The sequence below is a fragment of the Coregonus clupeaformis genome, unplaced genomic scaffold, assembly GCF_020615455.1.
Source record: "Coregonus clupeaformis isolate EN_2021a unplaced genomic scaffold, ASM2061545v1 scaf0266, whole genome shotgun sequence".
In the NCBI taxonomy this organism is placed as follows: Eukaryota; Metazoa; Chordata; class Actinopteri; order Salmoniformes; family Salmonidae; genus Coregonus; species Coregonus clupeaformis.
The window spans coordinates 204,445-265,392 of record NW_025533721.1 but is presented as its reverse complement, the minus strand read 5'-3'; the positions used below and the strand labels follow the sequence as shown (position 1 = coordinate 265,392).

The 60,948-nt window shown below is 40.1% G+C and overlaps 4 protein-coding genes across 7 annotated transcripts in view; 3 read left to right on the top strand and 1 right to left on the bottom strand.

The window, feature by feature from the left end:
• Nucleotides 1-20,000: 20,000 nt before the first annotated feature.
• On the top strand, nucleotides 20,001-24,999 carry LOC121574277 (fibroblast growth factor 3-like). Its single transcript, XM_041886895.1, has 3 exons — nucleotides 20,001-20,526; nucleotides 22,052-22,155; nucleotides 22,859-24,999. Exons 1-3 carry the CDS (start codon nucleotides 20,250-20,252, stop codon nucleotides 23,264-23,266), a joined length of 789 nt encoding a protein of 262 aa, XP_041742829.1. The 5' UTR covers nucleotides 20,001-20,249; the 3' UTR covers nucleotides 23,267-24,999.
• Nucleotides 25,000-34,345: 9,346 nt separating this feature from the next.
• On the top strand, nucleotides 34,346-40,188 carry LOC121574278 (fibroblast growth factor 4B-like). Its single transcript, XM_041886896.2, has 3 exons — nucleotides 34,346-34,919; nucleotides 37,443-37,546; nucleotides 38,236-40,188. Exons 1-3 carry the CDS (start codon nucleotides 34,625-34,627, stop codon nucleotides 38,410-38,412), a joined length of 576 nt encoding a protein of 191 aa, XP_041742830.1. The 5' UTR covers nucleotides 34,346-34,624; the 3' UTR covers nucleotides 38,413-40,188.
• A 6,385-nt stretch (nucleotides 40,189-46,573) lies between these two features.
• On the top strand, nucleotides 46,574-53,823 carry LOC121573327 (protein LTO1 homolog). Of its 4 annotated transcripts, none has more exons than XM_041885211.2 (5): nucleotides 51,055-51,481; nucleotides 51,651-51,756; nucleotides 52,475-52,545; nucleotides 52,636-52,774; nucleotides 53,010-53,823. In XM_041885211.2, the coding sequence occupies exons 1-5, from the start codon at nucleotides 51,429-51,431 to the stop codon at nucleotides 53,085-53,087; spliced, it is 447 nt and encodes a 148-aa protein (XP_041741145.1). In that variant the 5' UTR covers nucleotides 51,055-51,428; the 3' UTR covers nucleotides 53,088-53,823. The 4 variants fall into 4 exon arrangements, with proteins under 4 accessions (XP_045070422.1, XP_041741144.1, XP_041741145.1 ...); XM_041885212.2 differs by having other exon boundaries at nucleotides 51,058-51,481; nucleotides 52,657-52,774; XM_045214487.1 differs by lacking the exons at nucleotides 51,055-51,481; nucleotides 52,475-52,545; nucleotides 52,636-52,774; nucleotides 53,010-53,823 and adding exons at nucleotides 46,574-46,903; nucleotides 47,754-47,857; nucleotides 48,534-48,701 and having other exon boundaries at nucleotides 51,651-51,769.
• A 4,205-nt stretch (nucleotides 53,824-58,028) lies between these two features.
• LOC121573328 (G1/S-specific cyclin-D1) overlaps nucleotides 58,029-60,948 on the bottom strand; it is a 6,977-nt gene continuing 4,057 nt past the window's right edge. The window contains exon 5 of the mRNA XM_041885213.2: nucleotides 58,029-60,948. This exon is cut by the window's right edge and continues 476 nt beyond it. The gene's annotated coding sequence lies outside the window, so the exon portion shown is untranslated.

Sequence of the window (60,948 nt, the reverse complement as noted above, 5' to 3'; positions counted from 1 at the left end):
TATTTTTGCGATATTCCTACCTCAATAAATTTTTTATTTAACAGAGGGTCTAACACATGTACAGTGAGGGAAAAAAGTATTTGATCCCCTGCTGATTTTGTACGTTTGCCCACTGACAAAGACATGATCAGTCTATAATTTTAATGGTAGGTTTATTTGAGCAGTGAGAGACAGAATGACAACAAGAAAATCCAGAAAAACGCATGTCAAAAATGTTATAAATTGATTTGCATTTTAATGAGGGAAATAGGTATTTGACCCCTCTGCAAAACATGACTTAGTACTTGGTGGCAAAACCCTTGTTGGCAATCACAGAGGTCAGACGTTTCTTGTAGTTGGCCACCAGGTTTGCACACATCTCAGGAGGGATTTTGTCCCACTCCTCTTTGCAGATCTTCTCCAAGGTTTCGAGGCTGACGTTTGGCAACTCGAACCTTCAGCTCCCTCCACAGATTTTCTATGGGATTAAGGTCTGGAGACTGGCTAGGCCACTCCAGGACCTTAATGTGCTTCTTCTTGAGCCACTCCTTTGTTGCCTTGGCCGTGTGTTTTGGGTCATTGTCATGCTGGAATACCCATCCACAACCCATTTTCAATGCCCTGGCTGAGGGAAGGAGGTTCTCACCCAAGATTTGACGGTACATGGCCCCGTCCATCGTCCCTTTGATGCGGTGAAGTTGTCCTGTCCCCTTAGCAGAAAAACACCCCCAAAGCATAATGTTTCCACCTCCATGTTTGACGGTGGGGATGGTGTTCTTGGGGTCATACGCAGCATTCCTCCTCCTCCAAACACGGCGAGTTGAGTTGATGCCAAAGAGCTCAATTTTGGTCTCATCTGACCACAACACTTTCACCCAGTTCTCCTGTGAATCATTCAGATGTTCATTGGCAAACTTCAGATAGGCCTGTATATGTGCTTTCTTGAGCAGGGGGACCTTGCGAGCGCTGCAGGATTTCAGTCTGTCACGGCGTAGTGTGTTACCAATTGTTTTCTTGGTGACTATGGTCCCAGCTGCCTTGAGATCATTGACAAGATCCTCCCGTGTAGTTCTGGGCTGATTCCTCACCGTTCTCATGATCATTGCAAGTCCACGAGGTGAGATCTTGCATGGAGCCCCAGGCCGAGGGAGATTGACAGGTCTTTTGTGTTTCCTCCATTTGCGAATAATCGCACCAACTGTTGTCACCTTCTCACCAAGCTGCTTGGCGATGGTCTTGTAGCCCATTCCAGCCTTGTGTAGGTCTACAATCTTGTCCCTGACATTCTTGGAGAGCTCTTTGGTCTTGGCCATGGTGGAGAGTTTGGAATCTGATTGATTGATTGCTTCTGTGGACAGGTGTCTTTTATATAGGTAACAAGCTGAGATTAGGAGCACTCCCTTTAAGAGTGTGCTCCTAATCTCAGCTCGTCCTGTATAAAAGACACCTGGGAGCCAGAAATCTTTCTGATTGAGAGGGGGGTCAAATATTTATTTCCCTCATTAAAATGCAAATCAATTTATAACATTTTTGACATGCGTTTTTCTGGATTTTTTTGTTGTTATTCTGTCTCTCACTGTTCAAATAAACCTACCATTAAAATTATAGACTGATCATTTATTTGTCAGTGGGCAAACGTACAAAATCAGCAGGGGATCAAATACTTGTTTCCCTCACTGTATCCTATTTGTCTGCCTCTTCAGTCCAGGGTGCATTGCATGGTGCCATTGCGAATGTCAGAATCCATTCTGTGAGGCACATCGATCTGCAGATTGAACATGGTGAGATTGTGTACTCCTAAATTGATAGTGCAGTTTGTATAGGCGATTTTACAGCTAACTAGCTACTTCACATGCTGATATTGACTTTGGTATTATTGTGTGTAGCTACATTTGCTAGCTACACACAATACAACACATATAACACTCCTTCAGTAGCCTCCAACTGCTCTTAAACACTAGTAAAACGAAATGCATGCTCTTCAATCGAACGCTGCTGGCACCTGCCCACCCGACTAGAATCACTACTCTCGACGGGTCTGACCTAGAGTATGTGGACAACTACAAATACCTAGGTGTCTGGTTAGACTGTAAACTCTCCTTCCAGACTCACATTAAGAATCTCCAATCCAAAGTTAAATCTAGAATCGGTTTCCTATTTCGCAACAAAGCCTCCTTCACTCATGCTGCCAAACATGCCCTCGTAAAACTGACTATCCTACCGATCCTTGACTTCGGCGATGTCATTTACAAAATAGCCTCCAACACTCTACTCAGCAAATTGGATGTAGTCTATCACAGTGCCATCCGTTTTGTCTCCAAAGCCCCATATACTACCCACCACTGTGACCTGTACGCTCTTGTTGGCTGGTCCTCACTACATATACGTCGCCAAACCCACTGGCTCCAGGCCATCTATAAATCACTGCTAGGCATATCCCCGCCTTATCTTAGCTCATTGGTCACCATAGCAACACCCACCCGTAGTATGTGCTCCAGCAGGTATATCTCACTGGTCATCCCCAAAGCCAACACCTCCTTTGGCCGCAATTCCTTCCAGTTCTCTGCTGCCAATGACTGGAACAAATTGCAAAAATCTCTGAAGCTGGAGACTCTTATCTCCCTCACTAACTTTAAGCATCAGTTGTCAGAGCACCTTACCGATCACTGCACCTGTACACAGCCCATCTGAAATTAGCCCACCCAACTACCTCATCCCTATATTGTTATTTATTTTGCTCATTTGCACCCCAGTATCTCTATTTGCACATCATCTCTTGCACATCTATCATTCCAGTGTTAATACTAATTGTAATTATTTTGCACTATAGCCTATTTATTGCCTTACCTCCATAACTTGCTACATTTGCACACACTGTATATATATTTTCTGTTGTATTTTTGACTTTATGTTTTGTTTTACCCCATATGTAACTCTGTTACTCTGTTGTTGTTTTTATCGCACTGCTTTGCTTTATCTTGGCCAGGTCGCAGTTGTAAATGAGAACTTGTTCTCAACTGGCTTACCTGGTTAAATAAAGGTTAAACAAAATAAAAAATAAAAAAATTGCCAGCCAGCCAATAGAGAGAGCATTGCATTGTGGGCTTTGTAGTCGACTTGAGTTGCAACAGATTTCCACAACGATTTTCACCTTGCTACCAACCTTATTATAATGACAAAATGAAACATTTGTTCACAAAAAATATTGTTCTCACATATTAGTGTTATGTAACACTGTAAATTATAGGAATGAGTGATTTTGGGAGGATTTTTTCCTTTAAGTGTGTAACCACAACAGCCAGAAAGATCAATAATAACAGATGCTGTATAGGAACTGTTATAGCCCATCCATGAACACACAAGAGTCATACCAGAGCAGAAACTTCGGCCCACCTTTTAATGAAACCGTCTCATCCTCTGGTTAAAAAACCCTTGTGTGGTTTAGCAATATGGGACGACTGCTAGTGGCAGACCAAACTTAAAACTAGTAACACCTGCTATAAACCACAAAGCTCAGGCCCAAGGACAACACACAAACAAAAGGTAGAGAGGGAGAGGCCGTCTCCTGGAGATGAAAGACACCACGAGAAGGCTTTTCTTCTTTTGATGGAAACAAGAACCAGACGATTGAGAGCAAAGAGAACCTGCCATATCGTGGCTACGTTCAAAAGCCACACCTGCTGTTTGCAGTGGTTGTCTCGTCACTCCTGGTGCACAGACGAAACAACACATACAAAAAGTTCACTTCAAACAGTCCACTGTGTCCTGCACCCAGTGCCACACCCACAAACAGAGAGACAATATATTTTTTACAAAGCATAGAAATCAATCGTTTTTTATTCCCATGTTACCTATACTGAGGGTTTAAACAAGTATTTAGCAAGTTAGATAATTCATGGCATCTGTAGTTTCATAAACATTTTAACATCAATGACAACAATGGCAACCATAGGAGATCTATGAGTTCGAATAACTTCGAACCAATGGAGCAGCATGAGGGTGATGACAGTCAGTAGACCATAGGTTATCTACAACTGGAGGGGCACTAAAAGTGGGGGTGAGGGGCCAAACACCCTGCTAAGTGAACTTCATATGATTATATTTAGCTGGCCATGTCCTTGTCCCCGTTGAGGTGTCTCAGCACACAATCAGGCCAATTGACATGCACACACCGACTCCACAGTGAGGCCACAAAGCCATGTCTACCTGAAAAACCTACTTGATGCACTTATTATGAGGTTGTCTACAGTCTTGAGTTGACAGCACTCACCTTGTAAGATTCATCCCATCACTTTACATGAGAGAACAAATTAAACAATATTCTTCAACTGGGGGAAAAAACTCAGATGGGGTCTAATTTCAGCAGGAAATCATTGGGGAGGAAAACACAAACAGACACCACACATACACACCCAAACACACATAAAGAGTAAGGTCATGTTGCAGACATCAGAACACACATTCTTACAGCGCTGCGGTGACCACATCAAGAGGCCAACAGACAAGGTGCCCCAGGAAAACAGCAGGTTCACAACAACAGCATCTATATACAGTACAGTACGCCTCTCTCTGCCTCTATCTATCTACAGACTGCTGGAGTCCACACAAATACAGGAGAACGTTTCTAATCATGTTCACCTAGAACACCTTAGAACACTTCAACCCCTGGTCACCTACAGGCAAAGATTCAAATCAGAACAGATTAGTAGGTCATTTATTTTCCCAAAAGTAATATTTACTATAAACGGTATTACATCCAAACAAACACCCATACTATTTTGTTTCTGAATGACTAAGGGTAAGATTCTCTGAAACACTAATTCTCTGTTACTTCTCCAGTGCAAAGGCATGCTGTCTAACACAAGTAACAGATAAGCTTGGGACAGTTTCCTGACATGTTCCTCACCATCCTCTCACTATATATGTGCCCATGTCAAGCCTACAATGGTCACACACAGATCCCTCCCCCTTCAGCCCTGATGTAATTGTTTGTGTGTGTACCCAGCAGGAGAGGGGAACAATTTGGGAGGGAAGCTGGGGGATGTCTTGCTCTTTCTTTTGAGTTGTAGTGTCTGAAGGGGTTCCGCTTGCCTTAGGGGAGGGAAATTAATTTGTAGACTGCACACACTCCTGCACACTTTGAAACTAGAGTGGGCCTGGCACTGTGAATGGCCCGAGGCCTTCACCAGTCTCCCCCAGCCAGAATCAGCTCTGCTCAACCCCAGTCTGGTCAGTCTAAATGGAAATGGCTGGCCAATCTAGGCCACATAGCTGATCTCCCAATGGTTACCCAGAGCAGGGAGTAGAAACTGGTTGTACTCTGGGTATGCCGTGATTCAACAATCTCTCTGGCCTCATTCCCTCTGTTTGGGTGCTTCTGATTTTTTTTCTCCTACAAAGCTTTCCTTTTTGTTCTGCCTCAACCATGTCAGCCATTGATGTCCCACCCAAAGTTTTTTTTTCTTTTGATTCCTTTTTTTATCCAGGGATACCTGCATAGAGCTCTGTAAAGAGTGGGACTCTGCGAGAGAGGGAGGGAGGGGACTCTGCGTTGACACATAAAACCTGAGTTTCTCAGTTTTCAAATGTTTCATTGAGCCTCTCGCTGCTTTGATATTTTAAGTAGGTATCACAACAAAGGAGCAACAAATGGCTGGAAAGGTAATTCAGAATATTAAGGCTGCTAATGGCCCAGGCCCTCTGGAGCAGATCTGCCTCGAAAGGAGAGCCCTGTCCCATGGGTCCTATTTGGTTTCCAAGGGGAGGGCCATCCTTCTTCCTGGTTACACTGGGCTACCCTCTGCATGACAAACATTCAGGCATTTTTCCTGTGTTGTGAAGGGCTGCTGACTGACATAGCAACCAACCAAACCTCACATACTTAGCTCATTTAACAGGTTATGTTATGCAAATGTTATGCAAATGTTATGCCTTTAATAATCCGTTTAAGATTATTCTATGTGTATATTCCCTATCTCCAGAGAAAAACCCTTGCATTTGAAAGTTGCCCTCTAATACAATGTCTTAGCAAAATGTTATTGTACCACTGAGACATTGGTCAGGGAAGGGTGTAATTTCTTCTTTGTTTATCAAATCTATGATAAGATCGATAATCTCTGACTCATGTATATCTATATACCAAGCCTTAGCCATTACTAAAGCCACTTCTGAATATCTAAAATGTATATTTAAAATATATACAATTTAAAGGTGGGGCTGCCTCTCTCAAAAGGCATTTGATCAGAAAATGTACGCACAAACCTCTGAGGTTCAGCTCATCAAACAAACCACCAAACATACTGCACCACCAAACATGTCCCAAACACAGATGAGGAGCAGAGGACTACCGTCATCCTGGGGCTTAGTACCTCTCTTCAACAATCAGTCTTATCTAGACTGACCTGGAAGCCTGCCAATTTGCCACCTCAACTCACACCAGGGATTAGAAGAGGAATCTGTAGAGCAAGTCAAAAGGAGCCTGTGCTTTAGATTCCCCTCCCAGCTCACCAAGGTTGCCAACTGGATCATGTTTAAAAGATTAAACTTCTGGTGTCATTTCCCAATGGAGGATCCCCTCTTTAGTCAAGGTATCAATCTGATTCAATGTTGAGACGGTGTTACATTTTTGTTGTTGTAAAATGTCTGTTTGCGGGTTTTTCACATACCACAAAAGTTGTCCACTTCCAGAAGGTCTGGGTGCCATATTGGCCTTTTGAAGGTTATGTCTGGATATACTCTAGATGTGCTTATAGCACACTCACAATAAAAATGGGTGAATATCCAAATATGGTGAATAACATAGAACATGGTGCATGGATGATTACTTCTGCCTGGGCTGTCTTCATGCAGGTGGAAACACACTATGAAACTCTGAAGAGAGTCTTCAAACAGGATGTCTTGGGCTTTATTGGGGTATGCTATGCATTATAGCATCACACTTCCTAACTGAAGCATATTGAGCAGAGCTCTGCTTTTCATTAGCTGCCCACCACCCTCCTCTGCTGCACATATTCAGTTCTGTCTGAGAATAGCACTCCTGCATGATTAGTGTGTTTGAATGTGTGTTTTGGTGAGACGTGTTCTAAAGCTAGCCTGTGTGCCTGTCTGAGATTTTTAAGCATTGGATGTCAACATCTAAATTCTCAAGGAAACTGTGTTCAAGGAAAGAGAGAAACAACAATACTTAACCCAGAGGTTCCCAAACTAGGGGTCGTGATCCCATGTGGGGTCGCCTGATATGAAAATGGGGTCGCGGGAAAATTTCCAAAATCCCCCCAAAATATATAAATAAATATATTGTCTTTGTATCTCAAAATCATTGTAATGTGGTTAACCTTAAAAATGAAAATAATTGAAATCTAAAAGATAAAATTAAACCAGAGAATGCCTTTAGATCAGGGGTTCCCAAACTTTTTTCATCCACGACCCCATTTTGATATCTGAAATTTCTTGCCACTCCAACCATGTGAAAGAAATTATGTAATTAACAGCCATTGTTAACTTATTTATTTGGGGCTATGGCAGTCAACTGAAAAACATTCCAACAGTATTTCTGATTGTCTTCTTAACTCACAATTATATACTTTTAATGTGGGGCTATGACAGTCAATTGCAAATTAGTCTGACATAATTTCTCTAATGCCGCATTCAAAGCAACTGAGAACTCGGAAATTGCCGACTTCCGACTTCAGTGCATTCAAGATAACTGGGAACTCTGAAAAAAATGAGCTCCGACTGGGAAATATATTTCCTACCTGAAGATCACTGACGTCATGATTTGACCTAGTTTTTTTCCTCGAGTTCCCAGATGTCTTGAAAGCACCATTATCTCACCAACACTAATGAGATGGGTGTGCTTGATGCATGTCGCGTTGGAGCTTCTGTCAACAGTGCGCACCTCATCTCTGCTGTCACATCCAACCTGGATCGAAATTTGGTTTAAATGCAGACGAGAGCACTGCTGAATCCAGCTTCACACAGATATGAGCTGGTGAAGGGTACATTGAGTTTTAATGATCTAAGGGAGACGGCAGGGTATTATTCCCTTTGAGTCAGCAACCAAAACTCCTCCGTAGTGACCTGTGAATGCATTGTTTTCAGCATTCGTTCACATGACAGCTTGAAGGCCCCCACTTGACTGTTGCAGCATTTTCCCACAATCTAAGGGCACTGGTTGAATTTGATCTTTTAGATTTAAATAATTTTCAATTGCGACCCCTAGTTTGGAAACCGCTGCCTTAGATCGTGGGAAAAGACCGCACTTGACCGTTGTGCTTGAATCGGAATGATTTAAGTGCAACAGTCAAGAGGGGCCTTTCGAGCTGTCATGTGACCGAATGCTACAGACAACGCATTCACGGGTCACTACAGAGTTGTCTTGAACGAACTAAAGTCGGAAGTGGGAGATTTATGAGTTCCCAGTTGTTTTGAATGTAGCATTAGAGAAATTATGTCAGACTAATTTGCAATTAACTGTCATAGCCCCACATTAAAAGTATGTGATCGTGAGTTAAGAAGACAATCAGAAATACTGTTAGAATGTTTTGTAATTCACTGCCATAGACCCAAATAAAAAAGTAAACATTGGCTGTTAATTACATAATTCTTTTCATATGGACATTTTTTCCATGTGAATTTTTTTCACAACAATTTTCAGATATCAAAATGGGGTTGGGACGAAAAACCTACTTACTACTTTTTGCTACTTTGCAACTACTTAGCATGTTAGATAACCCTTCCTCTAACCCTAACCCTTTTAGCTAACACTTTGCCTAACCCTAACCTTAAGCCTTTTAGCTAACCCTTCCCCTAACCTTAACCCTTTAACCAAACTCCTAAACTTAACCCTTAACCCTAACTCCAACCCCTAGCATAGCTAACGTTAGCCACCTAGCTAGAATTCGTGACATATCATATGTTTTGCAAATTTGTAACACATTGCACGTTTTGCAAATTCATAATATATTGTACTTTTTGCAAATTCGGAACATATAATATGAATTGTAACTCGTAACATATCATACAAAATGGGTGATGGACATCCACAAATTAATACTTACCATACGAAACATAACATATCATACTAAATGGAGTGTCTCAGATTTACGTCCAAAATAATATGAAATGCTCTGAGACCAGGTTGATGAAAAGGCTGTAAATGGAAAACATTAGCATTGCTGTGGTTTCCAGCTGTACTGTCTAATATCATATGCATGCTTCCTGCAACCAGTTACAGCTTTTTAACTCTTTGGTTGATGTGTGCATCCTCAGTAAATATAAGCACTCTTAACTACCATTATGGCATAACTATACACATCTGTGACATTTCCATGAAACATTGGTAGAATGTTGAAATAGAAACCAAGAACCCTTTTTTGCTCCTAATACAAATTGTTGTTATTCCCTACGGGGGTGGATACAAGCTGGTTAGCGTCTCTAACCACGGAGGAAGAATTCGTGTGCGCACATACGTATTCTAGAGTTACCACCCAGTATGTCAGAAGTAGCGACAGTCTCCGCATTCAGATAGGCAATACTCTCCCAGTGGCCATAGACTGTGCCGGGCCACATAATAGGAACCCCCCTCTTCTGTCCCCTGAAATCAGAGAGCAAGGCCACTGGCCTCTAGCTTTACAGTCTGCAGCTCTGTAACACCTGTTCTCAGTCTAACTGACAAACAATTGTGTCTTTATTCATCACTAAAGAAGCCAGGCCAACCAGCCAACCGGCCAGGCTGACCAGTCGCACCCGCCTCGACCAGTCTAGCCCCTAACCCCAATCTAACATATAATTTACATTATCCTTTCTATAACGATTCCTGCGAAATGGGGTGTCAGGAATGCTTTTCGACAGTGTAAATTAACAAAGCAGGCTCCAGGTTGGAAAATTGGTTTCAACACATTTCCGGCCGGAGGTCTTTACAGGTTCTAAAGTACTACATCACTAAAACCTTGTGTTTGTGTTGTTTGTTTGATGCATATCATTGTATATTTTCTGGATAATCAAAAGTTCCATGGCTAAACCCTGCAATAAGTGTTTCATTTATTTATGACCATCACAATACTGCATAAACTATAATATACTACTACACAAACCAATTTTAAGTTACGTATTCATATATGTTGTCAGTGCATTATTGCAGAAACGCTAATTCCTTTGCTTTTGACAAGAGTTTACGCTCCCTCTAAGAGCTCTAGGTTAAATCTTTGTTGTATAGTGAATTCAATGATAATCCTAATCCCCTCTTCACAAACAAGAGTTAAGAGGGAGAGAGAGAGAGAGAGAGAGAGAGAGAGAGAGAGAGAGAGAGAGAGAGAGAGAGAGAGAGAGAGAGAGAGAGAGAGAGAGAGAGAGAGAGAGAGAGAGAGAGAGAGAGAGAGAGAGAGAGAGAGAGAGAGCGAGAGAGAGAGAGAGAGAGAGAGAGAGAGGAGGGAGGGAGAGAGAGAGAGAGAGAGAGAGAGAGAGAGAGAGAGAGAGAGAGAGAGAGAGAGAGAGAGAGAGAGAGAGAGAGAGAGAGAGAGAGAGAGAGAGAGAGAGAGCAAAAGCCAAGCCTTACCACATGCTTCAGTGTTATCACTAATTGCAATGTTGTATGATGTCCTTTATAATGGCCTCAACATTTACCTAAATTGCAGAGCATACAATTGGAAGTATGAAAGGAATATGTGGCATTTCATCTCGTTTGGCAGTCTTTTCCACAACCACTTTCTAATAGAGGATCAACTTCAGTCCCTGGGTTGGTATGCTTCTACATTTCATTCAGAATCTAAATGAAATTATTGGTTGCATGCACATATTTAGCAGATGTTATTGTGCGTGTAGTGAAATGCTTGTATGTGGCAGTTTTTTTTTCTGATGTATACTATGACCGTGACTACAGAGAAGAGTAATCATCCACTTGTGTCCATGTATGCTGTAGCTATTGTCTGATTCCTAGGAAAAGCACCACATATGCCCTCTCCCCTTCTTAAAGGTACTATATCCAGCAGGGTGATGAATTATGTGGAACCACTTCACACACAAGGTGCCATTTTGGGAGAGTCACTCAGAACCCATCAGAAAGAATGGTATTAACATAGCTCAGTCTTGTCGGCTGAAAGACATCAGCAAACAGTGCTGTGGTGCTAAGTACCTGCAGGACAGAGATCTGTCAGTGGGCCAATTTGCTCAAATCGTGACAGACAGAGCTGTCTGAGGAGAGCGAACGCGGCCAGGGAGAGACACTCTAGGAAGGTGTCCCAGTTCTAGAGCAGAAGCCTACTGTACATATGGGTACACTCATTGAAAAAAGGGTTCCAAAAGGGTTCTTCGGCTGTCCCCCTTTTGGGTTCCATATAGAAACCTCGTTGGAATTGAATTGGTTTGTGTGAAGACAAATCACAACCATCGTCCTTCCTTGAGTCATGTCATAGGTCATCCTGGTCTCTTCCTTGGACCAGCCAGGTGTTGATGGATACTAGCCCACCCAGAAACCCTGCAGCACGTGGCCCTCCACAGGTCAATGCAAACTCCACAGACACACCAGCCAACTGCTCTATGGTGCAATCACCTTCACGCTTGGGTTGATTTCATGCCAAAACTGGTTATCAAAATTCCCATCCATAAAAAAACACTGAAACATGATCAAGCCTCATCAAGCTCCTTCCATCCTCAAATACAAACACAAACCTCATATATCTCAAATGTAATGATGCATACATCAATGTAATGAAGTATAACAGCTTAACCATCTAAGCATGAAGCTAGGGGCATACTCATGTGGCCTCTGTGGTGTTTTCTTGGGTTTCTATCGTGTGTCTCCCTGGAGGGGGGCACAAAAGAAGCCCAGAGTAAAAGTCCACAGAGGGTCCATATAAATGTCACTGAGTAGCTTTGAAAAGGAGACCTGAGAACAATACACCATGCTATAAACACTCCTCTGCCATCCGTCTTTTACACTATAAACATGCAGCTTTCTTATGCAGTGGCCCCTGTGGAGTACCCCACCGCTTGTGTCAATGGCCTTATATTAAAGGGAAATTAGGTGACATTGAGTTTTAAATGAGTTCCCGACATCTGCTCCGTCGCTGTCAATCCACACCATTCGTCTCGCTGCGACAAGGGGACGGCATTGCCCACCTCCCAAGCCCTGATGGTAAGTCCAGCCACTTGAGGGGAGAGCAAAGGGTGGGAATCACAGAGGAACTTCTCTAGAACCGGTGAGAGGAGTGTTTGACAGATAAACTAAAAACGATCATTAGATAGAATGTTTGTAATTAATCTAGTTGTATTGCAAAATGAATGGGTTTAAATGGAGCAATGGTTGTGGGTGTGTTAATATATTACTGTGGTTGTCTTTTTCATCGAACAACTGGATGCCTTTTGAGTGAGTTTAACGATTTGAGGACATCTGTTTTGGAGCACTTGTTATCAACCTGTGACAAGAAATGGGCTACTGTTTTTGTCCCTCCCACAGGCTAACCCTTGCCCCGTGACTGTTTGGTGTGTGACATCCATTGATGGCTTATAGAGTTACAACCCACCACAATCATTTTACTGTTGGAAGGTGCAGTGCACTCCACTGTCCCACCAAAAGGTATTTGAGATCTGCAGGTAGGAATCAAAGGACTAGAAGTATAGGACAGCCCTATCCGGTTTCAAGCGGGACAGAGTGAAAAAGCGAGAGAGAGAGAGAGAGAGAGTGAAAAAGCGAGAGAGAGAGAGAGAGAGAGAGAGAGAGAGAGAGAGAGAGAGAGAGAGAGAGAGAGAGAGAGAGAGAGAGAGAGAGAGAGAGAGAGAGAGCGATTGGCCCTGACAGTAAATCTCAGTAAGACAAAAATAATGGTGTTCCAAAAAAGGTCCAGTTGCCAGGACCTCAAATACAAATTCCATCTAGACACCGTTGCCCTAGAGCACACAAAAAACTATACATACCTCGGCCTAAACATCAGCGCCACAGGTAATTTCCACAAAGCTGTGAACGATCTGAGAGACAAGGCAAGAAGGGCCTTCTATACCATCAAAAGGAACATAAAATTTGACATACCAATTAGGATCTGGCTAAAAATACTTGAATCAGTTATTGAACCCATTGCCCTTTATGGTTCTGAGGTCTGGGGTCCGCTCACCAACCAAGAATTCACAAAATGGGACAAACACCAAATTGAGACTCTGCATGCAGAATTCTGCAAAAACATCCTCTGTGTACAACGTAAAACACCAAATAATGCATGCAGAGCAGAATTAGGCCAATACCCGCTAATTATCAAAATCCAGAAAAGAGCCGTTAAATTCTATAACCACTTAAAAGGAAGTGATTCCCAAACCTTCCATAACAAAGCCATCACCTACAGAGAGATGAACTTGGAGAAGAGTCCCCTAAGTAAGCTTGTCCTGGGGCTCTGTTCACAAACACAAACAGACCCCACACAGCCCCAGGACAACAACAACAACAACAACAACAACACAATTAGACCCAACCAAATCATGAGAAAACAAAAAGAGAATTACTTGACACATTGGAAAGAACAAACAAAAAAACAGAGCAAACTAGAATGCTATTTGGCCCTAAACAGAGAGTACACAGTGGCAGAATACCTGACCACTGTGACTGACCCAAACTTAAGGCTCAGTGAGCATAGCCTTGCTATTGAGAAAGGCCGCCGTAGGCAGACCTGGCTCTCAAGAGAAGACAGGCTATGTGCACACTGCCCACAAAATGAGGTGGAAACTAAGCTGCACTTCCTAACCTCCTGCCAAATGTATGACCATATTAGAGACACATATTTCCCTCAGATTACAGCGATCCACAAAGAATTAGAAAACAAACCCAATTTTGATAAATTCCCTTATCTACTGGGTGAAAAACCACAGTGTGCCATCACAGCTGCAAGATTTGTGACCTGTTGCCACAAGAAAAGGGCAACCAGTGAAGAACAAACACCATTGTAAATACAACCCATATTTATGTTTATTTATTTTCCCATTTGTATTTTAACTATTTGCACATTGTTACAACACTGTATATATACATAATATGACATTTGAAATGTCTTTATTCTTTTGAAACTTCTGAGTGTAATGTTTACTGTTAATATTTATTGTTTATTTCACTTTTGTTTACTATCTACTTCACTTGCTTTGGCAATGTTAACACACGTTTCCCATGCCAATAAAGCCCTTAAATTGAATTGAAATTGAATTGAGAGAGAGAGAGAAAAAATCCTCTTACCAGGACACAACTTGAAGTACTGCTGTTTAATCAGGCACAGCACACAGATCTGTACCTGTCTCTCACAAAAGGTACGTGGATGAAGTATGCTCACCCCTCAAGCCATCCATGCTCACATAGTGCTCATATATCCAGTGCACTATATCAGAGCTATCCTGCACAAGGGGAAATGTGCATGGAGGTGACACGATATTATGTGTTTACATCTCCAAAGTACCTGCTCCTTGCTTGAGTGCTGCAGTGGTTGCACCTTCAGTTTGAAGTGACTTTGTATTAGATCTACTTCTCATAATAAAAAGAACATCCCTTTTGTTGTCCTTCAAATAAACAAACACATGTCAAAGGTTCACCACTGAACCTGAGCACCAATATGACATACAGTACCAGTCAAAAGATTGGACACACCTACTCATTCAAGGGTTTTTAGTGAAGACATCAAAACTATTAAATAACACATATGGAATCATGTAGTAACCAGAAAAGTGTTAAACAAATCAAAATATATTTTATATTTGAGATTCTTCAAATAGCAACCCTTTGCCTTGATGACAACTTTGCACATTCTTGACATTCTCTCAACCAGCTTCATGAGGTAGTCACCTGCAATGCATTTCAATTGACAGGTGTGCCTTCTTAAAAGTTAATTAGTGGAATTTATTTCCTTCTTAATGCGTTTGAGCCAATCAGTTGTGTTGTGACAAGGTGTGGGGGGGTATACAGAAGATAGCCCTATTTGGTAAAATACCAAATCCATATTATGGCAAGAACAGCTCAAATAAGCAAAGAGAAATGACAGTCCATCATTACTTTAAGACATGAAGGTCAGTCAATACGGAACATTTCAAGATCTTTGAACGTTTCTTCAAGTGCAGTCGAAAAACCATCAAGCGCTATGATGAAACTGGCTCTCATGAGCACTGCGACAGGAATGGAAGACCCAGAGTTACCTCTGCTGCAGAAGATAAGTTCATTAGAGTTACCAGCATCAGAAATTGCAGCCCAAATAAATGCTTCACAGAGTTCAAGTAACAGACACATCTCAACATCAAGTGTTCAGAGGGGACTGTGTGAATCAGGCCTTCATGGTCGAATTGCTGCAAATAAACCATTACTAAAGGACACCAATAAGAAGAAGAGACCTGCTTGGGCCAAGAAACATGAGCAATGGACATTAGACCGATGGAAATTTGTCCTTTGGCCTGGAGTCCAAATTTGAGATTTTTGGTTCCAACCGCCATGGCTTTGTGAGACGCGGTGTGGATGAACGGATGATCTCTGCATATGTATTTCCCACCGTAAAGCATGGAGGAGGAGGTGTTATGGTGTGGGGGTGCTTTTGCTGGTGACACTGTCTTTGATTTATTTAGAATTCAAGGCACACTTAACCAGCATGGCTACCACAGCATTCTACAGCGATACGCCATCCCATCTGGTTTGGGCTTAGTGGGACTATCATTTGTTTTTCAACAGGACAGTGACCCAACACACCTCCAGGCTGTGTAAGGGCTATTTTACCAAGAAGGAGAGTGATGGAATGCTGCACCAGATTACCTGTCCTCCACAATCCCCCGACCTCAACCTAAATGAGATGGTTTGGGATGAGTCGGACCCCAGAGTGAAGGAAAAAGCGGCCAACAAGTGCTCAGCATATGTGGGAACTCCTTCAAGACTGTTAGAAAAGCATTCCAGGTGAAGCTGGTTGAGAGAATGCCAAGAGTGTGCAAAGCTGTCATCAAGGCAAAGGGTGGCTATTTGAAGATTCTCAAATATAAAATATACTTTGTTTAACACTTTTTTGTTTACTACATGATTCTATATGTGTTATTTTATAGTTTTGATGTCTTCACTATTATTCTACAATGTAAAATATAGTAAAAATTAAGAAAAACCCTTGAATGAGTAGGTGTGTCCAAACGTTTAACTGGTAGTGTATATACAGAGATCGTCAGAGCTTTACCTGCAGTAAGTCAATAGAAAACACGGCAAAAAAAAAAAAGATATTGAGAGAGAGGTTGATATCCACATCCAAAACTCCAGCACAGATGCTGTGGCAACCATACATCCAATGTGTCTTGCTCCAGTGCTCCAGATACTATTTTAGATCAAATAATTTCGATAATTCTGTGGTTAAAAAATATATTCATACTGCTAAAATATCTGCCCATATACATGGCAACATCCATACTATCTAAATCTATACGAAGATTTGGTGATTAAACTCCATCAGAAGAAATATATAGTAGATGACTATAACTTCCCACAGTCTATTACAAAATAAATCTGAATGGGGAAGCCAAAATCATGTTCCGTTTACAAATCATTGTACAATCACTAAAAGTGTTGCAGAAAATCAATGCGGATGCGAAACTAGGGTTAACATTTTCAAACCAACTTGGGTTAAAGGGGTATGAGAGAAGAAAATTGTTGCCAATTTGTTTGCAATGCGTTCGAACTGTACGGGAGTTCTTTCTTAGTCTCTGACAAGCAGGTGAGATCAAAGTAAAAGTGGACAAAAGAGGCTCAGCAGTGATTTGTCAGGGGGACGAGAAGCATTCCCGTCTGGGAAAGTGGCTTCAGCCTTGGCCGGGCCCTCAGATCACTAGCTCGCTAAAGAAACCATGCCATGAGAAAAAGTACAGCAAAAAAGGTTCAAAGGTCACTTTGATTTGGTCTGGATTATTGGTGCCTCCTTTTTTTCTGCAAAGGGGCCAAGAAAAGGACATGTGGCTAATAACCTTTGTAATGTCAGAAAATACCCTATTGTGCACTTTTTTTAAAATTTGGGGTCAATTAAAAAAGAAGCCCTGAAATTCTTGCTTTCATTCTTCAAGTAAAAAGGTTCAAATGTATGTGTTGGTTGCACTTGATATAGCATAGTTTTTAATCATTTGTCAAATGGATGATAACCACTTGGGTGCAATAGTTGGGTGTACACTCTTAGAAAAAAGGTTCTGGATAGAACCAAAAAGGGTTTGATTGCTTGCTTCATATATGGCACCCCTGAAGGTTCTATATAAAACCTTTTTGTAGGGTTCTTTGATCAGAACCCAAGGGGTTCTTCTTCACTGAACCAAAATTGGTTCCATATAGAACCCTTGGGTTCCATATAGGGTTCTATATGCAACCAATTTCGGTTTGATGTATATAGAACCTTAAGGGATGCTATATATGAAGCAAGCATAGAACAATTTTTGGTTCTATCCAGAACCTTTTTTTCTATGAGTGTGGTATATAATGAAGCAGTCTTGCTAACACATTTAACCAAATGGACCATGGAAATGACACAATGTTTAAAGAAATAATCCACACATAAAAACTATATTTTGGTATTTTTTCATTAGCCCATTGTTGACACACTCCCAACATGTTTTGCATGTCATGTTTTGCATCATATGATGGAAAATGCATCATCATGATGATGCAGCAAGTTACAATTTGCTTTTTGAAAGTCCTATATCTTGAAAGATTGATTGCAGACATGCAAAACACGTTGGGGCTGTATCAACAGTGGACTAATGAAAAACATACCAAAATATAGTTTTGGAGTGGATTATTCATTTAACTTACTTGTGGATAAAACAGGGGAACCATAACCAAAACACAACTCAAAACAACCAAATCCAGCCATATAATCAAGCCGGACATTTACAGTCTGGTTCAATTGTTAAAACTTGATTATGCCCAACTTAAGGGGGTCTTTATTCCAAAAGGTTTGATGAAAGATAGGTCAAACACTGTGAAAGATAGGTCATATTAAATCAATATTGAGTTTGTCACTAAGTTTTATAACAGTTTTATTACATTTTCAAACCATTTAGTCATTTATAATGAAAAAGTATTTTTAAGAATAATTTGAGCGTCAACCATTCAGTCTATTTCTTCCTCCCTCTCCCTCTGTGTGTGTGTCGCACAAATCAGACTGTTCATACTGATTATTACTGAGATACTCTGTGGGCTGCTATAGGCCATAATTAAAATACTTTCTGAAAGAAACAGCAGACCACATCTTAAGTCCCAGTAACCCACCCTCTGTCAGAGTTAAGCCACATCAAGACAGTCTCTCTCAGAAATGTTCACCAGCACAAAGTATGATATACATCGGTTGGCTGATGTTTTGGTATGTTGTCTGACTCGCAGGCGTCTACGATGCGCAATGCTGAGTATGTTATTGCCACCTTTCTATTGATTCAAGTAAACTACTTTATTTGACAGATAGGGCTACCACAATACTGTATGGGAAGGGAAGACAAATGAACAGTTCACTCCTTAGGGAGTTTTGAACCATGGCCTTTATAGTATGCTCTGGAGCAGCGCCAAATGGCAGAGAGATTTGTAGATGGTGCTAATTACGAGAATGGTAACCATAATGCGACCAAGATGGAAGCAATTTAGGCAGTAGTCATTTGCGTGTTACTCTTCCGCCCACCGGCTGCAACATAGACTGAGCCTTAATATTAGGAATAGAATAGCCTAGGACTTCACAATCTCAGACAGAGGAATGAATGCGCATATTGTGCAGGAGGAGACAATACAATTGTGGACTGCACTGGGGACTCAAACATTGGATTAATGCCAATAATGGTGCTTCTCTGCTGAATAAAAATCTGCTGGAAATGTATCATGGAGAATAATAGAAAAACACGTCGATATTTTTAGGTCAATATGGAATTTAACGGTTTGCTCTCCAGGATGGTGATGATATGAAATTCTGAGGATACCGGTCTGTGACAAAAGGTCGATTCCCAAAAGTTATTCTGTAGCTTGCCATGTTCAGTCCCCGTGCGTTTCATGAGTTATTGGAGATAGGCGATGCTCTCCATCAGAGGCACATTGCTTGAAGATTCCGTTGTGAAAGGATCTCACCAAAATAAAGATTCGGGCAAATTATAATACACTAAAGCTTATAATAATACATGTATTGTGTAATCTTTAATGACACCTATTAGCGTAAATAAATTGGTAGGACAGTCACTTGAGATATTTGGAACACACTAAAAATGACTGAATATTTAAACGAATATATTTCGATTATTTGAGAGTATGATAGTGGAAACACCTCATATATGTTAGGCTGGTTAGATATTCTGATCAAAATCCAATAGGAAAAAGACTGAAATGTAACATAATTATGCAAATAATTGACACAAACCGAAGGCATGATCAAACAAATGAAATGCTCTGGAATGCTCAGTTAAATCACTTAGACAAACCGTAGCCTAATTTATAATATTATGTGAGACACTATTTTAATATGGACCTAATAGGCGAAAGAAACTGAACCCTAAAAAGTTGGTTTACTGATCCCTGAGTGCTTGGTTAGGATAATTGAAATTATATAAAAGTTTTCAGATGTTTCAAATAACCCTATTTTTGAGCCACGACCAAAATATTTTGTTTTGTTTAAGACTCCTACCTTCACCTGTTAAACTGAATTGACAGGGTACTTGGATAGGCACACATGTCTTAAACCACGGTGTATAATTTGGGATGTAATTGGTCTTTGGGATACTTCAAAAGAGGAGTTCAGAGGAAAACTCTGCCATCAGATGCCTGGCTCGCTCTTTGTGATGCGGTTTTCCGCAATAAGCCACTGTGTGTAATGCTGTGTAATTTTATCCACGCTGCACTCTCTTGATTCACACAAGGCTGATACCTTGCCTCCCCCTTTCCTTTGTATCAATTGGTCGGAGTTCAGGCGATTGTCACTGGAAGGTTCTTTTATATCTGTGCACGCTGTCGATCAGCGAAATCTCCCGATTGGCTCCTTGTAGGATCCAGAAGTTTTTACAGTCCGCTGTAGGGAGAGCAAAGGAGACGACAACCGCCTGAACGAGACCACACTGTTGTCAACGCGCCGGCCCTAATCGATGACCACGGCTTCACCAGATCACTTCAGATAAAGAGACGGCTGGGGAACACACCTACTTGCCAATGTTTCTTGGGCAGGATCATTGCGTTTTGCCGACACTACAGCAAAGGCAAACGCCAACTCTTTAATGGGACCCCGGATGCCATTTCTATCCATTCTTGCCAGAATCTTACGATATACAGCCATGCCACAATGGTTATAATTCAGCTCCTGTTGTTGCTGAGTTTCTTGGACCAAAGCAAGCAGGATTATCTGTCTCCGAGGCTTGCTAGGACTTCAGGGGCTCCTTGTGCCAGGGGCCAGGCGTGTGACCCAAGGCAGCGGAGAGATGCTGGGGGACGCGGTGGAGTCTACGAGCACCTCGGAGGAGCACCAAGATGCAGAAAACTTTACTGTGCAACTAAATATCATTTGCAAATACATCCAAGCGGGAAAATAGACGGTTCTCTTGAGGAAAACAACCAATTTAGTAAGTATAGGCTATAATTCATGTTGTATTTATTTTCTATGTGTAGCCTACACTTAGAAAAAAAGGTTCTGGGTAGAACCAAACAGGGTTCTATGCTTGCTTCATATATGGCACCCCTTAAGGTTCTATCAATAACCTAAATTGGTTCCATATAGAACCCTATGGAACCCAAGGGTTCTATATCGAACCGATTTTGGTTGAGTGAAGAAGAACCCCCGGGGTTCTGATCAAAGAACCCTACAAAAGGGTTCTATATAGGACCTTTAGGGGTGCCAAAATATATGAAGCAAGCAATAGAACCCTTTTTGGTTCTATCCAGAACCTTTTTTTCTAAGTGTATATATTTTGTTTTATATTGAAGATCTCATGTGGTTAAAGAACACTGTTTGTCTTTATAAGCATTTAAATAACTAAATTATAATGGAAATATCTGTTGAATGTAATAATTTATGTTTTAATTGTGTGGCGCTGGAATTACCATTCCATGCGATTTGGACTATATTTTCATTCATAGCTGTATTAAGGTGCTAGCCTATAGCCTACATTTGGCTCCCACTTTTTTCATGAAAGATGTAGAAATGTGTGTGTATCTTAAAGTGTATATTTGCCTCTGTGGGAAAACGTTGGTTTAAAATAGGTCAGGCATGCTCTCTATAAAACAGAATTACCCTATGGGGTACAGTAGATCATATAGACGACAACACCAGTAGGTAAACTGTCATACTTGTGAAGCAATCTTTCCAAAACGGATCACTTCCCACTGTCCCCTACGTAAACTGCCCCCAGGCTACTTCATCAGGGTCACAATTACGGCGTTCACAGATAATTGGTATGCTGAATGTTTTTCTCTTGCACATTTGACTTGGGCAGTGTAATCATGTTTGTATATCTTTGAAAACGTGACCAGAGGACACTTGTTATCTGTTTTATTAAACACTTAGGCCTAGCCACTTATCAGGCAATAGAGCGCCCATTAGCCAAACCCAAACACGAAAATGAGGCCTATTTCCATATGAACATCAGAATTAACAGACTATGAGAGACACAATAGCTGGGTCGTAGCGGATGTATTTATCCAAACAATTACGATTATCCGAAACCACTGAATAACCTACATAGACTAATCAATGGATGATGATAGAGCAAATAAACCCAAATGTAATATTTTTCAATCTTACATCTTCTAAACATCCAATTGGCTTTTAATAAATCCAAATTATTTGTGCGCAAATTGACTTTTGTGATTACAAGCAACAATTAAAAAATGTACACAGTACAAGCTATGTTATTAACATTTCATAGTGGTTGTGTTTCTACATCTTTACCAAAACGCATAACGTTTATTATCCAGATAAGCCCAATGTAGTTATGTGCGTAATGGAGCCCGAGAACTGGGAACCCACTGCATGTCATCCAAATGATAGCGTCATGAAGGAGAGTACTACTACTCCTACAGTCTACTATAGCTGGATGTAAATGTTCTTCAGAATGCATCAATGCATAACATTTGGTCTCATCTTCTCAGGCATCATGGAGATCACAGCAGTGGATGTTGGAGTGGTAGCGATAAAGGGGATATTTTCCGGGAGATATCTGGCTATGAATGATAAAGGACGTCTATACGCATCGGTAAGTGTTATGTCACATTTGCCAAGATATCTAGATATGCATTTAGAGGATTCGGGTAAAAAGGAACGCTATTTGATTCCATCTAGCCATTGTGGTGTTTATCTAGCATAAAATTGCACCAAATTGTAGTGATTTCCCTATTCAACCTCTCTTATACGAGGCTTGTGTGACTGCTCCAACTAATTGGTCACTGCTATAGTTCTCAAGAGTTTGAAGCAGCCTATCATCATTGCAAGGCAATATGATCAATAAAATGGAATGCGTTTGTGTGGGTGTCTGTGTTTGGTTTTACTATCTTTGTGGGGACCAGAAAGGAAAAAGGCTATTTTAGGTTTAGGGGTTTGGATTAGAATTACGGTTAGGGTTAGAATTGGGGTTAAGTTTAGGGTTAGGTTTAGGATTTGGGGTTAAGGTTAGGGTTAGGTTTAGGGGTTATGGAAAATAGGTTTTTGAATGGGAATCAATTGTTGGGTCCCCACAAGGATGGCAAAACAAACGTGTGTGTGTGTGTAGATGTCCGTGAATCAAGGAGGCCTAATTGAATAGCTTTCGCAGTAATCATGTGAAATTGTGATTTCATAGATTCATGTCTATTTGAGTATTGGTCCAAGGCCATAAATGAAAGGATTAATGAAAGGACTGATTGACAATGATGAAAGGTTGACCATGATGAAAGGTTAATTGACATTGTGTTCTCTTTCAGGATGTGTTCAACCAGGAGTGTGAGTTCCTGGAGCGGATTCATGAGCTGGGCTACAACACCTATGCTTCACGACACCACTCCACCCTGCAGCCCCCTGCAGGGGGTGGCAGTGGCAAACGACGAGCCAGTGCCAAGAGGCAGTGGTATGTGTCCATCAATGGGAAAGGCCGGCCAAGGAGGGGCTTTAAGACACGCAGCACTGACAAAGCCTCCCTTTTCCTGCCTCGAGTGCTAGGCAATAAGGACCATGAGATGGTGCAAAAGCTCCGTGACAGCCAGAGGCACCCAGCTGGACAGCAGAGTCCCCCTATGGACCGGGTTGAGCACCGGAGACGGAGACACCGGGCCCGGGGTAGGAAGGGCAGAACCAAGAGGCCTGGTGACAGACTGACACTAGCCACTGTCTGAGAGCAGTAGGCCCTATTTCTCAGCTGAGGAGCACCAGTTTACGGCACATGAAACGGACCAATAATGGACTTACTGAAATATCTGCCTTAGAAGGAGAACATTTCACTTGGATCAGTCAGTGGCAGCAAGCTATACTTTGTTGTACAAGCTCCCGCTAAAATCCTTGCTTGAGATACATGCAACTTGAACCATCCCCCACAACTATTGCAATACCGACACAAGATTTGCCTGGGAATTCGAGTTAGGCACATACAGCTAAAGTTTGATCTAAGTATGAAAGGATGATAAGGTTTGTGTTTGTTTTGTACATACACGTGTGAATGTGACCAAAGTCAACACAGCTGGATATCTTCTTATTGTTGTATTACCTGGAAAAAGACAAGTTGTTTTTGTGTTCTTGTGGAACTTTTTAAAGATCATAAATAATATATGTATATATGTGTACAGTTCTTTTTAATATCAGTTTCATTTATCAGCAGCTTTAATTTGGGGAAATGAGATAGAGTAAGACCTGGACATCATTCATGTGCTTACAGATACCAAGGAGGTGGTATGCTCCAGAGAAGTAGAAATACAGCAAAGCACTTTTTCATATTAGCGTAAAAAGAAAACAAGTAAAAACATGGGAACACATTTATTTTGAAATGTACTTATGATGTGATAGTCTACTGTCTGTAAACTGCGAGAAGTACTTTGTATATTACTAATGATATGAATATTTATTTGGTACCTGTGTTTTTTAAGTTATTGATGAGATTGTTTCTACATTTACCAATGTTATTCTTTTTTACTTTGTTGTAACCAACCAGGCGTACCCCTCACTCAAATGTATGGTAACAAGAGATATTGTCAAAACAAATGGTCAATCTGGCTTGTCAAACATTACTTTGTTTTGTTAATTGGTGTAACTAGCTAGTACAACTGAACAGACAAAATACATCAAATTTACTTACTGAATCCTATTTGTCCCTTTTTGGGCATGAGACCACACTCAGCTGACTTTATTTTGTCCTGCCCATGACCATGTTTTGCACTTCACCACAGGTTGGGTTCATCTCTGTCAGTTCTGACACCACTGTTCCTACACCAGGTAGGCCTAGCTTTGGCCTTCCATGTTGCTCATAGATTGCCGTTCTGTTCAGAGCATGGGGGATGCAGCTTTGTTCCACTCTATGTTAACACAAATATGTAATTGTCATGATTTTTTTCACCACCAATCAATTATTTTATGGTGAATGTTGAGTCATGAGGCTATAGTGAACACTGTAACATGCAAACAATAAACGATCAAGTATTTGGATTAATGTCATAAGGAAATGTTTAACCTGTGAACGTTGTGTTTAAAAAGGCTTCTGGGGTTTAAGAGGGAGGTCTAGTTTTAGCATCTGAGTTATTTCTGTCAAGGTGAGGTGATTATTACACAGTTTCAAAAACAATATAGGTTACTGATGGCAAAATGTACATTTTAAAAGCTGAATGGTTGTTTCTTTATTTTCAAGTACCAGGACTTTGTAGCTTGCCTTCACCAACCCCAATAGTGTGATCCCACAGTCCTGAAGTAGAATGCTCTCATGGCCTCCAGCAGAATGGAACTCTCTCAGGGGAACCTATCCCTTCTCTGTGCTGTACCTATCCCTTCACAGTGACTGCACCTGTTTTAATGAGAGAGAAAGTGTTAGGGACACAATAAGATATTTTTTTTCAAAGTGAGTGTTTTTAAATTGCATGCACTGAATCTGTCATTGAATGTTTAATTAAAGTTTATATGAAAAACTGAACCTAGCAACCAACCACTAACTGTGTTGCTAAATTTATAGGAGCATATAAAGAAGTGTTATCCTATACCTTGAGGGTCTGAAAGCTTCCTGAGCATGACAATAGAACGTCTCTGGGGGAACCTGGGAAGCCGTGTCGCCCGAGACATTCTGCTTTTTTTCAACACTGACCAAAGCCTCAGATCCAATAAACAAGGAAATCCCTCCTGAAAAAGAAAATGTGTCATAGAAAGTGTAACACCTTGCTATAGTTTGTTATGAATGCCAAACTCTAATATTACTTAACAGGAATGTGGGACTTCGGATAAGTGGAAGTACTTGAATTAGCCTTTGTGTTTCCCCGCCTGCTGTCTTATTTTCAACTATCTCCATAGCCTAATGACTAGGGCCTAGGCTAAGCGGTCGCCCCAACAAAGATATGCATTTATCAGCCGGACAATAAAATCTACATTCTGATGTAGCCTAATATCCACTGGCTGACGAAAATATATGATATTTCCCAGGAGAGCATTAGAAGAGAATTATATATACTGAACAAAAATATAAACGCAACATGCAACAATTTCAACAATTTTACTGAGTTACATTTCATATAAGGAAATCAGTTAATTGAAATAAATACATTCATTAGGCCCTAATCTTTGGATTTCACATGCCTGGGCAACAATGTTGGAGGCGGCTTATGGTAGAGAAATGAACATTAAATTCTCTGGCAACAGCTCTGGTGGACATTCCTGCAGTCAGCATGCCAATTGCACGCCCCCTCAAAACTTGAGACATCTGTGGCATTGTGTTGTAAGACAAAACTGCACATTTTAGAGTGGCCTTTTATTGTCCCCAGCACAAGGTGCACCCGTGAAATCATGCTGTTTAATCAGCTTCTTGATGTGCCACACCTGTCAGGTGGATGGATTTTCTTGGCAAAGGAGAAATGCTCACTAACAGGGATGTGCGCAAAATTGGAGAGAAATAAGCTTTTTGTGCATATAGAACATTTCTGGGATCTTTTATTTCAGCTCATGAAACATGGGACCATCACTTTAAATGTTGCGTTTAGATTTTTGTTCAGTGTAATTAACCAACACAATCAATAAATTCACCCATCATCAATGTGGGACCCCCTGGCATTTTTGAAGAGGAAAATAAAGTGCCAGGATCCATTTAGTTTGAGTGTAAAGGTTGTAGCCTAGTCTGCCATCATAACTGCAACTGGGTTATTCACTAGGCCTATATTTTAGACCCACAATTACACCCGGCCAACAAACAAAGTACAAAAATGAAAAATTAACGGTTGATAACCCCCAATTAAATGTTGATATCGGCTTTATGGGACATGTTCATTCAACTTAATAGGAAGCATACAGAAATCAGGAGTTAAAACTGATTTAAATTGTAGAAATGGAGGCTACCATGCAGCTTGGCCCCTTCTGCATATTCCCACACAGATCATGTTTTTCTCCTGTTCCCCTTCGTGCTCCCGCAGAACATCTATTCAGGCACATGGCGCTCTTATTAGTTCAGTGGCATTAAGCAAGTAAACAAAAGCTCAGTAGTTAGTTTGCGTCTCGACCGGGCGACTTATGTTGACCCGCACAACACAATGATGTGTCTGGCTGTCGCCATGTCAAGGGGAGATGCTCATTAGCGCACTAGCAAACTTTCCCTCCCACAGTCGACGCGGTAAAACCTGTAATGACATCCAGCGATTGAAGGCATTATATTCCACAACTACGGCAGACGGCGGGATAAGCCATAGGCTATCACAGGTAAGGAAGCACAGACTCCCTTTTCCCATCTATGGAAAGCATCTCTTGTGTTAACTTGTAGATACTGCACCCTAGGGGTAGGACGTTAGGCTAGTGGTTTCCTAATAAGACAAACGCTTTACAGAAAATTACAACATAGCCTCATTTTGCTATTCATTATTAGGCCAAACGTTTATAACGTGAAACATTAACAATAAACGTTTTACACTTTTCCGCCAAACAAAGATTGTAATAATGAGGCATGCACATCAATGTGGCACCAACTTGGATTTTTCAGCAAATACAGTACCAGTCAAAAGTTTGGACACACCTACTCATTGAAGGGTTTTTCTTTATTTTTTACTATGTTTTACATTGTAGAATAATAGTGAAGACATCAAAACTATGAAATAACACATATGGAATCATGTAGTAACCAAAAAAGTGTTAAACAAATCAAAATATATTTTATATGTGAGATTCTTCAAATAGCCACCCTTTGCCTTGATGACAGCTTTCACACTCTTGACATTCTCTCAACCAGCTTCACCTGGAATGCTTTTCCAACAGTCTTGAAGGAGTTCCCACATATGCTGAGCACTTGTTGGCCGCTTTTCCTTCACTCTGCGGTCCGACTCATCCCAAACCATCTCAATTGGGTTGAGGTCAGGGGATTGTGGAGGCCAGGTCATCTGATGCAACACTCCATCACGCTCCTTCTTGGTAAAATAGCCCTTACACAGCCTGGAGGTGTGTTGGATCATTGTCCTGTTGAAAAAATGATAGTCCCACTAAGCCCAAACCAGATGGGATGGCGTATCACTGCAGAATGCTGTGGTAGCCATGCTGGTTAAGTGTGCCTTGAATTCTAAATAAATCACAGACACCAGCAAAGCACCCCCACACCATAACACCTCTTCTCCAAGCTTTACGGTGGGAAATATACATGCAGAGATAATCCGTTCACCCACACCGCGTCTCACAAAGCCATGGTGGTTAGAACCAAAAATCTCAAATTTGGACTCCAGACCAAAGGACACATTTCCACCGATCTAATGTCCATTGCTTGTTTTTCTTGGCCCAAGCAAGTCTCTTCTTATTATTGGTGTCCTTTAGTAGTGGTTTCTTTGCAGCAATTCGACCATGAAGGCCTGATTCACACAGTCTCCTCTGAACACTTGATGTTGAGATGTGTCTGTTACTTGAACTCTGTGAAGCATTTATTTGGGCTGCAATTTCTGAGGCTGGTAACTCTAATGAACATATCCTCTGCAGCAGAGGTAACTCTGGGTCTTCCATTCCTGTGGCGGTCCTCATGAGAGCCAGTTTCATCATAGTGCTTGATGGTTTTTGCGACTGCACTTGAAGAAATGTTCAAAGTTCTTGAAATGTCCCGTTCTGACTGACCTTCATGTCTTAAAGTAATAATGGACTGTTGTTTCTCTTTGCTTATTTGAGCTGTTCTTGCCATAATATGGACTTTATTTAATATGGACTGTATTTTACCAAATAGGGCTATCTTCTGTATACCCCCCCACACCTTGTCACAACACAACTGATTGGCTCAAACGCATTAAGAAGGAAATAAATTCCACTAATTAACTTTTAAGAAGGCACACCTGTTAATTGAAATGCATTCCAGGTGACTATCTCATGAAGCTGGTTGAGAGGATGCCAAGAGTGTGCAAAGCTGTCATCAAGGCAAAGGGTGGCTACTTTGAAGACTCTCAAATATAAAATATATTTTCATTTATTTAACACTTTTTTGGTTACTACATGATTCCATATGTGTTGTTTCATAGTTTTGATGTCTTCACTATCATTCTACAATGTAGAAAATAGTACAAATAAAGAAAAACCCTGGAATGAGTAGGTGTGTTCAAACTTTTGACTGGTTCTGTATATATATACAGTTGAAGTCGGATGTCATTAAAACTCGTTTTTCAACCACTCCACAAATTTCTTCTTAACAAACTATAGTTTTGGCAAGTCGGTTAGGACATCTACTTTGTGCATGACACAAGTAATTTTTCCAACAATTGTTTACAGACAGATTATTTCACTTATAATTCACTGTATCACAATTCCAGTGGGTCAGAAGTTTACATACACTAAGTTGACTGTGCCTTTAAACAACTTGGAAAATTCAGGAAAAAAATGTCATGGCTTTAGAAGCTTCTGATAGGCTAATTGACATCATTTGAGTCAATTGGAGGTGTACCTGTGGATGTATTTCAAGGCCTTGTAGAATAATAGTGAAGACATCAAAACTATGAAATAACACATATGGAATCATGTAGTAACCAAAAAGGTGTTAAACAAATTAAAATATATTTTACATTTGAGATTCTTCAAATAGCCACCCTTTTGCTGAATTTATTTCCTTCTTAATGCGTTTGAGCCAATCAGTTGTGTTGTGACAAGGTAGGGGGGGAGGGGGGGGGGATATACAGAAGATAGCCCTATTTGGTAAAAGACCAAGTCCATATTATGGCAAAAACAGCTCAAATAAGCAAAGAGAAAACAACAGTCCATCATTACTTTAAGACATGAAGGTCAGTCAATAAGGAACATTTCAAGAACTTTGAAAGTTTCTTCAAGTGCAGTCGCAAAAACCATCAAGCGCTATGATGAAACTTGCTCTCATAAGGACCCCCACAGGAATGGAAGACCCATAGCTACCTCTTCTGCAGAGGATAAGTTCATTAGAGTTACCAGCCTCAGAAATTGCAGCCCAAATAAATGCTTCACAGAGTTCAAGTAACAGACACATCTCAACATCAACTGTTCAGAGGAGACTGTGTGAATCAGGCCTTCATGGTCAAATTGCTGCAAAGAAACCACTATTAAAGGACACCAATAATAAGAAGAGACTTGCTTGGGCCAAGAATCACAAGCAATGGACATTAGGCTGGTGGAAATGTGTCCTTTGGTGTGGAGTCCAAATTGGAGATGTTTGGTTCCAACCGCCATGGCTTTGTGAGACGCGGTGTGGGTGAACGGATGATCTCCGCATGTGTATTTCCCACCGTAAAGCATGGTTGGGGATGAGTCGGACCGCAGAGTGAAGGAAAAGCAGCCAACAAGCGCTCAGCATATGTGGGAACTCCTTCAAGACTGTTGGAAAAGCATTCCAGGTGAAGCTGGTTGAGAGAATGCCAAGCGTGTGCAAAGCTGTCATCCAGGCAAAGGGTGGCTATTTGAAGAATCTCAAATATAAAATATATTTTGATTTGTTTAACACTTTTTTGGTTACTACATGATTCCATATGTGTTATTTCATAGTTTTGATGTCTTCACTATTATTCTACAATGTAGGTGTGTCCAAACTTTTGACTGGTAGTGTATATGGAGTGCAAATACTTTTTCTTTGAAACGTCAAATGCTTATATACGCATATATGACAGGAAATGTGACCTATATCAATAAATAATGAGCTTATGAACAGCAAGTCATAATTTGAGCAAATTCAATATAATAACCAAGCGATCATCAGAATAATGATCAAAAGAAGGAGTGATGATGCAAAGATGAAGAAATCGAAGAATTTGAATACGCTACTATTATTGTTGCTGCTATTGTAGTTTGAACATGCAATCTTAACAATCAGTGAAATGTGTCCTAAAAAAATTAAAAGCGCAGGTATTCAGTGTCTCTCCAAGAGGAGACAGGCCCTTATGCCTACCTAATTGGTGTGGCCAGGAATTCCGCCTTCACAGAACCTGGGAGGCTTTTGTCTCTGCCCTCTGCAGGCCGTCTGCACTGCTTACCATGAATTCTCAGCCAAAGAGACACTTCACTGTTTTGGTTTTCAAATATTTTATTTGTTGAGCATCTTCCCATAATGGTCAAATAACTTGACTGAGAAGTGACATATTGATGTGAACTAAATTGTGCTTATATAAAAATAAATATAGACACCATTTCCAAATTGTGTGAGACTTTTTGTCTCAAATAATATTTGGTGCACATCAGCAAGTATTTATAAGATGCCATAAAATAATGAGCAAAAGTGTTAAAATCACGACTTCTATCCCACAAGAGTGATAGGCCTACTTCAAAGCCCTATTGATCTATTAACTTTAAAATAAAAGTGATGTAGCCTACCTGGAAAACATCCACCCCTGAGTCAATACCAAAATTATGTTATACTATTTTTTTTCGTAAATACATTTGACACAATTAGTGACATTCACTTTCAATTTCATTTTCTTTCACCAGAACTAAAACTATAAAGAAATTATAGTCACTGAAATGGCTGATTTGTCCAGCAACTGCCAGTTAGCCTGGCTGACGCAACTGCCAGTAGCAGGCATTAAAGAAAATCAAACCAGGATGATTTCTCCCTTTATAGGCAAAAAGATTGACACAGGCCAAATCAAACTTGAAAATCATCAAGTGAGCATTTTCCCAATTGTTAATTTGAATACCACCCGGTATTCAAATTAACAATTGGGAAAATGCTCAAAGTTTCAGCACTGAGGAAATATTAAACAAATCAAATACAGCTTTTAATGATTTTACTCATAAAATACATAGTCGAGTATGTTAGGTAATGTGGTGCACTATGCAAAATGCATAATCCTAGACCTAGAGCATGCTAAAATGTTGTCATCATGTTCCTTTTAACAAAATAGATTTCAAGTTGGGTTATCGAGTGTATAGCTTGTACGGTTTGTATCTGTTTGTTTTATGACTAATATGCAGTTATGGGTAACAGCAACACCTCAACTCAAAACACTGAAGTGTGACTATCACATCTTATCAACGCATAGCCTACAACTCCAGTGTATAGATCACAGTTGCATGCAGTTTGGTCAATGTCCTTTCAAGCTTGCACATTTCTATTTCTAAATGCCGATTACAACAAAAACAAAAGGTTTAAAGTTGAGTAAATGGAACTGTGAACAGTCCCTTGCATAATACACTATAGGTCTCTGCCAGCTGTCTTTTGTAAGGGGACAAGGGGTGGGTTTTCACGTGCAGACTTGAGGGCAATTTAAGTTTACGGTGTCCCTCGATCTCGTCAGGTAAAGGGCGAAAGCAGAGGACATCACAGACACTTGTCGATTGCCTTGCTGACCAGGAGAGATTGAACCAAGGGAACAATAGATTTGGACCAAAACAAACTACAACCACCTGCCAATTGATGAAAGTGCTGCCAGATTCAAGGTCTGATGCAAACATCCTCTTTACACATGAATGTTGTCCTTATTTAACAAGTTTAAAGACATGCTCAAAAGTTACAGGCTTAGATGTGGAGTAACCTCAAGCTATCAAGACAGCAACGTCGAAAATGTATTCAGTCAAATATGTCAGGGAAAAGATATTGAGCAACCGAACAACTAACATGAACACAGTTAAAAAGTCAAACAAAACATTACCCTTTCATAGCGAATCCCTATGCAGCGCGATGTGTAGCCTACTTAAAAATGCGGAGACAAATTACAGTACCATGGAGAGCGGCACCACAGGACTACATGAAAGGAAAAACGTCACTTGTTGAAGTATGGGCAAATACGTGCATCTTCAAAGGACAGTTAGAAACCGTGTAAGTCCATTATATTTGCTTGAAAAGTCTGCAAGTTATTAAATACATTATTAAAATATTTGTTTGTGTTAGATTTTTGTCCAGAAAAGCTTTTTGATGTACGTCTGTTTCATTTACACAATAGTTTATTTCCCATCAGTTATAAGGAATTGATCCAAAACGAAACCAGGGGAAAGTATAGGCCTGAAGCTCAGTTGACATGGGGGAAAACCTCCAGAGTCGATGCTCAAACGTGTACAAATAGTCCAAAGTTGTACTGGATGTGTACAATGGTAATGAATGGTAATGAATGATAATCCACAGTGTCCCTCAGTAATCGCTGCAAACGCAACAACAAACGTCACTCCCGATCTTTTTGATTATCCATAAGGCAGAGAACAAACAGCCCACTTGTGAGACACAGAAAAATATCAGATGAACCGACTGAAAAAGACGCGTCTTCTGTGTCATCAGCAGGCAGCGTTTAGTGAACTAGCGAACCCAGGAGAGAGGGGTCGCCAAGCTAAAGGTTGAGCAACTCGAGGTACGGCTCCAAGATCTGACTGCATTCAAAGTTCCAATTTGCAGCATAGAGGGACGGAATGTTATTAGCCTATACATTGAGGATTACCCAAACGTGAACATGAGAAAACGTTTTCATGAGAATCATCAGCTTGTGACTGGGGGGTTCAGGGTCCCCAAGAGCGCCTGTAAACCCATCAATGATTTCCAAGGGGTGTTTCTTTCTCTAAGCATTGTGTGCATAGAGATCTCTGTGTTATTAGAGATACACGAAAAGGCAAAACAACTGTTTTATTAGAGATGAAGGAGGGTACTTACTGTTCACAACGCTATATGGCACAAGTGCGCATTCAAGATTAAACATATTTTACCTAAAAGTTTTGACTAGCCTAGTGAAAATGTTGTTTCCCCCAATCCATTTCACCAACGTGTAGAGATGTAAGTAACTTAAGTCTTGTAGAAGCAAATTGGTGGCTTATAGTAGACAGTTCATGCAGACTGTCAATGATGGAATTTGGGCATTATTTGGACACACTTTCATTGCTTTGGGACACCCTGATATTGGCTATGTAACACAAACCTTTTTCCCAAAAAAATATTAACTAAGCTTATGGGCCACATTAAACCCTACCAAAAATTCTGCATTGTCCACATTCTCAAAATGATCTTTCTCCTAATGAAGCATTGGCACTGCAAATGAATTCGTAAATTGAGTAATAATTGTTTATCATTATCAGTGATGTTATAGTCTACTACTTTATTGATGTTATTATAAATTCAGAACTATGACAGAGCTAGAGCCAGCAATAGCCCAATGACTCACATTGTCGCGATATCCTCCACAAGGCAGGCAATGAACACTGAATAAGTTGTGAATGGCTTTTCTGTGCCACTATCTTCACTGTGCAGATTTCAGTCGGAGCTACTTATCATGCTTTTCATATTCTATTTAGTCTCACCATTGTTCTCTTTAAGAACCGGGGTAATTTTTTTCTCTCTGCCAGTCTTAAATTAGTGTTTTCGATTCGTTGAATTCAACTTTTGTTTTTTCCTGTTATTGTTCATTTATAGAACTGTCTCCTGTCTGACACCGCAGTCTGTAAACTTGGCTATTTCCTATTTTACATCCTCCCATACATAAATAATTGTATTTCAGTCCGATAATGAAGGAAGCTTTACACAAAGAAACCCTATTACAAAGTCTTTATTCTAATTTTCACTATTAGATAAGGGCATTATTTGTATAGACAACTTCCCGCGGTCTTGCTCGTTTCAATATGAGTGAACACTGGCAAATGTTGTTTTGTTATCTGGGCAAGTCTAGTTTTTACATTTGTTAAACGCCCCCCTCCCTCCCCACCCTTGGCACAGCATGTACATTATGAGGGATCCGTCTGTTTAGAGTGGCTTAGAATACTGTCCCGTGATGCAGTAGGTAGTGCGTGATGTAATTTCGCAGCAGATATAAATATCGTCGGAGAGGGAAAAGCGGCATGGCTGAGCGGCGCTTGCCTAGACGGCCAACACTTCTCAACTTATACTTGGACAAGTTCGACTCGAATCTATACACGTTACCTCGGAGAGAACAGTCATACCAAGCAAGAATAGATGTCGCACCAAAGGGAACTCATCATCTTTGTCTTGGAATGAGAGTCTTTCGTTGCTTTTTTTCATTCGTTCGTTTTTTCTTATTCGGAGTCCAACTTAAAGGCCGACACAGTGGTGATATTTGTTGTCCCTTAAACTCCCTCAACAAACACTGTAGGCTACTGCAGTGTTGGTAAGGATGGCCTTTCAATCGGCCCTCTTACCAATATTGGTCTTGGGACTGATGTCTAGTTTGGTGCGTTGTGCCCCCTTCCCTGGCAGGCTGAATGGCACAGTGGAACGACGCTGGGAGACACTGTACTCGCGGTCCTTGGCTCGGATCCCTGGGGAGAAACGAGAGATAAACCGGGACAGCGACTATCTTATGGGTATTAAACGGCTACGACGCCTTTATTGCAATGTAGGAATTGGGTTTCATATTCAAGTTTCACCCGATGGGAGAATAACAGGAGTGCACAATGAAAACCGTTACAGTAAGTTCAAAATGATTATTGCACTTTTACGCATTAGATTGTCTTCTCACATTAGTTGCATGTACCTCTTGTGCTGTCATTCCCAACCTGAACTCTGGCCTGCCTGGTCATTCCATGCACTTATAGCCCGTTCCCGTGCGAGCCATTGGTATTAGAATAGGCCTTTCATAAAATGAAATCAAATATTTCATATTTCATAACATATTTCATGCAATCAATTATAAAGAACTTAAGTGACTTACGCAAATGTTTTTTAATTAGATGTATAAAAACATGTTTTTATGTGCCACTTGTGTATTCCAATTAGCCTATACTTATTTGAAGAGACTGCTAGATCGTGTCTTCATCAACATATTATCACGATATGAATATCTGGCATATTATGTGATAGTGTCAGTGTCGGGGCAGGGTTATCTTGGCACGGTTTGAAATGCCTCACCAATGTGTTTAATTTGAAAGTGGAATAGATATGACTTGATTGCAGTTTTAGAATGTGCTTCTTATTTCACTGCTGATGAAATACGTTGTCTGTGTGGCATCGGTAACATGCAGTGCTATGCTAGCTAGCTAAAAACCAATGCCTATTAAATAAATAGGTCTAAGTGTCTTGTGTCAAAGGAGAGAATAAGGTAGGTATGCGTTGGCACATCTGGAGGCTAAAAATGATGTGTGGGTGCTTTCCACTCTGAAACCAGTGTCTGAAATAAGAGATTTCTAGGAACCAAGCCAATATCCAATACGTCCTAAAGTTAGGACGGCGATCTGTTACGGTAAATTAACCCCTTGGCCTTACGTGTCAAATTAATGTCCCATCGAGACAAAGTCATATTCGATTACATTTGCAGACACAAAGAATAACAAACATTTACTTGTCTAACAGTTGTCATTGCAAACATGACCCTGTATCTTCTCAACGATATAATGTGACAAATACGCCCCTATCGCCAATATCGACAAGGTCTGCCTGTGAACTTAAAGGTTGTTTTGTGTTCCCTTGGCCTATTTTGAGACATGACATAAAATTCAAGGGAGATCCATTACATAGATACTGTTTGAACAGCTCTAGTCGCCATAAAAACACCTTTAAAAAAGGGAGCCAGACATCATTCTGGACTCAAAAGTCCAGGATGTAAAGTACAAGTGAGGACTTAAATTGGACATTAGGTGACATATGATGCTTCAGTTAGGACACTTTTAATAAAAAGGCACAAGAACAGCATCAGAGGTCCATAGGCTGCTTGATTGACCTTATCTGTAACAAATGTGTCAATGTTTGTTAATGCACTGTCAAACATTTCCTGTAAAATGTACACTAACTTACTGGCAGTAATATTTATTTTACAGTACAGCTACTGTTATCCATTTTACGGTAATCCATTTTACGGTACCAAAAATGTTACTGTAATATACTTTACAGGATATTACTGGAATTACCCATGCAGCGACATGTTACCCAGTGTTCATTTTTACATTGACATTTTGTTCATTTAGCGGTGCTCTTGTCATTAACAACTTACAGTCAGTGTATTCAACCAAGGTTGATAGCAAGTAAAAAGTAATAGCAAGTAAAACGTTTCTGTAACCGTTACTGGAAATGTTGTTGTAGTTGAGGATACATTGGTATTCAAAATAATTGTAATTACAACAAGATATCTTTAATTTTCTGACTATCTCTGGATAGTGTCAATACAATACTGAGATATTCATGGTAACTTGATGCCAGAGCAATGAAACACAGTGCAATATGTTACATGTGACTCTTAAACTGTAAGAAAATTATTTCTACAGTATTTTACTGTAATTACAAGGGATTAGAGCAAGCAAGTTGGCTGTATGCATTTGCATATTACAGCATACTAATGAATACTTGTTGTTTTCTATCACTTGCACTTCTAGAGGCCTAAACAAAGGCTTCCAAACTGTCCGTGATTACAGGGCAAAACAGATCAAATGGACATGGGTAAATATTCAACCATTAAAAGGTTTAAGACCCGCTACCACTCTGATCTGTTCCCTATATACATTTAATTGTTAGGGAATTACTACCACATATCACTTAAATTGGTACAGGACTCTCACGATCGGATGCAACCAATATAGCCACTACAAGGCATGCCTTAAGATATGTTAATGAGCCAGCGATTCTTTCTCCTGCCACAATATTTCTCCACAATGCCCAATCATTTACAGTATGCTGCAGTAAATACATAGCAAAACAGCAATACAGTACTTTATTGTTGAATTCCATTTCATATTTCATATTCACAATTGCTAATAGTGAATATTTAATTATATATTACACTATACCAACTGATATTTGGTGTTTTATTTCCCTTGCACTTTAGGGCTTAACAAAAGCTTCTAAATTGACAGCGACTACAAGCCTCTTTCTTGGAGGATGCATGCTCGCGCAATTTGAAAGTTTGTTTCTGTCTCCAGACATGAGTGAAATCAACTGATGACGTGATATGAAGATAGTTGCATGTGAACCACATACAATACTATTTGTTTTCCTCTTTCCAGGTCTCCTTGAGATATCTCCAGTAGAGAGAGGAGTTGTGACAATCTTTGGCGTCCAAAGCGGTCTATTCGTGGCTATGAACAGCAAAGGGAAGCTGTACGGATCTGTGAGTGTATGAGATGATCTACGGTTGATTTCCGCCGGTAGATGTTCTTATCAGTAGCCTACTCGATGACATGTCACCACTTGAGCTGTAGCAACCACTCCCTCTGCTACATACACCACAGCACCCCCGACAGCTCCTTTCCGTGTCACATTGTTGGGCTGGGTTATGGCATGCTTCCAGTGCCTGGCCGTGTTTTCATTGTGGGCCGGATAAACCCAGGAACGGTAGCGCAGTAGATCATTCAGACTGCGCATTCCATTCTTAGCATTGCCAGCCACCACATGCACCTACTGTCCTTCCCAGAGTAAAGATGAACTGGCCCAAAATACCACCCACACACACTGTCTATAGACCCCACAACACAGCACATTCATTAATGTTCTTGATGGGATAGTTAAATAGTTGGATTGTGGCTCTAACATAATCGGTTTTATCACCTGCCCTGGTTATCCCTACCACACAAAAGCATCAACATTAAAGACAAAACCAAGCAGTCAAATGGACTAGCCAACCCCTATGGCATTCATTAAGGATATATGGAATATAACTGTTAGAAACATTATACACTATTTTGTCAAGTTTCAATTTCTACAAAGTAGGTCACGTCTAGGTCATGTCTTTGCCATTATACTGCTCATACTAAACATATAGCCTATAATTAAACATCTTTCTAATCTTCTCTGTTTTAGGTTCATTACAACAACGAGTGCACATTCAAAGAAACTCTCCTGGCAAATAATTACAATGCTTACGAATCGGTGGCATACCCGAGGATGTACATTGGACTAAGCAAGACCGGTAAAACAAAAAGAGGAAACCGAGTGTCACCAGCCATGACGGTGACGCATTTCTTGCCAAGAATCTGAGTCACTCAGAAATAGACTTAACCTCAATAAGGTGGGGTGAGGGGGACTCAAAACGATGCACTTTCAACTGGAGTTTTATGCAAGACTAAGTGTATCATCCTGCTTAAATGTTATGTATAAGTTTGTATATCAGTTTATTTATTATGTAAAACTATTTTGTATTTGGGGGAAACAGGTCCTGACTTCAGGGGGAATTTCAGAGATCAACACATTTATTTATGTTTTTTAACTTATCAGAAGTCTGCTGCTAATAAGTGTTTGGGTAAGTGAGATTCCTTTGTTGAATTATGGTTTTCTTTACACTGTTTATAGACAAAATATTATACAGTGACAGAGCAAAGGATACTTTTATATTACTTATTTTTCTTCTATGGAAATAACTTTTAAGTCTTAGACGGAAGTTCAAACAAGTGAAATTATATCAAATTATTGGTTTTAGAAGCAGAAGCAATTGTCCAATGGCAGGACTCTTTGTATGGCATTGGAGTCTAATTGAAACAGTATCAGCTTACTACTGGTTACAGAAAGAGCCGCGTTGAAGTCCTACCCTCTCAAATCTGTTTTTAGCTCTGCCAGGGGGTTGAACTTTGAACTTTTCTGCAGTCAATCTTTGTCAGATCTATAAGACTCTGGATAGAGAGAGGCATCTTCTTGACATTGTATAAGCAGAGAATTTGAGAGTTTAAAGGCAAGGTCAGTGTGCTGACACCAAGTCAGAAACCATAGCCATGGCTCTATAACGTACAGCTTTTATGATGGGAAGTAAAAAATCAAAGTCCTCAGCAGTATGGAGGATATTTGGATCTCAAAAGGATCAGAGCTCCTCCCTGAGTGCAAAAAAAGAAGCCAAGATAATGTAATGATTATGTTTTCCCCAAGTGTGTACACCGAAAAGCTATAAATTATTTTTTTGGGGAGACATGTATTGGCTCCCATTTCTTCCCATTGCCCCACTTTCCTTGTTATCTATTATCTACCTCACTTAATCAACAAACCCCCCAAAAACCTTTCTAGAGTTTGTCCTGAAGTCATTCTATTGAACCAGTTTGAGATTAGCCCCAATCTCTTCGGAGCACCATGCCATAGGCAGAAGTGCAGGCAGCCATTTCGTCCTAGTTGCGCCTTGTCACGTTTGAGCTATCTTTACCCTGTGATTTACTTTTAGAAAGGATGATCATGGTGGAAATATTTACAGACAGCTGTTAGACTGCAATATATGCTCAACCAGTAACCCTATATTTTTCTTTATATATTTTGTAAATATAACCCCTGGTAACTGGCAGAGCATAGCGAAGCTGCTTCAAAGTCTGTTATTCCTCCTTTGGGAACATTCATTCACAGACTAAGGGGATTGACCAGGAGATGGTCCATGCCAGAGGGTGTCTCTCTCCCTCTATAGTCCTAGTCGGTATTTACGTAATAATAAGGAATTCCCCTCGACCACGTCCACAAATTGGGGAAAACCAACATTCTTTCCTATTGACCCCCATTGTAAAAGAAGCAACTTCGTCATCGTTTTTTTTGTCATACAGAAATAACAAAACATGCCAAAAAGCTGCTGTGTTGTTCAATGTAACCAGGTCAAAAATCCTGACCTATGGTTCGCAATGCTCCCACGTAGGGAAATAGAGCCTGCAAGAAGAGCCCTGTGCTGTGGCTTCAGGCTATTTGGCGTGGGAGAGCGGGAAATGTGGGGAGCCGGTGTCCAAGTAGGCTACACGTAGCTATGTGTGTGGAAAACATTTAATCACAGGTAAGACATTTAACTTGTATAGTATAGTCCATTTGTAACTCCACTCATTACTTGTAGTGTACAGTCTGTTTGTTTGTTGTTGGTCTTGGCTAACGTTCGCTAGCTAGCACTCACTCACTCACTCACTCGGCTGCTAGCACTGTCATGAAAAGGGGCATAAGGGAAGACCTACAATATTATGTTTTTCTCAATATTGAGAATGCTAGGAAGCTGGCAATGTTGAAAATTAATCTTTAGGCATGTTTTACTTTTCTTAAATGTAGTTTTGGAATTGACTAAGACAAGCAGACAACAAAAAATTGCGTTTTAAAAAGGTAAAGTTTTTACTCTGAGCCAATAGGTAACCTATGTAACCACCAGTTGTTTTCCCCACAAGCGGGCAGGGCCGCAACGTTCTATCTAATACCGACTGGGACTATTAGAATAGTTCTAGATTGTACGATGGTGTTCATTCTCCTCTGAGAGGGTTCCATCTCAGGATCAACATTCCACATACCATGGTAGTTTACAATGTACAGTACTGATTTTAGACAACTCAAACTGGAAGCGATGGCCCATTGTTCTATATTCAATATAACAATAGTAACAATAGCGTCCAAATCCTAAGAAATCTAATGAGGCGTAACTTTGAAACAGCAAATAGCTTTGCTAAATTCAGTCAATGGAAAACACATCATTTGGTTGTAAAAAATAGAATGGCTGGAGCTACAGCAAATATCTCAGGGTGTTGTTGGTGAACTCTCTGTGTCCATGTCTAAACACCTGCTGTGGAAGTCTCTGTCTCCCGTAAAACAATCCTATCCTGGATGCCACCTTCCCCTTCAAAAAGACTGGAGCACATGGCAGCCAAAATGAGTCAAGACTATGATGCTCTACCTGACTTAATATTGTCACATATGACCTGGATGCTCAAACACCTGTTGGTAATATTATTTAGTCACCCAAGACATCAGGCTGCACTGCCAATCCCATAATTATTTTTCCTTTGCCACAGCTGTGCCAAATGTTCCCCAATAGACTGTTTTGCATGGCTCACCATAATGTTTACAAAAGACTGAGAAGCCACTGGCAAATATTCTGTGAACCCTGATCCATCCCCAGTAGAGGCACCTCATTTGCTTATACAGCAAGTGTACAAGCAACACAACACAATGTTCTGAAATGTGCACCTTATAGACAAGACATTAGTTTGAACAATTGTTCAGCCATTTATCCTATCCCTGAATCTATCTGATGAGATGGTACAGAGACAATAACTTAAAATGCAGAATAATGAGCATGTTTCAGTGTTAAATGTTTAAATGTTCATGATCTATTGTCTCCTATGGGTGCTTATTTCTTCAATTGCTGTGCTGTTTCTGCATCCAGGGGAGGGCTCTTGGGTCTCAAGTAACAAGTGTCTTTGAGTCCTGTGGTCTTGTTACTCTTGTTTCCATTGTCTTTTTTATATTTACTAGATATTATCTGTAGTTTTATACAGGTCTTGTTAAATATCTTGATGTATGTGCTGTGCACATGACTAATGCCTAACTTAAATTTGAAGTTAATAAAACTCCCAATGTTGTAAAAAATGACTCTTTCATGTCTGAACCCTTGTTAGTACAGGTCTACCAAGACTAATACTTGTTTCTGACAACATCAATTGTACAATAATTGACTGAAAGGTTTGGAAAGAAGTGTGATAACATAGGGTTTCAGAATTCCAATGGCTCTCTAACTTTTCAAACTAATGTTACATCAAATTATATTGTATCTATCGTACTACAATACACATTATTCAATGGAGAAACCAGAAATATATTTGTCAAACTGAGGAGAGGAAAGCAAGTTATGTAAATTCCAAGTTATTTCTTTGTTGAACTGTCCATTTTGATAAATGCCTCTTAAAGAAAAATAGCCTTGGAAGAGTGAGACAGGTGTGGCCACTCAATACACATGTATTTCTGTCCACTGGATAGCTCGAGCTAAATGGAGCCTTGTCTTTGCCTGAAAGAATTACAGCTTTCTGCTCCAGTAAACTGAAGTTGCAATGTTTAAGGATTGTAAACAATCCCTAAAAATAGTGGCTACACTCTATCTATCTGCCTTGACTCTATTGTCTGTCAACCAAATAAACATCCATCCACCCAGGGCCAACATATCTTTCTATTTCAGATGTGCCTTTCAAGTTCTGTAAAACACAAAGACTTCACAGAGACAGTCAGTGTTCGCTAACAGAGATGGGTAATTGAATGGTTGTTCGATGGTACTATGTAAACTGGCAGCAAGGTGTTGGAGGATTCCATTGAGGTAGGATGAAGGCAGCCATTCTACATTTGTGAATTTGTCCCTCTGCCACAACAGATTTCAATTAATACTAGGGGTTCAGCACTGGGGAACTGACACAAGGCATGTGATGTGAGGTAGAGTATCAAAGTCTGTTAAATAAACAGCAAAAAAAAGGAAAATAAAAGTGAATATGCAGAATTGTGAACGGCATAAACAATCTCCACAAATTATGTTTTTCACTGCCAAAAGCTATTTAAGACTGACACCTGCACGCATGCACCCCCAACATATACATTATACACACCAATCAGTATTTTTAACTCCAAGATCAACAACAGTGTCCAAAGCCATCTGTGTAGATCCCAGTTGTAAAGAATGATTAAAACATCATGCTGCATTGGGATGAGGCCAGGCGTGTTGCTGACTGGCAGGGGCACCTTGAGCACTTAGTTATCTAGGCCCCCTCACAGAGTCCCTGGATTCCATGGGTATCGCACCTTCTAAGCCCCAGCTTATAGGGTTTTGCTGCTTTATCCTGCAGGCAAACACAAGTGAAGCCTGAGTCTTTAACGCTAGTGAGACTGGATCATCTCTGGGGAAAAGGGGCAATGAGAGGAGATGGATGAAGCGGGACAGGGCTCAGTTGTTCCCTACTGTCAAAACAAAAGGAGATTGTGTGGGGCTATCCCTCATAAGCACAGAACAGAGAGGATATAATGGGAATGTTTCTGGTGGTTGTTTTCTTTTACTAAGGTTGCATTATTCCCTGCTATTCAACCACAATATAGATGCTTCAGATTTACTAACTTCTCTCAAGACTTCAATAAGTGGAGTTTTGATCTATGGCACTATGACACTGTTAATGGGCTCAGACAGAGCAAACCAAAACAGTGAGGCACTGAAGCACATCAGCCAGACGCAAGGACATTCAAATAGCCACACCTGGCCTAAACCACAGGCAAACAACCGTTTGTGCTAATAAACACCTGGTGTAGTATCAGGTGACTGGCTCCTCAGTGTTACCCTTGGTTTAGCTTTATTCAGCCATGATAATAGGCGGCATCTTTGGCAGACCGAGTGGGGTTGCAGAACTTGGCACGTGGGAGGGCATCAGAGCCAGGGCGTCACCCTGCTGCACATTTCAGAGACGTATTATTATATAACTTAATGTTTCAGTGTAACACAGTTATTAAAACCTTGATGGTGTCTCACTTGAAATGTACTACGACACTGACTGAGTGATGGAAATAAGTATATTTTTGTTCTAAATGGCTAAATCACACTATGGATTGAATTAGCCAAAACTCGACTTGAGGGTCAGTACCTTTAAGTCGAAATGCACTCCACCCATTATGTTTGCACCGCGGTGATGAGCGTGGGATATGGCTCGAAAACGTACCTCAATCCAGGGATGGAAGATGTTGCTGTACTCCTAATTATCCCATTATCCAAAATGACAAATCGAGAAGAATTAAAATACTGCTCGTTTTTTATTAAACTGTCTTTTTCGTCCTCATGCTATCCTAGCTTTAGCATTTGCTAGCCTAGCATGAGAACGAAAAACGTTTGAGACATATCTCGTGCTAGTCGCGGCGGTGCAAACATTATGGGTGGTGTGATCTGCCTGAGGGAGTAAAGGGGTACTTAAAGAGGGTGTTTGTACCCCATCCTCTCTCTTTGTAGGGCCAGCTGTGAGGTGTCTGTTTGAGATCCTCCTGATGTTTACCTATAAAGACAAGGTACTTCAAAAGGTGCTGAAAAAACTCCCCCTCTTTCACTTCCATGCTGTGTAATGCTTTCTGTACTGGGGCATTTAGGAAATGACATGGACCATTGCCCTGTAATCAAGGGGCCGATGGTCACCATTTCAGCAGAAACAGTGGAGGCCATGGGCCACTTGCCTTAGTTCATGCACAAACACATTTCCCTGGAGCTTTAGAAAATGGTTAAGCCTACGTCTTGGGAACTAGAACTTGACTTTGAGTAACACATGAGTATTATGCAGCCTATGACATCACTTGGTGTGTGTCAACTTGTTTAGCAGTTTTCCCAATGCACTACAAAAGCTGTGCATTCTATGCACAAAATCCATCTGCAGTTTATGGGGGGGACGATGGTATCCATTATATGCTCTACTCTTTTCTCTCTGAATATTTATATTGTAAGGTCTATTTGAATGAGCCCCAAGAGGAGTGGCCTCAATAAATCTTGGCCAACAGGTGATCAACACTACCTTACACTATGTTATCCTACGTTACAATAAAACTACAATATATGTATATTAACGGATAGGAGTTGCCTGCCAGTGAGTGCATTAGCAGAGCAATCAACTCTCATTTGATGGGAAATCAGGATGACCACATAGGTCAACAGTACTGTACATCAGTAGGCCTATGAATGTTACATCCTCTGCACTGCACATCACACAGAAGCCATGCATTCATTTCAGCATGACATCATTTTTTAAAAGTCTTTCACCAGACAGTTTGGCCTGGCAAGAGAGCCTAGTTTATCCGTGACTCAAGCAGTGCAATGAACATGATTCACTCATCCAAAGCATGAAGGCATTCTCTCAAATGTCACCATCAGGTCACAGCACAGGATTGCAGTGCAGGCCTTCAATTCACTGTTGTTGAGGAGGCCATTGGTCGAGGCACGCCAACTGACTCTTACTAAGAGGTCATTCTATCATCCGAGGGCAGAAGCCTGTGTGAGACTATGGGAATGATACTGACTGACAAGCCATACTGATCAAAAGTAAAAAGACACAACAACAGCATGGCAATAGGACTTTTCCTTTTCGGTATGCCCACAATTAAATGTAGCTATAAAGTGTTAAGGCTACCATCTAATGTCGTTAACCAGCCTAGGTTCCCCTACTCACCATCACCCTCTATCACCCTGAACAGACAGCTAGCCTCCGTGCAAATAAGGAAGGCACCTGCGCAGTGCACCCAATTCAAGGTGTAAAAGTGCGCAAAAGTAGGCCTATCCTATCCAGCATACGTGTAACCTTTGAAGATGTCGTTGGCGCGAACTTCACCAACCAATTGCATGTGTCAATTTAAGACTACATGGAGCCCACAACGCTCACGAAGGCACTTTAGAATGTAAAATTGATAATGTGGTATTGTGCGCCACCTAGTGAGTATAATGACATGGACCACTGAGTGAAAATAAATCTGGTTTACAGAATAAGTAGGCTATTTATTTTAGGCAGAGCACGGTCTGTAGTGGTTAGTCATGGGTTAGTCAGTAATCTTCAAATAGTCTCCCGTTTAGTCGGTCAAATCATAATGTTATGAATAAAGTTAAATACATCAGTTTGATAAAAAATTCAAAACATGTATTTTGACAAATATTGTCCTACTGGAATAAGCTACCCACCGATAGATGTGGTCTCGACCGTCCACATAGTTTAATACTACCTGATTTGATATATTGCGCTTTGGAATGTAAGTCCTCGGCTGCATTTTCATGAATGAGGATATTTGCTCTAAATTACTGTTTAACTTTTATGTAGCCTACATTTCACGGTCCACGGAGGAGTTCGTCAATTGACAACGCGTGCGCACTAAGCATCGGAAACCCTCGGTCAAAATCAGATAACAGAGGGGTAAATCTGTTATTTGTGCTTGTTGACCAAGTCCAACAAGGACAGATATGCTCCTGTGCCAGAGCTGGTTTGAATCACACATGACTTGCAGTGTACACTTGACATTTAGTGAAATAACTAAATGTTCCCCCTGATTGAGCAATGGCAAACCGGATTTCATTAATATAGACAAATTTAAAAAGGTTGTTGTTATATTATAATGACGAGCGGATGGCTAAACTTTAATCCAGTAGCCTATAATTCACTTCAACTTCTCAATACCTTATAAATTACATAGGGCTATAAATCAAATGCAGTATACATATTTAAACTAAACATATAATTATAATCAATTAATTATAATACATTATGATCATCAATGTTTTGACTTTGATAACTAAAGGCCTAACTTATCTTATAAATCCTTGGTTGTGGCATGTGCCACCAGTCACCTATGATTCTGTTGCATGTCGAGAGGGTGTGTTACGTTGTTCCCAGAATTGGCTTTAGGAAAAGGGTTATCGATCGGACTGATAAGCAGCACATTTAAAAAGGCTGGGACATTGTCTTACTAGAAAATAGCGACAGATAGAAAGAAGGCAGAGGGTCTGGGATAATAGACAGAGAATAGCATCAGGAAAGAACATTTGACATAGTAATGAGCAAAAGGACACCTGCAGTTACTGCAGTATGCATGGTCAACATATTTTTTGCTGTTGGAGTTTGTCTGCCACTGCCAGACTCCGGGCCTCATATAGCCAACGGATGGGGACAGACGGTCCGGCTCAGACATCTGTATGCGGCCAAACACGGATTGCACTTGCTAATCAACGAGAATGGCAAGGTGCACGGATCTCCTGAGCAGAGTTCTTACAGTAAGTAGGCTACCACTATAAATAGAGCAGCAATGAAACAGTTTTATTTTGTTGAGACATTAACTTTGCCTTTGCTTTGCCATCTTTCAGTATCACTGGCAAGGTCATTCACAATATTGATTGGAGACTGCATAACCAAAATTAATATTCTGGATGGGTTGTTCTGATGAAAGCGGTGGTTACTTTTGGTTGAGCATTGTATTGGCATCCTTTGAAAAAGTAATTTGAAAACTTGTGATTATGAATTTGAAATTTGTGGATTATAAAATGGTAACTCTATTAGGTTGTACATAATACTTACATACATCAGAGATATGCCTAATAGTCAATACAATACATTTAGAAAGTGTGTAAACCTGTCTAAACTCCAAAAAGTAATATCAACTTATAACTGCACTTACTGCAGCAAAAAAGGCCACTTTGAAAGCATGGTTTGATCAGGAAGCTCACTTGAACACTCTGTGGATCTATAATTGTCATCTTAACCCTGGAGAGATCCACCGCTAGAATCCACAGAGCTAAAGCCACAACAATATCCACCTAGCCCTCTGCCTTCTCCTTCATAACATCCAAAATAAGGAGAGGAGTCAGCTCATGACCAAATACTGAACTTTTTCCATTTCATCCCAAATTTGAGGTATTATTCTGATTAGGCACAATATAAACTTATATTTCTGTCTGTTTTATATGTTTTGTCTTTGTCTTTTTATTTTATTTGTATTATCATGTGTTGTGGTTGTCTATTGGTATGTCTTTATGTATTGCTGTCACAGTTTTATTATTATTTGGAAATATAAATATATAACAATAAACATTTAAGTAAACTGAATGACCTGTTGTGTTGATACAGGTTTGGTGGAAATCCGACCTGTAGACACAGGCTGTGTCGCAATCAAAGGAGTGGCAGCCTCGCAGTATCTCTGCATGGAAGGGAATGGAAGACTGTACGCATCCGTAAGAGCACTCACATTTGACTTTTGACTGTAAAATTAATGTAACGTTCACATTGATTGGAATGACTAAAACCTCACAATTTCAGATGCAGCTCCGACTTGTGAATAACAGCAAGCAATTCATAGTTTGGAGGAGCATTAATAAATCGACATTTATATCAAATTAACTTTAAAAAATAAACATACTCATTTTGAGAAAGTGTTTGTGACAGTTTATCCAATTATCAAAAAATTATCTAAAAAATCATCCTTCATCAGATGTCTATAATCCTAAGGTTTTGATATAAATGCATATAGTAAAATATAGGCAACACAAAGATCATAGCTCATGATAGTCAAATTTTTAAAACCTTTCCTTGCATGAAATGTTACATTAACATTTGCATACCAGATTTAAAATACATCTGGCAAATACTGAGAATGATATGGTTTACTATAGGTTATATGTCACTGCAGCAACCTTTGTCCACTGGTAGGGTATATATTTAAAAGTTAAAACCTTATTGGAAAGGAACTGGAATAATAACCTTGGCCTCTAGTGACTCTGTATATGCTATGCAAATAGCTCTCGAATAACTCCTGGCAGGAGTCAGTCAGGATGAAGAGGGTCTGACAAATAGCCTGTGTGTGTCACTCCATATACACTAGATGTTATTTTCTCCCTCCTCTTCCCATAGCAAACCTATATGAAAGATGACTGCTCCTTCAAGGAAAACATCCTCCCAGACGGCTACAATATTTATGTCTCCGACAAGCATGGGACCCTGGTGAGCCTGGGTGGCAGCAGGCAGAGGCTCCAAGGGCGAGACAGAGGCATTCCTGCACTGTCCCAGTTTCTGCCAAGGGTGAGCACCCTGCCCCTGGATATAACAACAGATTTGGGCTTGTCAGCCCACCCCGAGCAAGGCCCTCAGTCAAGCCTGGACATAGACACTATGGATGCCTTTGGGAAACTTTCACAGATCTCGATCCAAAGCCCCAGTTTCAATAAGAGATGAGCGACTGATGGTGCTAACATACAACCTACACTAAGAAGCTTCTATATCTACAAGGTGTCTCCAAACTCATAATTTGCACATGACATTATACACCACTCCAAACATACAGGCCCAAGAAGAACTGGATTGAAATCAATTGTAGTATTTCTTTCTAATTTTTTTTCTTCCATTTTTTTTTCTCCATTTAATTTAATTTACTTTTTAGCCATATTATGTAATGAAAATACTTGATCCATGTATTTTGAAAAACAAATATGGGAATCTGTATGCACTTTTTTGTCTACATTTTTGTAGATATTTGTAAATACTTATATATTTGTACAGCTTTATTTTTATATATATATAATGCATTTAGCTTAGGCCTTAATTTTAACTCGTATGTGTTTGCATTTACATTTTCAAATTGACCAAAGACACCCATGTGAAATAATATGTCAAAATGTGTAATTGTTGGCACCTCATTGATGGCCCCCCATGTTATTGGAATGCATTTTGATCATTCCATCAGTCATCAGCTCTAGAAAGTCATATTGATGATTCATTTCTCACAGCAATTTTTGGTTCAACAAGATTACCACATGCCACAAGCTGTGTGCAAAAAAAATGTTTATTATTGGGACACAATGTAGTAAATTGTAGCACACTGAACGTTTTCGAAGTCACACAATTCTTTATCAGTTTTGGAACTCTAAAAAACATCAGGTAGTCGTAGAGCTGTAGTCGATGAACAGCATTCTCACATATGTGTTCCTTTTGTCCAGGTGGGAAAGGGCAGTGTGGAGTTCAATTGAGATTGCGTCATGTGTGGATCTGTTGGGGCGGTATGCGAATTGGAGTGGGTCTAGGGTTTCCGGGATGATGGTGTTAACGTGAGCCATGAACAGCCTTTCAAAGCACTTCATGGCTACCGATGTGAGTGCTACTGGGCGGTAGTCATTAAGGCAGGTTACCTTCGTGTTCTTGGGCACAGGGACTATGGTGGTCTGCTTGAAACATGTAGGTTTTACAGACTCAGTCAGGGAGCGGTTAAAAATGTCAGTGAAGACACTTGCCAGTTGGTCCGCGCATGCTCTGAGTACACGTCCTGGTAATCCATTTGGCCCTGCAGCCTTGTGAATGTTGACCTGTTTAAAGGTATTGCTCACATCGTCAACGGACAGCGTGATCACACAGTTCTGGAACAGCTGGTGCTCTCATGCATGCTTCAGTGTTGCTTGCCTCAAAGTGAGCATAAAATACATTTAGCCCATCTGGTAGGCTCGCGTCACTGGGGAGCTCGTGGCTGGGTTTCCCTTTGTACTTCAGAATAATTTGCAAGCCCTGCCACAGCCAAGAGACCAGAGGTGGCAGAACGGAGTGCTCGGGTTGGGGTGTAGGGTTTGCGCATAGACTGAAGGTAGGGAGGGGCAGTAGCCTACTAAAGATATAACACAATAAATATACCACCATAGGGAAAGTACTAGGCCAGTATGATAACTGATAGGTCTACCAATGCATGGACAGAAATGCAGCGAATCCTGTTATTTTTTCATCAATGTTTTGTCATTCATATATACAAATAAATATTTGTTTGTTTTCTGTATTTTCCGGCAGCTTTCATCTCCTGGTAGGCCTTTTTAGGGTAAAGAAAATGTGGACCTTCCTTGCACTCCGTGGTGGAAAAAGTACTCAATTGTCATACTTGAGTAAAAGTAAAGATACCTTAATAGAAAATGACTCAAGTAAAAATGAAAGTCACAGAGTAAAATACTACTTGAGTAAAAGTCTAAAAGTAGTTGGTTTTAAATATACTTATGTATAAAAAATAAATGGAATTGCTCAAATGTACTTAAGTATCAAAAGTAAAAGTATAAATCATTTCAAATTCCTTATATTAAGCAAGCCAGACAGCACAATTTTCTTTTTTTATTGACGGATAGCCAGGGGCACACTCCAACACTCAGACATAATTTACAAACGAAGCACTTGTGTTTAATGAGTCTGCCAGATCAGAGACAGCAGGGATGGCCAGGGATGTTCTCTTGATAAGTGTGTGAATTGGACCATTTTCCTGTCAAAATGAAACAAGTACTTTTGGGTGTCAGGGAAAATGTATGGAGTAAAAAATACATTATTTTCATTAGCAATATAGTGAAGTAAAAGTTGGCAAAAATATAAATAGCAAAGTAAAGTACAGATACCCCAAAACACTACTTAAGTAGCACTTTAAAGTATTTTTACTTAAGTACTTTACACCACTGCTTGCACTGCTGCTAGAGAACTACAGTCATTGAGATACATTCATTGGCTGTTATTACGTGGCACTGTCCATGGTGTTAGTCGTCATGTTCATTGCGAGATGTGACAATGTAGCGCTAAATGTAATGTTTATTTTCAGCACTATCATCTCTTTACTGCTTTTAACTGGAACCTCGGCTCCAACAAACTCCAACACAGTAGATGGCAGTGATGCGCGAGCTAACTGTTGGGCTGTCCAAAGCAATGCTGTAGCCACAAACTGATGTTTGCGGAAGCGACAGCTGTTGGCTAGATAGCTAACCAAGTAACATTTTTAATAGGCGATACTCTTTGAAAATGGCCCACAAAAGTGAAGATTTATTTGACTGTATTCTCATGGCGGACAACAGGTAGGCTAAACACTGCCTTGCTCTAGGTTATTTAGCTAGCTAACGTTAACTAGCTAGCCAGTACTAGCTAGGCTAGCATGACGCCTGTCTGTTTATAGTTAACGTTAGCTAGCTAGCTAGAGTTGGAACAATGTTAATTGATTAACGTATGAGTTTTTAATGATTTCAGGTTCCATGGAGAGGGGTACCGCGAGGGGTTCGATGAAGGCACGCGACAAGGAATGATTGATGGTCGTAAACATGGAGCATCACATGGCGCCAAGCTTTCAATGGAGGCAAGTTGAGCATCACTCACCCAGGGTCATGTCTAAATTGACGTCAAAAGTTGATATTTGTTTTTGCATTTGAGCTAAACCTAACGATTTTCCAAACCTTGACCTAATTATCCTAACATGCTACGTTAATTATCGTAACCTACAGCGTAAATTCTAACATGCTACAAAAAGTCAATTCTGACATAAGCTGTAAACCATCTAGTCAACACTAGCTATTAAGGGGATAGTTTACCCAAATTACAAAATTACACATTGTTTTCCTTACCCTGTAAGCAGTCTATGGACAAGGTATGACAGCAATCCATGATTTGGTTTAGTTTCGCTGGCACTGTTTCCCCATGCTAACGTTCTTCCAAGTCGGGAATTGAGGAAGTATCCTATCGCCAAGTAAAGGTTTGTTGAAAATTCTCTGTGCTATGCTTAACATGACCTACGGAATAACGCCTATCATCCAGCTGGAACAGTAATAATGGTCTGACTAGTAACTCTTTTTAATAGCTAGTCAAAACCCTAGGGCAGGCATGGCAAGCCAGTGTTGTTACAGCAGCTGATTGTTACTCAGCTAAAGTCATACATATTATTTTGTTAAATGCACATTACATGTATATGCTTACTGGTTTGTGAAAACAGCTTTGTTAAATAAGTGTGATTTGTGTTTTTACAACAAATTTCTCCCCAACTACAGATAACTTTCTAAACTACTCACCTCATTTTATAGGTTTCCTTCTATTATGGATTTGGAATCACTTGGAAATGCCTTCTTCAAAACAACACAGATGTGAAGGCCAGGTTTGACCTCTCATCAGCAGTAATAAAATACCTATCAACTCATTAGTCACTTGTTCCTGTTGACTTTCACGCAAATAAAATGATCTTCAGTTTGTCTATTTTATGTTTAAGAAAAAGGCTGAAAGCTTTGGAATCTCTTCTTGGGTTGATTCAAAAGTTCCCCCATGAAGAACCTCATTATGAAAATCTCCAGGAGGACATGGAGAAGGTTCGGGCCAAGTTTAGACAGGTAGGACTATCTCACTCAAACCACAAGTCAATTGTGTGAATAAGCTCATAGAAACAAACAAATGGTTGACTCAACCATTTTTCAATGTGAAGGTTCATGGCCTTTAGATTATCCATGACCTAAACTGACCACTGGTTAGCAGTGTTTTTCATGCTCTTATTTTGATGGCTAATCTAATGTCTACTGAAAAACTAGGTACTGATCTTTGGCTCTCCTTAATCTCTTTCACCTTTAGGTCTGCTCTATTTTAAATGTGCCAGCAGACTTCAGTGATTATGTGAAGACTGGAGGGTCTGGGGGGATATCCTTCTGAAGAGAACTGGCAACCCTAAAGGCGACGGCTTGTGGATCTGAAGGGGGTTCCTTGAATGCAACCTTTCCTGTGAAGCATTGTGGCTTTGAAGACGAGAAGATAGGAGAACAGTTGAGGAGGAGGAACCTGTAGGTGGGCCTGCTTTTATGTAAACAGGAGGTCCTGAGTTGGTCTGTAGTGTAGTTAACTGACTTTTAACGGGTGGAGCATAAAGTATGCTATCGATTGGTACTATGAAGAATTGGTGTTTACGAATGACAAAGGTTAGGATATCAATTGATTGGGCATCAGTCTAGTTTAGAAATATGGAGTGCCACTGAGAACACAAAAGTGAACTGAAAGTGCTACATAGGCCTAACTGGTGTTATATACACCATAGTCCTGGATGTTTAGTGCTTTGTCTGGGTGGTAAGAGAGAGCTGAGTTGCATCAATTATTTTGTCATTCTAAGGATTCTATATAAAACAAGTGAATTTTTGTTTTAATCTACAGGAATTATGATGTACACTCTTTGGAAAAAAGGTTCCAAATGGAACCAATAAGGGTTCTATTGCTTGCTTCATATATATAACATCCCTAAATGTTCTATACAGATCCCAAATTAACCTTTTTTTTCTAATAGTGTAAGTCAATTTTGAGTGACCTGGTTGAGAATGAGTGCTGTGAGATTGCTAAAATTACTGGTTGATGTGTAATAATAATAATAATATAATAATAAAAATCTATTTCTTTCAAATACTTGTGTGAAGTATGTATGTTAGCATATTCCAATACATTTGTTTCCTTTTGTATTCATACTTGCTAAAACATTATGAAATGGTCGCAAGGAGATGCATAATTTCAGTGGTTGAAATGATCAACAAGTAGTTGGAAGTCATGGATAGCCAGAAACTTCAACTCTACAACATCCCCACTGTGTGGTCAATGACAAATATCACACCCATGTTTTAGGGAGCTCCTCCTGCTGAGATAATGTAGAATGGAGACGGATCTCCTCCATCAGCTACGGTGTATTAGTTTACAAGCATTAATTCAACTCACAATTATATTAAATAAGTGACCGAAACCACAATTCTTTACTATGCAATACAAACTGAGGTGGTATGTGTTTCTAAGCCACTTTTTTTTGTGAAACTACTTTATATACAGTATGACAGATGACAGGAGAGTTGATTCACCTGCCAGAGGCACAAAGCAATCACTGTCTGTCTGTTTTTTTTTTTTTACCAACTCCATCCCCATAAAATTCCACCACTGGGCCTTTCAGCCTGATTTCAAGGGTGGTCACTAGTCGGTTAATGTTCGGCCCCTTCTCCTGGGTCATGTGTGGGATTGGCCTCTGGCTGTAACAATGGCATCAAGAGGCACCAGCGATGGCGGGGGTTGCGACGCGCTTGTTTTTGTTCGAGGCCCCCCTTTCTATTCGATATACAGATCAAAATTCAGATAGACAAAACCGGATGGGGATGTGGGGGGGGGGGGAAATAGTGATGGTGGGGGCCAGTGGCAGCTGGTTGGTGCACTGTGCAGCAGCAGGTGAACACTGCCCGCGGCACCTTCTGAGGGGGACAGATAAAGCCCAAATGAGCTGGAGGGAAGAAGGAACTGCCAGTGCACTGCTTATCTTTGTGCAGTCAGACCTGATTCGTAGTTACTTGTGTGTGTTTGAGTCCAAGGCAAAAAAAAAAGAACAGAGAGAGCGAGGGTAAGCCAGTGAATGAAAGCTGTTGCAGCACTGTTTCTTTGATTCTCCATGTTAGGCGAGCAGACTGGATGGGGCCAAGGAAAGGGTGGAGGCAGAGAGGGCTATTGGGGCCATGGAGGGTTTAGAGAATGTTCTGGAATTTCTGGAGCAGGTGGCGAGTGGTGACATGAAAAGAAGACGTGACAAATGAAACCGCCAGGCACTTCGAGGAAAAGCATCCCCAAACTAAATGGTGGCATAGAGTTTTTCCCTGCTTTGGTGCCTCATATGCACCCCCCACCCCCCATCTCTGTGATGAACTGCCTGCATTGCATGATTCATGATAAATGTGAATTTCCCATTCAAAACACATACAATAAGTGCCAGGCCACACAACTGAGACAAGGGCCCCTATTTCATGCTAACATCAGGCCATTCCAGTCCTGGGGGCAGATGGCTATAGGCTAGCCCATTATGCAGTATGTCTGTAGATCTGAAGGATGCCAGTATATGTTTTCATGCTTTTGTTTTTTGAACATTCAGTTACGATTAATCTTGGCACCCAGAATCAGCTACTCAATTTAATATTTTAATGTTGATATGTATCACTGTGGAAGTCAGGATAACTTTTTAAAAGACCTTGATCAACTAACCTGTGCCCCCGCACATTGACTCTGTACCGGTACCCCCTGTATATAGCCTCGCTACTGTTATTTTACTGCTGCTCTTTAATTATTATTATTATTGTATTTTTTTACTTATCAATTTTTTACTTAACACTTATTTTTCTTAAAACTGCATTGTTGGTTAAGGGCTTGTAAGTAAGCATTTCACTGTACAGTCTACACCTGTTGTATTCGGCGCATGTGACAAATAGGATTTGATTTGATCCATGATGTTGTCACAAGCTGCTCAAAGGCAAGGAGGGATCAGGTCAGCACAGCATTCTCCTATGTGGCTGCCTGGCATAGAAACTGTTTACCAATGGCATGAGTGAGAAATGCCTAATTCTCAGTTGTGAAGGTCTGCACTGCATCATAGCTACAGACATGGGTAAAAATGTTGAAAGGATACCACACTGAGATAGCATGTCCTGACGAGTCCATCCCTGTACCCTTTGATGGCACTTGGGGAGCAATGTTGATCCTTCCTCTGAAACCGCAAGCGCTAAGATGTCAGAGGCTGAGGACACCGTATTAATGCGAACCTCAGACGCCCACAGGTTTATGTGAAATACTCAAGAGTTCCTTCACAAATGCCCAGGGCCTTAGACCAGTGGGTCCCATCTTTTCTTTACTCTGGCCCATCTGAAAGCCTTTGACATTTTATTGTGACCTACCCAACAATCAGTTGCTTTTACACAGTGGTGTAAAGTACCTAAGTAAAAATACTTAAAAGTACTACTTAAGTCATTTTTGGGGGTATCTTTACTATTTACATTTTTGCCAACTTTTACTTTTGCTTCACTACATTCCTAATGACAATAATGTAATTTTTACTCCATACATTTTCCCTGACACCCAAAAGTACTCATTACATTTTGACAGGAAAATGGTCCAATTCATGCACTTATCAAGAGAACATCCCTGGTCTTCCCTGCTGCCTCTGATCTGGCAGACTCATTAAACACAAATGCTTCGCTTACAAATGATGTCCGAGTGTTGGAGTGTGCCCCTGGCTATCTGTAAATTACTTATATTTATACAGGGTGGGTCACCAATAAAACCAGGGTCTCATTTGCAAGGGAGCCTTGTGAACATGTTGTGAAAAGTGTTATTAAAATGTAATGTCATGTAATATTTTAAATTGTATATAACTGCCTTAATGTTGCTGGACCCCAGGAAGAGTAGCTGCTGTCTTGGCAGCAGCTAATGGGGATCCTTAATAAATACAAATGCAAAACATAAACATACAATAAATAATATCAATACAATAAATAAAACAAGCTTAATCAAAACAAACACAACCTTCACATTTCACCTCCCTTAAGCTCGATCTAAACTGTCCAATGGAGACAAGCGAGTCTAATTTCAAGGTGGCCTGAAGGCTATTCCATGAGCTGGGGGCATAAAAACAAAAAGCATTTTTCCCCAGGTCAGTGGAGACCCGCAGGACCTCCAGAACCAACCAGTCCAGAGAGCGGGTCTAAAAATAGCTGGATCTCCAGTTAATAGTGGGGGAGTATATGAAGAACAACTTTACATACAAAAAGTAGCCAGTACTGGGCCCTTCTGATAGTCAGATACTCCCAGCCAACAGAACTATACAAAATGCAGTGATGTGTACGAAAATTGTCTCCAGTGATAAAATGCAGTGCTGATTATTGGCAAAAGAGCTGATCTGATTGGTCAAAGGACCAATTAGTATAAAGATATCAGAATTTGGCGGCATATGGTAATGGTCAGATATGGATGCAAAAGGTTTACGATATAATCAACAACAGGTTAAAGCTAGGGCTGGTGTTAAGGCTAGGGTTAATAAATCATTAGTAAAACAGTTATAACCCTGGGTTAGATTAGACATCTTATGATAGTTGTTTTGGTGCTTGTCAAATAGTGAGCATTATGGCTGCAGTTTTATTAATCCTTTAGTTTACAAATGCTATAAGATACATTGTGGCATGATGTTGAGAGGGAGAGACAGAGAGAGATGTCTGTGTGCCAGCAGGGATTTGGTGCCGCATTGCCTTATGTGCTGAAACCCTTTATCCACTGTTTGTCCAGCTCACGATTGCAGGGCTGTGGGAAAGGATTAGAATTTCACGCCTTTTTCTTTATAGAAAACCCTGATCAAAGGAATGATTTGCATAATACATCAATGAGTACTGTCACACACTCATGCTTTAACCAATAGCATGGGTAATCATTAGCCCCACAAAAGCATTTCTACTTTAGATTTTGGAAAATGTCCTCAATATCATCATGTATATCAATGTTGCTTTAAACTATTCTGTCAGTGTCAGTAATCTATAACTTCCTATTCAAAATGGATGATTACTGATCTTAACTGAGGAATGTATGGAATACTATAACTGTTTGTTTTAGAAATAAATATGTATCATGTGACATTGTAAAAGACATCAACATTAACATTCTTTTTTGTTTTCCCATCAAGAAAAGACAAAACAGGATGTTTTTTATCCACTTTTAATTCTAGTTTAGTTTGATATTCAAATCATGTTTCTAGAATGGATCTGCAAAAGGTTGTGCATTTCAGACCAGCGACTGTTACACAAAACAGACATCATAAAGCAGACATTTCAGAATCTTTGCTTTATTTTCTTGGACCCCAGATGACCTTTGACCCATTGCAATGAACACAGATCCTGACCCACAGCTCAGTAAGAGGGGCGACCCACCCGACCGTCATTAACAATAGAAGCAATGGTAAAAAGCTGGTGGCGAGCACTGCAGCACATTCTGTTGAAAAGTTTAGACAAAGATCTCCACCCCTTCTGTTTTCTTTTCACTAACAACACTTTTTATTAATATGACAAAAATATGTAATGTCATCTTTAGTTGAGCACAGGGGCATCAACATGTATTTTTTTCCTTTTTTGAGGTAACAATTATTCCTTACACTAGACAGAAAAACAATATTTCCATCCTGGGTCCTTTGTTAGCGAGTAGAAATTTCAGCAGCTTGCAGCAACATCATTTGTCAAACACTTGGCAACACTAGACCTACCTCACATCTACAACCAGAACATATAGCAGCATCATGTCTATGGCTAAGTGAACCACTGTTGGCTCTCACACTCATTACTCTGATTGAAGGATGTCTGGGTCAAATGGAAGTGTGCCAATAATATCTGTAGCCCATTCTTTTGGTTCAATGTTCCAGTAGCGGATCAGTTAAGAAAAAACTGCAGTGTTCCAAGATTTAATCTATTTACCGTTTATTGTGCAGTTGACACAAATATAAATATGCTATGCTTCTTGGTGGAGGACAAGATATCTAGAATAGCATGAACTGAACTGTGTGGAATAACGGCATGATGATTTGAAAATAATTCTATGGCTTGGTATTTAACAAACTCAAACTCATTAAGGGTTTTAACTCGAGCAAATGCTTTATAAATATAAAATAGATGGGCCTTCAGGGGCCTAAAGGGGATGAAGACTTTCAATGAGACAGCTTAACACTCAAAAGAGTTATACAATCCGGTCTGTTATGGCACCAGTTTCAATCAATGCTCTCTCTACTTGCTCTCATCAGGACCCATTTGGATAATGATCAATGCATTACCATTAGCAGTTTAAACAGGACTATCAGCCACTGAACAAACAAGTAAAATAAAAAAAGAACTAAAAAAAAAGAACTAAATTAAAGATAATCTTGACTGTAATATGAGGTATTGTTGATAAAAACCATGTCTATTGTCTAATTTTTCCTCTTTTTGGAATAGCAATGAAATCATATTAAAGTAAAAACTGATGACATAAAACTACAAAAACAAAGATGTCAACATAATTTTCTCATAGAAAATTAAAAACCTATTACATGGCAGTATATTGACATTTATATGTATTAAAAAAATATATAGCAGCAAACAATAGGAGAAAAAGCATTGTTTTTTTCTTGTTGTTTTTCATTTTGTTTTACACTTTGCTGGGAATTCCTCCATAGCAGCTCAAAAGGAGGAGTGTGCTCTCCCATTATCCTGTTCTCTCATCTCTTTTTCTCAATGTACAATCAAACACCTTAATTCAGCAATTCAACAAAAATGTGTTGCTGTCAAGCTGTCACCCTTTTTGCCTCCCGTTTTCCCACTCCCACTTTTCAACGTTACCCTTCCCATCTTAGTGATCCACTTCTCTTAGGCAAGCCACATAAACATAGCCTAAGTCTTCAGGTTTGTGCAAAATCATCTCTAAACAAAAACATTTTTTTTCAACTACACATTCTAAACAGCATTTTAACTATGGTGTTTTCTTTCAGTTTTGTATTGAGAAAACACTGTCATACATGATTTTGAGGGCAGGCATGTGTTAAGCACTATGGTAAATAGTTGTGTACAAAATGTTAGAGACAGACTTTGGCATCCTGTTTCTAATCTGCACTGGCTCCAAGAGTAAAATATGCAATAATAAACACACTTAATCTTTGTTTTAGCGTTCAAGTTTGATACTTTAGTGTTTCAAATGCTCTGGATGCCGTTCAAGCGATGGGATACAGGATGCTGAAACATGCCACACACAATCCTCGTCTCACTATAGACCCCTCCTGTAAGAACTGTGGCATAACAATCTCCAAAATAATACCCTTCTACATCAAGGGTACACGGGATTGCTGCTGGGCTGCGTTGACTTGTACGCAAAATTGTAACACACAGAACACCACAGTTAAAAGAGACCTGCTCCACCCCATTCCATTTTTTCTAATTTTTTCTGTGATTTTTTTTTATGAGTCAGAAAAAAACTGACTAAAAGTGCTTTTAAAAATGGAATGGTATTAGAAAGTAAGATATAACCACACAAAAAACGTAACTGTGGATTGCATGGTAAAGATTTGCAATTAATGCTAGACTTTAGCTTATCGTGTCATTGCTAGCTTTTGAAATATGTACAATGAGGAAAAAATTAATCATAAATCAACAGCCAAACAATGCTGGTTCATTCAATTTACTCCTAATTGAATATAAAGTAATTGTCCTTATATTGAAGAATGAATGAACTTATTTGGCAAACCTCAGCACCAGCAATCCACAATCATCTAAACAATAAAACAGAGCAATATATACTAAAAGTATACTGTTGAGTTATACAACCCAGTTAAAAAGAGAAGAGGCCAAAACTAGGGGCTCAGAATTTCTTTAGAAGTCTAGACAATATAATAAAGTGACAACGCATAAGCAAGCGGGGATACACAGATGCCTAGACTGCAAAAAAAAACAGGGGAGCTTTGATAGCAAGTAAAATGCCTATCTAATAGAGAAAAAAAAATGCCCCTTCTCTTTTATAAATGAATTTATACTTCAAATAAAAACCTAGACACAAAGACAGACTAAAAATTCCTACTCGATGTTATTTTGAATGTTTTAAGTAAGCATGTAGAGTCAGTCTATGGTATTTAAAAATCCTAGTTCAACATTAGGTGGTAAGAATGTATATTTCTGTGGCTTACTCTTGCACATAAACTATAATGTTTTCATTTCATCCATATAGTTGTGTATCT

Bases quoted from the DNA above. Each gene is read 5' to 3' on its own strand.
- LOC121574278 (XM_041886896.2), top strand. From the start codon at position 34,625: ATGGCCTTTCAATCGGCCCTCTTACCAATATTGGTCTTGGGACTGATG. The intron at 34,920-37,442 runs GTAAGTTCAAAA...TCCTCTTTCCAG, and splicing joins GCACAATGAAAACCGTTACA to GTCTCCTTGAGATATCTCCA. The intron at 37,547-38,235 runs GTGAGTGTATGA...TCTCTGTTTTAG, and splicing joins AAGGGAAGCTGTACGGATCT to GTTCATTACAACAACGAGTG.
- LOC121574277 (XM_041886895.1), top strand. From the start codon at position 20,250: ATGGTTATAATTCAGCTCCTGTTGTTGCTGAGTTTCTTGGACCAAAGC. The intron at 20,527-22,051 runs GTAAGTATAGGC...TCATCTTCTCAG, and splicing joins TGAGGAAAACAACCAATTTA to GCATCATGGAGATCACAGCA. The intron at 22,156-22,858 runs GTAAGTGTTATG...GTTCTCTTTCAG, and splicing joins AAGGACGTCTATACGCATCG to GATGTGTTCAACCAGGAGTG.
- LOC121573327 (XM_041885210.2), top strand. From the start codon at position 46,687: ATGAGCAAAAGGACACCTGCAGTTACTGCAGTATGCATGGTCAACATA. The intron at 46,904-47,753 runs GTAAGTAGGCTA...GTGTTGATACAG, and splicing joins TCCTGAGCAGAGTTCTTACA to GTTTGGTGGAAATCCGACCT. The intron at 47,858-48,533 runs GTAAGAGCACTC...CTCTTCCCATAG, and splicing joins ATGGAAGACTGTACGCATCC to CAAACCTATATGAAAGATGA.